Source organism: Arachis hypogaea, chromosome 10, assembly GCF_003086295.3.
Source record: "Arachis hypogaea cultivar Tifrunner chromosome 10, arahy.Tifrunner.gnm2.J5K5, whole genome shotgun sequence".
In the NCBI taxonomy this organism is placed as follows: Eukaryota; Viridiplantae; Streptophyta; class Magnoliopsida; order Fabales; family Fabaceae; genus Arachis; species Arachis hypogaea.
This window is the reverse complement of record NC_092045.1, coordinates 8300260-8372348: the sequence shown is the minus strand read 5'-3', so window position 1 is coordinate 8372348 and position 72089 is coordinate 8300260. Positions and strand designations below refer to the sequence as shown.

Here is a 72089-nt window from a genome sequence, read left to right as displayed (position 1 = left end):
ACCACTATCCAAAACCATTCACTAAAACCACTATCCAAAACCATTCACTAAAACCACTTGCTAAAACCGCTAACACTAAAATAAACCGCTATAAAAAACCATTAACATGGTCCACTAGCCTAAACCACCATCCTAAACCACTACCCTTAACCGCTAACCATCACTAAAACCACTATCCAAAACCATTCACAAAAACCGCTTACAAAAAACCATTTCAAAATCCCCTAACAAAAACCACTGGCCTAAACCACTTGCTTAAACCGCTAACACTAAAATAAACCGCTATAAAAAATCATTAACAAAAACCACTAGCCTACACCACTATCCTAAACCACTATCCTAAACCACTAACAGTAACATAAACCATTATCAAAAACCATTAACAAATACCATTATCATAAACCGCTTTCATCAACCACTAACAAAAAACACAATCAACAACGCAACATCATAAACCACTAACCTCGTCGTTGATCACACCGGTGATATGAGCAACTCCATCCAAACGATAAAGCCTCCCTGGATCGTCCCCCATCGACTAAAAATGCCGCTCTGGTCTTACTCGGCCCGAATGTTGGTCGTTTTTTCTGGGATTTGGTGGGGTTGGAGAATGACAAAGTGATTTGAATGAACTTGGTTCGAACTCCTTATATAGCCGAATCCCTTGTAATTCGAATCAACTTGATTCGAATTACTTTGCAAAACGAATTTCACCTAATTCGAATCAACTAGATTCGAACCTCTCTCTTGTGTTCTTCTCCATCTAATTCGAATTAACATCACTCGAATTACACTTTTATAATTCGAAATTATTTGTTTCGAATTACTAGGGTGGATTGCATGCTTAATTCGATTTGAATTGATTCGAATTACCTTATACTTGTTTCTGAGAGTAGTTCGAATTGATTCAATTTGAATTACATGTTATATTAATTCAAATCTTATTGATTCGAATTATATTAAAATTGGTCTGGTGGATTCAGGTATGGAAGTTTGATTTGGCTGATTTGGGTTATATTGAGCTGTGCTTGGCTCATTTGGGTTTTTTACCCTTAATTATGGGAAAAAAATTTATAATTATATATATAGATAAATTTTTGAAAAAAGTTAAGTCTAATAACTTTATATGAATTAGTTTGCGGAATGAAAAAAAATCTAAAATTTATCCCCTCTAATTTAAAATTTTTGGATCCATATCTGTATATAAAGAGAATTTTTTGGTAGTATTAATTTTTGTGAGTAAGGACATATAACTTTGATCCACAAATAAAATATTGGGACATAAATTTAAAATTAAGTGTGATTCGAAAATAATTCTCTGTCTCTTATAAATTTCAAGTGAATATTCTTATAAAAATTATTCGTCATGGTTATTGTAACAATGATACCAACGGGTATTTTGAATAACATTTGTAATTAATAATTTTCTTAATATGTTTATGCCCAAAAAATAATTCGTTATAATTGTTTTTAGGATTATTCAGGCACGTTTCAACCTTTTTATAGTTACCTTTCTTAGTTATTTATTTTTAATTAATATTTTTAAATAATTTGCAGAAATAACACCAAAAATATTTTATTTGGTTACTTTAATGGAAAAATTTAGGGGCCAGTAATTTTATTGCATTTTGACCAGCATGTAACCAGCAGAAAAATGTGAGCTATTGGATAAAATTTTACACCAATTTCATACCATCAAATCATCATTAATAGCTAGTTGATGGCTACCAATCACAAATATTGTTGGCCCCTTAACATTACTCTGCTTTAATCATTATTTCATCGGAAAGTTACCCTTTATTACCAGTAGCATGCATGGATCGGGTATGGTTCCACGTATCAACCCATGTAGTTAGGTTCCAGGATGAGAAAGAAAGGTACCCCACTCCAATCCAGTCACGACAAATGGGGATTGATACGAAGCCGGCTCAGTCGCCCATCCCATCAGCGCTCTCAATTTTTTCGGAGCCAACTATATCCTGCACATGGGAGCAACACGTGTCAAATCCTAAAATAATATTATTGTACATTTGTATATTTGTATAAAATAATATCTGTACACTAGTCGACTTTTTAAAAAATTGTCCTCCCATATTGTAGAAAATACCAAAAAAATCACTATTTTTAAAAATTGACACATAAACTCTCAATATTAAATTTTGTTTGCTGTCTTATTTGTCATTTAGTAATAATGTTTATTTGTTGTAATGCAATAACATTGATAGCTATGTCCAACCACATTTAGGTTTGGTTTTGTAAAATTTTTTAAAGAGATTTTTGTGCTTTTCAAAAGCACAAACACCTCATTTAAACTCATTATTTGTACTTATAACTTTTGAAAATTAAGAGTATTTTTAAAAACATCTAAAAAAAATTCTTTAAAGTTGACTTATATTTATTAAAATTAAAAAATTTAATAATAATCTTATATATTAATTAATATCTAAATTTAATTCTTACATTAATGTCTTTTATAATATTTTTAAATTTTAAAAGTTATTTTACCAAATATACTTGTTGTTGCTTGTGTTTATTAAAAGCTAATTTTAATTTAATTTACTAAACACAGATACTACAAACTTTTAAAAAATTAACTTTTAAAAATTAATTTTTATAAATTATTTTTAAAAAATAAAAATTTTACCAAATTAAACCTTAACTTCTACTTTCTATCATTTCTTTTTTTTATTATTTTAAAACACAAGTATATATGCTTATGATCTTGTAATCCCTTACCAATAAATTGTAGCTCCAGTGATATTTGTCATTCTCTCTCGTATAAAGATATTAAGATAAAGTCTCTTCTGTTGTATATATGATAAAGAAAATCTTGTATACCAATAAAATATAAAATAGTATATTAACTTTGTTTTTTTTTTTTTTGCTCATATTCATAATATTAGAACAACCAAATTTTGAAACATTTCCAACTTCACTATTGTAGTTATTTAGCAATGACCTACTTGTAATTGTAGATTAATTCTTTTCCACATTCCTTAGGCAAATAATCTCTAATAATTTCGGAGCACTACTAAGTGTATAAGTAATTTTTAACCAAATTTCAAAAAATTAGGAGTCATTCTTTTTCTTTTCTTATCATTTTTTCTTCTTCTTCTCTTCTTAACAATAAAAAAAAGAGATGCAAATTTCATACTTATAGTAAAATTATAAAAAATATGGTTCTGGATTCGATAGCCCTTTATTCTTTCTTACTCTCTCTAAGTAAGGACTACAAAGACTCTTGGTATTTTAATTATAAATTAGATTCATGTACAATTTACTTTAAATTTCTAAACTTTTGAGTTATTTTCTAATATTTGTACTTTTAAAAACTAGTTTATTTGGACCAATTTTGATGTACTAGATCCTCTTCGTCAATGTGCTTCTTAATTTGGGTTTCGCCTTCATTCTCTATTACCAAGAACGAATAGGTTGAAGAGAGATCAATTAAAAAATGAGAGCAAGAAAAGCTGACAAATTCGGGTGCGAAAGCAAAAAAGTGATGGATTTTGAGAAGGAGGTAATAGAACGAAAGAACAAAAAGAAGGAGGATTCGGTTTAAGATTTTTTTCTACTATAAAATAAAAAAAAAATTGATTTCCCAAAAAAAATTATCCCAACTTTAATTTTTGGGATACAATTTTTTTTTTTGCATTTCAAGACAGCGAACTCTAAGTTAACTATAGAGTTCGCCATACCCCCGGCAAACTTCACATAGAGTAGTTCATCTCTTCCTTCTCCTCACCCTCATAAGAAATTTTCGTTGGTTCAATCTCAACGTCTTCACCGTCATTGGGATTAACCTGATAGGGATCCATCATCGGGTCCCTAATCGCAGAATCCTCATGACTTCCGATATTAGATTGTATTATGCCATCATTAGAATGTTCAATGTTTGACCCCCTCTTGACTACCTTCAAGTGGCATATTTAGGTCAAGTATCGTGCTTCTAATATTTCTTTTGACCGCTCCACTTAAAGGGCTGCCATCAATAGTATCCGCAAATGATCCTCGTTCGCCTAACTCAACTAAGAAAACAAATAATTTCAACAGATAAACATTTGTCCACCGGTTGTGCCACACCCTTATTAGACGTATGTCCTCGTCATCACGTAACCGATACCTAAAGAAAACATAAAATATTCTCAAAAATTAAACTCTAAAAAAATAGCACAAAAAAATCACATCTATGATATACCTTTTGTAAAACAAAACATTATCTACTTCCGAAAGATATCTGTAGTAAATGTTCTTCACTCTTTTCGTGTGTTGTTGGCCAATAGAATACCATTTTAAATTCTTCAACACGGTCAAATTATTGACTTTGGGTGCCAACTATACAATCACTAGATAAGCATACCTAAATACGATAGAACCTTTTCCATCATACACTATTTCACTATTGTAATGAATAGATAACAACGAAATTTCTGACACTGTAAAGAGTAAATTTGAAAGGAGAGAAATATCAAAGAGAAGAATAAGCTACTAGGATTGAGTTTCATCTTCAACCAGCAGGGGTATTTATAGAGAAATTGGGTGCAACTCTATAATTAACTTAGAGTTCGTCGGAGGGTGCAGCGAACCTTACAAAAGTTATATGATTCGTCGGGGGTTCAACGAACTTGCTTGAAATGCCAAAAAAAAAAATTAAATCCCAAAAATTAAAGTTGGAATAATTTTGTTCGAATAAAAAAACTTTTTTATTTTATAGTAGAAAAAAAAGTCAGGAGGATTACCATGGTGACGAAGACAGAGATAGAACGATGCAAACCACCTTTGCCTTCGTTAGATCTGTCACATCCCTCTAAATCTCGATGTCTTTCTTATTTTATATACCTTTTTATTCTTTTTAAATTAAATGATGATGTTGTTGATGGTAATGTTGTTGGAAGATATGATGGTAAAAGTTGGGTTAAAATAAGGAAAAGGAAGATCACGTTTTTCCAAGTTCTTGTCTTATTGGATGAAGAAGCAGAGTAATTACAAAGGGGTTAGTAGTGAGGGTTGGGGTGGGTGGTGGTTGAAGGTGGTAGGAATGAGTTACAGGCGATAGGAAAAAGATTAGGTAAGAATTTGGGTGGTTTCATACAGTTTGGGAGTTAGAGATTTATCATTAGAATTAGGGTTGATATAAAAATAAAAAGAAAAGTCTAGGGGCCAGCAACTTTTGTGTTTTTTGGCCAGCATTTAACCATTAAAACAAAAGTGAGTGATCTCTCACCATTAGATGTAATCTCACACCATTAAAAATTCTATTGATGGCCAATTGATAGTTACAAAACACCAAAATTGGTGGCCCCTAGCATTCCTCAAAATAAAAATATATTGTTAAGGATATAATTGGAGAAAAAATAACTAACTGTTAATGGTAAAAAAAAATTAATAATAGGGATAGAATTAATTCTTTTTAAATATTGAGGATAAAATTAAATCAATTTAAATGCTAGAAGTCAATTTGAAGACTTTTGAGAAAGTTAGAGTTAAAAAACAAGCCTAAAGCTTTCATTCTCATCTAAAAAAAAAGTTGAAAATAACCTCTTGACTTCGTCACTCTATATAACATGGTAAATCTTGGCTCAAATTAGTTAATCATTTTGTGAAACCTAATCCATTCACCAATGTTAAAAAGGAATCCCGCTAGAGAGATAATAGACTATTTGTATAATGTGTACAATGGGCTATTGAGTTACAAAATGAATATTCCCCATACTATCTAGAATAACCATCCGAGTACTAGGTATAATAAACATCTTCCCAAAAATTTAAACTAATTTTGTCGTTCACCAAGAATCGAACTCTTGACCTTTTAGATCTAGAGATCTAATACCATGTCATGATACAACTCATCCCAAAAGTTTCAACTAATGGGAAAATGTAACACTAATGGTTATATCTTTAATACTCCCTAAACCTCCATTGTACACATTGTACAAATATTCCATTGGCTCCTCATACTTTCCCGTTAAAAAGCATTGCATTAATGATAATAAACCATTAATAATTTTATTCTACGCTTAAAGTCTCGAACGGTGAAGTTTTTGATAATATTTTGAAGAGAAAATCTTGCATTTTATCCAGGTTTAATGGCATTTTTGCTAACCTGTCTTTTGAATCGAATCCTTTCTTTGAGGAGCTTCAATCTCTGTTATGGAAGGAATTAGAAGCTCTTCTCATTCAAAAAGAAATTTACTGGAAACAACGATCTAGATGTAAATGATTGAATTATAGTGATAAAAACACCTCTTATTTTTATAGTGTAGCAATTGCTAGAAAAAAGAGAAATAGAGTATCTATACTTAAGAACCAGGAAGGAGTGTGGATTGACCAAGATCAGTAGTTGATAGATCATACACTACAAGAAATTACCGGAATAGCGACCGATTTAGCGACTGATTCTGGTGGTCGCTAAAACCTTGGTCGCTAATTAAAAAATAGCGACTGATTTTAGCGACCAATTTTTTAATAAGGCCACCAAACCCTCACTAAAGAGTATCAGTCGCTAAATGGTGACCAAATTTTTCGTCGCTAAATCAGTCGCTGAATAAATCGATCGCTAACATTTAACAACTAATTTAGTGACTAACTTCTTAGCGACTGATTTAGCAACCAACAATTATTAAGCTTGTTTTTTTATTTGTCACAAAATCGGTAGCTAAATTAAAAATAGCGACCGATTTAGTCACCAACGGACCCCAAAAGCCTTTCTTTTATTTTGGTTGCTAATTCGGTCGCTAAATTAAAAAATAGCGACCGATTTTAGCGACCAAGAGTGGATGGTCACTGAATCGGTCGCTAATTGAAATTTAGTGACCGGTTTAGCAACCAACTTTTTTTTCCTAAAAAATTTTGATTGGTTGCTAAAATTGGTCGCTATTTTAGAACTTTCTTGTAGTGATAGTACTAGTTTTTTTTTTCAATATCTGTATTCAGAGGACTCCGCGTATAAGAAATTAGAAGCTTTGGGCCTGTTTCCAATGCTATCTGAAGAAGATATAACAAGGTTGAATAGGGGAGTGATTGTGGAAGAAATTAAAGCTTCTTTATTTTCTATGGGAGCCTAGAAAATTCCAGGTCCAAATGTCTTGCCACCTATGTTTTACCAAAGTAACTGGGATGCTATTAAAGATGCTCTTGTTAGGTGGGTAGAGAAGGTGTTTCAAGATCACCACTAGATAAAAGTTATGAATAAGACCTTAGGGCAATTCAGGCCAATAGGATTGTGCAATGCCTCGTACAAACTTATTACCAAAATTGTGGCTCAACGTTTGAAGGATATTATGCCTAAACTCATCAACCCTTCTCAGTGTAGTTTCATTTCAGGTAGACAGAGTGCGAATAATATTTTGGTGGCACAAGAAGTTCTTCACACCATGGGAGTAAATAAGGGGATGGAGGCTTTATGGCTACAAAATAGACCTTGAAAAGGCTATGATCATTTGAATTAACAGTTTATTAAAGATACCCTGGCCAAGGCCTCCCTGAGAACTTAGCATATCTGATTTTATATTGTTACTCTTCGGCAAAGTTGCAAGTCCTATTGGAATAGGTCCCCTTCGGCCTCTTTCAACCTGTCAAGAAGGATTTGCCAGGGAGACTCAATCTCTCCTTACCTTTTCGTTATGTGTATAGAACGTCTTTCTCACCTTATCTCGGAAGCAATTAATAATGGTAGTTGGAAACCTGTTAAGCTTAATAGGGGAGGCCCAAGGCTTTCTCACCTCTATTTTGCTCATGACATTATTCTCTTTGAGAAGGCAACCATGGTTCAAGTGGAAGTGATGCGTGGCATTTTGGATCTTTTTTGTCACTGCTCAGGCCAGAAGTTAACTTTGCAAAATCCAGTGTCGTCTTCTCAAATAATATGAGCTTAGAGAGAAAACGTAGCTTGAGTAATGCTCTTGATATGAGGCTTACTAATGATTTGGGTAAATATATGGGAGTTCCCCTTCTTCATGGCAGAGTTCGTAAGGAAGATTTCCAATTCATTATTGATAGAACGTCAAATCGACTTTCTCCTTGGAAAACGAGGAATCTATCCTTGGCCGGTAGAGTTACTTTAGCGCTATCTACTTTGGCAACTATTCCTATTTATGTCATACAAACTATGAAGCTGCCTATGATTATTTGTAATAAGATTGATAGTATCTGTAGAAATTTTGTGTGGGTGGAGCTGATTTGGAGAGAAAGCCGCATTTACTCTGTTGGGATAAAGTTTGTTTACCAAAGAATCAAGGAGGTCTGGTTTTCGGCCAACAAAAGTCACAATTAATGCTAATTTGATGAAGTTGGCATGGAAGCTCATTCATAACAGGGATGATTTATGGGTGAAAGTTATCCATACTAAATATAGAAGCGACGAGGAGTTACTCCCTTTTTTTAAGCTGCACTGTTGCAGCGTTCTTCTTCTAACGTTTGGCAAGATATTCAAAGCGTTTAGAAGATTTTTCCTAATAACCTTATTTGGAAGGTTAGTGCGGGTATTAATGTAAATTTCTAGTCTGATCATTGATCTTCTTCACAAACTTTAGGCATATAGCTATGAAATAGTGTCCCCTTTTTTTATTGTAAATTTTCACTTATGATTAGTATTCAAATGTTTATTAAGAGATTTCATACGACATTTAATTGAGAGACACTTTACTCCAATAAATATATTTAGCCTTATACTCTTTCTTAGTCTCAGCCAACAGAAGCTATTTAAGAATTATTCCAAAAACGTATTGATATCAATTCTACTAATATATCAAAATCATTTTAAATCATAATACTTGATTTAAAATAAAAATAATTTTTTTAATAAAATAAAATTTTATTTTCACATTAAAAAACTTTCTAAACATATTATCAGTGAAATAGGACTCTTAAATAATGAACTAGAGATGATTGAAAAATTCTTCTCAGTCTTCTCCTCTCTCTTTGTAAAAAAAAAAAATCCTAATTTGTCTGGACGAAGATTGTCGCCGCTATTAGCCTTGCAGTGGTAAGGATGACCTTCCCTTTTCCCTCGGAACACTTTTCTTTCCTCTCCCTTTCTACTTTTTTCATTCTTTTTTTTCCTCCCTCCTCTCCTCTGTTCTCTCGTCATCACTTGTACCTTTACTTTGTGTGTTTTTAGTTTGTTTTTTATTTTTTAGTTTTTGATTGATAGTATAAGTGAAGAAGAGTAGTTAGTTATATATTGCATTCACTATAACTAACTTACTGATGCAATATATAACTAACTACTCTTCTTCACTTATACTATCATTGATTTTCAATAAACTTTTGTATTATAGTGTATTTTCTTTTTGTAATGTCTTATTTTTCACTTTTATAGGTGGTTCGAGTACAATGATATATATCTATCAAATTTAGAAGAAAGATATATTGATTAGAATTGTCTTTTGTTTATGTAAATATTTTCAATTAAGAAAAGAGTTTAGATTTATTTAGATAAAAAAATACAGAGGAGTGTTAGAGTCAGTAACTTTTGTGATTTGTAACTCTCAAGTAGTTATTAATGATGTTTTTAATAGTGTGAAATTTTATCTAATGGTGTGGAATTACTCACCTTTCTTTTGCTGGTTACATACTGGACCAGAATTTAATAAAGTTGTTGGCCTGGCCTCTAGACTTTTTTATATTATCTCACAATGTTATAGTAACTTGTTTATAAATCTAAAAATGACAAGGATTTAATTTAGAGAAAAGCTCTGCATACAAGTCATTAGGGCTTGTATGCTTTACAAGTTAATTAACGAATAAACCCCAAAAACGCGATGCAAGGTCTACGTTCTTCTTCTTCTTCCTCTTCCTCTTCTTCTTCTTCTTCTTTTCTTTCGTTTCTTGCCTTCTCTTTCTCCTTCTTCTTCTTCTTGCTGCACGTTCTTCTTCTTCTTCTTCTTCTTCTTCTTCTTCTTCTTCTTCTTCTTCTTCTTCTTCTTCTTCTTCTTCTTCTCTTTCATTTCTTGCTTTCTCTTTCTCGTTCTTCTTCTTCTTGCACGTTCTTCTTCCTCTTCCTACGTTCTTCTTCCTCTTCCTTTTATTCTTCTTTTCTTTTGTTTCTTGCCTTCTCTTTCTCCTTCTTCTTCTTCTTGCTGCACGTTCTTCTTCATCTTCATTTACGCGCTTTTCTCTCTGTTTTCTTTCTTCGTTATTCTCGATTTCTATTTTTTTTACATCAAACTCTGAAATCGTTTTTGAAGAAGAAGAAGCAGCAGAAGATAAGGAGGAGAAAGAGAAAGAGTTCTGAAATATGCATAAGGTGTACTTCAATGAATTTTTGGTGTATTTCTTAAATTCTTTGGGTGTATTTTTATAATCCTTTGGGTGTATTTCTGTAATCCTTTAGGTGTATTTCTATAATCGTTTGGATGAATTCCTGTAACCGTTTGGGTGTATTTCTGTAATCCTTTGGGTGTATTTCTGTAATCGTTAGGGTGTATTTCTGTAATCGTTTGAGTGTATTTCAAAAGTTCTATTATCTTTAAATTTGGCAAGAAAATTGTTTTCATGGAGGAAGAAGAAGAAGAGTCGTTCATAATGCATGGTGAATAACGCGCTTTGGAAACAGGAAGTTGTTGAATAATGTTCGTTTTATTTACTCTTGAATGTGGAAGTGTGTAATGCGTTAATTAAGTGTAATGCGTGTGTTTTATTGGACTTGTAAGACTTGTAAGCCAAAAAGACTTGTATGTGTAGCAGGTCTCTTTAATTTATCTTTATTTTTATTTGTTAAGATTTTTTGTAATTAAATATTAGATTCATTCTTAATTTTTAGTTCAATATAAAAAATGTCTATTTTTTTAGATTTAAATATAATTTTTCTTTTTATTTGTAAATGGCGTAAGGCTATTTTTAAGAATAAATTGATTTTTCCTGAAAAAAAAAATCAAGCTGAGTTGCTAAAGCAATGGGAGAAAAAATTAATTTCCAGTCTTTCGGGTTGACAAACAACTGTATTGGTGAAGTGGGCTCAAAATTATTGTTTAGCAGCTCATCCCATACTGCCAAATAACTCTATACTTGAATACCAAAAAAGAAAACAAAACTATATACTTTAAAAGATGAAATTACCACTTCTATCCTCGATTCAGTCAACTGGCGTTGCTCATACCCAACACATAGAGTAATTACACAGTCATTACAATTACAATTTCAAGCCTTCCAAGAGGCCCGAGAGACTCTTATCCTATCCGCTTTCTTTTTCTTCTTCATCTTCTACCTTCGTTTCACTCGTCACTCTTCACCCTCAATTTTCCAATTTCAGAAACCCTTCAATTTCAATAACACGATGGCAACTACAATTTCAACTCTCACCCTTCGTTTCCCTTCATCCTCTTCCCCCTCTTACCCTACACCTTCCTCTTATCCTGCGCTCACCAAACCCTCCGTCCACTTCCGTTTCCACAACAACCATCGCTCGCTCTCCCACCGCACCACTCACCTCCGCCCCCTAGCCGCCGTCGCCGTACCTGAGAACATCGAGGAGCTTGGCACCAAGATCTCCGGCCTCACCCTAGAAGAGGCCAAGGTCCTCGTCGACTACCTCCAGGACAAGCTCGGCGTCTCCGCCGCGTCCTTCGCCCCCGCTGCTGTCGTTGCCGCACCTGGAGCAGCCGGCGCCGCCGAGGCACCCGCAGCGGTGGAGGAGAAGACGGAGTTCGACGTTGTGATCGAAGAAGTTCCGAGCAACGCGAGAATCGCTGTGATTAAGGCTGTGAGAGGATTGACAAGCCTTGCGCTGAAGGAAGCGAAGGAATTGATCGAAGGTTTGCCGAAGAAGTTCAAGGAAGGGGTTTCGAAGGATGAAGCTGATGAAGCAAAGAAGCAGCTTGAAGAAGCTGGTGCCAAAGTTTCCATTGCTTAGGGTTTGTTGCTGTTATATTCTGATTTATTTTTGTGGAATTTTCAGAGAGAACTGTTAATTTTTGTGTAATAGATAATGTTTCTTAGTAAAAAAAATGTGTAATTTGATTTTATTGCTTGTCTCTATGGGTTTGGAATCGAATTGAAATTGTAATGAGTTTAAAATGAGGAGCTTTACTTAATCTACCTTTGTTTCCATTGCATTTGAGGTGTTTGTTGAAATGTCTACTTGGGTTTGCACTTGATAGCCGTTTATGGAGTTTGGATTACACTAATTTGAGTTGTGTATGAAACTATGAATTATTATGAAATGTACCACCTTAGGATGAGTTGAATATCCTGCATAGGCTTTCTCCAACAGTTTCATTTGATAGTGAGTGGAGTGATATGGTTTATCTTATCCTCTGCTATATGTGTATCCTATCGTTCAAAGTTGGTTTCTCTATTTAATAAAATGATGTTTTGAAACATCTTAACAGATCAAGTAATTGTTGTGTAATAGATATGCTTAGTAAATGTTATATTGATTTTTTCCGATAAATTTTGACAATCCAAATAATATTTTACTCCAAATGAGTCATGTTTAATATTTCAAACATCAATATGAGATGGCATTTTTATTTTTTATTATTAATAAATAAGAAAAATGTTTTAATTCCAAGCCATGCTCTTGCATAATGACAATTGTTGCATGAGTGATACGGTGCAAGAAGTCAAGAACATTCACTTGTTACAGTGCACAAAAAATATGTTTTTGCATGAGTTGGAATTAAAAGATTTATTTATTCATTAAAGAAACGAGATGTCATGCAGCAACCAAGGGTATCCAATATCCATGAGATTATAAAACTCTGCATATAATCAGTAAAAAAGAGAATTAATACTCAGATTAGTCCATAAAATTATGCTTGACTCTCAATTTGATTCCCAAAGTTTAATTTACTCAATTTGATTCTCAAATTTAACATTTGTGACTCACACTGATCCTTGATCTTGTTTTTGTCATAAAACTAACGACTAAAGACTTCTTAATGGTTATTTGATGTGTCGCTTGAAACTTTTTGAAACCTTTAAAGCTGTTAGTGATAAAGTGTGATTATCGTCATTCTATCTCAGCACGCCCTTAGTGGTTTTGTGACAAAAATAAAGTAAAGAATTAACGTGAGTCACGAATGCTAAATTGGGAATACCAATAAATTAAAGGTGAGTTCTAACCAACCCTCTCTATTTCAACATGTAAATTACCCTTCATGACGTGGCATGCTTTAATTGAATGCTTAATTTTAGTTTGAGTTAATTTAACTCAATAAGAGTTAATATATTAACTAAAGTAGGGTAATTTTATAATTAAATATTTTTATAAAAGGGATAAATATATAATTTCTATAAACATTAAAAAGTAAAATTGTGTAGAAATTCAATTCACTCCGATCCCATTTCTCTCTTAAATTGAAAGAAAAGATCAACTCAACTCTGTACAATGGAAAGCTGTTTCCATTTCCAATGAAGATAATTTTGCTGTCGAAATTTCAAGTTCAGTGTGACTAGGGATTACTTGTTGCTGTGTTGTAATGTTTGTTGAAATTTCAGGTTTAGTGTGAATGTGTGATTAGGGATTACTTGCTGCTGTTGAAATTTCAGGTTCAGTGTGATTAGGGATTACTTGTTGCTGTACTTGCTGCTGTTGAAATTTCAGGTTCAGTGTGACTAGGGATTAGTTGTTGCTGCTAGCAATGCATTTGTGAATAATAACTTGCTCCAGTCCTGCTAACAATGCATTTGTGAATAATTTGTGTGTTCTTTTCGGCGGAAGAAAAAAGAATAAAAGGGGGGGGGGGGTCGGGGTATCATTTGTTTTCCTTTAGTTTTGTGGTTTCTTTTCGGTAATCTTTTATCCTATGTTGTATTTTCCCCTTCCTATCAAATAATAGCTCATATAAAAGATTCACTAAATTAGAAAGATCTTTCCATGCATAAATTTCAACAATTGATTACGAAGTGTAATATTACAGTTGTTGGTTGTCTGTATAATCTTGCTTTTCGATGCTCAGTAGTTTTACATCTTTCTTTGCCAGCTATGAAATTTTGCTCACATTGGATAAGGAAAAGCACAAAGTGGAGGCTCGAAAATATTATTATGTGTTCAACAGTCTTCTATATTGCTTGCTTGTTCTGCATATATACTGGTGGGTGATGATATTTCGGATGCTTGTTAGACAACTTCAAGCAAGAAGAAAAATTAGTGATGATGTTCGATCTGGTAAGTTGAAAGATCCTGGCTTGCTAATGTAAACTCTTGATTCAAACAGCATTGTTCTCAATATGTTTTGCATGCTTAGTGTGTTCATGGAAGTAGACATGCTGTAGAAGTTCTGGCATAATGTGTCATCTGAATCTGGTATCTGTATTGATATGGTAGCTAGGTTTTGGTTGACTTCTTCCCCTTAAATTGCTTCCTTCAATGTAATTGTATATGATTGTAGGACATCTTTGTGCCTAAACACATTGCTGTCTGCAGTTTACTTTTATTCAATAAATCTTGATGGATTTACGTCAACTATATTGCTTTATCTTCAGTAGTAGCTTCAGCCTGTAAAAGTTTCAAAAGCTTAATATGAATTTCTTCCAACTGATTATTTGATTTCAAACTGCTTCATTTCCATTATGCAGATTCAGAAGATGAAGATAGCCATGAAGATTGAGATGGAAAGCAAGACCATAATGTAATCTTAAGGCAATGTTTAATTTTGAATGGTGGCAACTGACAAGTTGTTTCACACTTTGGAGTTCTACAAATATAGTCACATTTTTATGTGGAATCATGTTTAATATAGTAGTTAATTCTATAACACTTAAAAGCTTTAGAAGGGTATTCCACAAGTAAAATGGCTTGAGCCATTGACACTCATCAAGCCATTGCCTCTCTCGTGATGTATGTTTTGAACATTGTGTTTCTCTTTGAGGCAAGATGGAATTCAAAATGTCCATTGTGTTAGGTTTCAATATAAATAGATATAGAAATTATAGGCATCTGCATTAGTTTTATTTAATCTTGTGTGTGTTTTCCTTAAACTGAGGTAGATGTTGCCTGGTTTCTTTCTTGCAGATGAATTGTCTTAGCTTCGAAATTCTTCGGCACTCTTTGGCCAGGGATGCTAAACTTTTCCCAAATTCAACTTTTTGGAGTTTGTTGAGTTTGTTGTTTTGGGGGGGGGGGGGGGGGGAGTGTTATTCATACTGATTTCAATTCAGGCAACAGATGCTAATTTCAACAGGCAGAAAGTTGGAGAGAATTTTGAATGTTTTAAACTATTAGTCTACGCATTTCACCTCCTCGGATTGAGGTTTGGTGTCTGACATTTTGATGTGATGATAATGTCTTTTTTTTTTTCGTACTTTGGTATTTAATTTCCTCAATTTAATTAAGTGTAAAGCACTAGTAACAGGAATGTTTTCTATTTCTTTCTTGAAAAAAATTGATTCAAGACTTGGTTGTCATAGATATTAGTGGTGCTGAACTTGGCCAACATTATGTTGATTTGAATATTATAAATTCTAATTCTAATGAAAGAAAAATAAGTCAAAAATGTTTGGAGCAATGTTACAGGATCAACACGATTTATTGTTTTTATCCAACAATTAGTCGATAATAATATTTAAAAGTGTGCCTAAATTCTAAAGACTAAAGACTCCTATTCTACTTGACAAGTATACTGAGCCAGAGCCTCAATGATGCTACCAAAGAATTTGGAACCTTCATAACCATTTGTAAAAATACCAAGATAATTATGGATTCGATCACTTAAAATATCAAGCAACATTCTAATTGTTTTAATATGAAAGCCGAAAGAACTATATAATCCAAAATGAAATAAATATACTATTACCGGTCTGATGAGTATGAAGTAAACCCAACTACAATAGAATAGGGGAAAGGGCAAAATGATGTCATGCAATGGGAGTGTAAATTTGCAAAATTAAACAATCCTATAATCAACTCCTGCCTTGTGCATACAAGTCATTAGCCAAAAACAAACTCTTAAATGAAACCTTGATTTGTAACAGATTAGTTTTTGGCCTGTCAGATTGAGATAACAGGTTAAGATTAATTAAATCATTATTCAGCTAGGTGTTAACTTTGACGCATAATTCCTACGAACCGTATCAAATATTGACAAATGTGCTTTTCTTTCCTGTGCATTGGAGCTAGGGGGCAGACAAAACCCATCAGATAACTAGGTTATTGAAATACCTACGTAACATAATTCTTTTGTTCAAATTAGGGCAGTTAAAGAAGAAGTGCTTGGATCACTCAAGCAACATTATAGTACGAGAAAGCCCAAACTAAAGGAATACTTATGCTAATGACATTCTGAGGAATTAAAATCCAGAATGAAAATTTACAATTGAAACTCTACAATAAAGGTTTTGATTCCTACTCGATGCTGTGGTAGAGGCGGTCTCTTTTCCAACATTTCATAATGTATAACAAAGTTATCCTGCAAGGATTTTTTTTTTCATTAGAGGCCTAAAATAGGATCAGGGATAAAAGGAAAATAATAAACGTCGGACCACGAGATATCATTTTAAGAACACTACAAATACTATTATGTATAAAGCTAACCTTGCGAACAGTTTCAAATGTGTTTGGATCGAAACAGTGATAAGATCCTCTCTCGTATGTGTTCATTCTAACAAGCGTCTCCATGTTGGGAACTCTTATAAACCAGAAACGATTGTCTTTGTGATAATACCATCTTCTATTGTGCCTGAAAGCATCAATCACCTACCTTGTTAGAAATTATTAATCAGAGGAAAACAATTTAGATTTTAATTCAGGAGTTCCTGCCAATATAAGTTTTGCTGTAGGAATACTTAAAATCCGTGACTGATAAACAAAGAAAGGTTGCCAAGTATTGATTGATTTAACCATTAATTGCTCCCAAATTGTAACAATCCCAACATAATTTGGAAATAAGCCCTAACCACAGAAAAAAAAATATATAAATAACAAAAAAAAAGGATGAATTGTAGTTTGAAGTATTGTTTCTTTTACCTTTTAGCTTTCTCTTTTTAATGTAAATGATGTTAACTGCTGCAAGAACTACCAGTAGGAGCATCAAAAATGCAGAAACAGATGCTAGTATAAAAATAACTGGATTGCTTTCCTTGCTTTTATCTTTTGTCTGTTGGTCACAAGGACCAGATTCACATAGATTTGGATTTTGCGCCAACCTAGCATCATTCAGTAACAAGAATCAAGTTAAAGTGAAAAACTACATTTAGTTTGCAATCTCTATGGAGGTTCTTACTTTCAAGTTTCCATGTGTCATGATTTAAACTTGTATGAATGTGTATAAGATAAAAGAAAAATAATGAAATCAAGAAAATAATAGTTACATGGAAGGTATTAGTACATTCGCTACATGTAAAATATTTTATGTGAAAAGTATACCCGTGACGTTCTAGTATGCTGAAATTGATATGTGATACTACATAATTGTAGAAATTCATGTAACTATGTAAATAACAGGTAGTGCTGATTCAGGGTATCAAATTAAATAAGAGTAAGATACATACCTAAGTGATAGTACACCTCCACTTAACTTTTGGAGAAGTGCATTTGGAATTAGACCTGTGAGGTTGTTATTCGGCAAGTTTCTAAAATAGAAAATGCTTCTTTATTTTTTTGTAACAACAAAATCAATAATTTATATTAATGCAGAGAGTATGAAATAAACTTACAGGACTCTAAGCGATGGCAGGTTTTCTATCAGAAAAACAGGTATCTCCGCAATTAAGCTATTATTTGATAAATTCCTGACACAACAAACTCAAATCACTACAATCCAAGTGGAGGATAGGAAAAAACATACAAAAATTCAAGGAATTTCCATTCGAGTCACTCACAAGGACTCTAACTCAGTAAGCTTGGAGATATAAACTGCGATGTGTCCAGTGAGTCCTCTTGAAGATAAATTCCTGCATGAATTTCCAAATACATTATAAACGGTTCATTATACTTAACAAATTAAATCTATATATGCATATTTACAAGGATGTCATTCTTGGGGTGCCATTAAAATAAAAAAGGGAGTTTTAATCCCAACATAAGCCTAGTAACCCTAAAATCTGGAAAACAAAAAGCTGCATACATTACAACACTAGGCATCAATAACAAGAATGCAATACTGTATCAACTATTTCACAGAAAGCAACCCGACAAAAAGAGAAAGGATTTTTGACAAACATTGCTAAGTAAAACATGAAACTAAGGATTATGATAACAAAGCTAGTGAATTCTGAATTGGCATGCATGAAAAACCAGACATTGATCACACATAGTAAATTGCAAATTTGCAAACTTTGAAAGCTGCAGAACTGGGAATTCAAGTTTCATAGGCATACAGTGTATTAAGCTGCTCGGAGAAGTGCTGAACTGTCATCGAGACAGGAACGAGTCACCATTCTTAGAAAATCGTGGTTGCTTCTTCTTCTTGCTCTTTTTAGAGGTGTTGAGGAATGAAGAGGAAGCTTTGGTGAGAAGGATGAAGACGATGAACAAGTTAAGGAAGCCATTTAATTCATGTTCATCACACTTGGTGGTTACTGCAGAGTGGATAAGGGATTCTGCAACGCAATTTCATATGAGGGAAGGATACCGTGAGGAAGGCGGTGCTGCTTTTGACGACGGTGGCGGCGATGCTTTCGAGCACGGAGATGACACGATAGACGGAGAGAATGGGGCACCCAATGAGGCGGTTATGCTCGGGGGTGGCGGCGACGGTGCCGGAACGGGGGAGGAAATACAGAAGATTAGGATTCAATGGTTCATTGTGTGGGAGTATGATTTGGGGGAAGAATCAAAGACCGAATTTTTAATATTTTAGTAAATTACATAATCATCCACTTTGGGTTATAATTTAATTACTAATAGTTTAATCATAGTTAATATAACAACTAATTAAAAAATGACATGTCACAGAGATAAATTATATGTTATTATAAGAAGAGTAGGCTAGAATTTACCTAAATTAAAACTTAAAAAGTAAATTGAAACCCACTTCAAAAATCAATTAGAATAACTCATAAAATAGATTCACACCCCATTAAAGTTACATATTTAAAGTCTTTCAAATTACAAGTTTATTTTGTTTTTTGCCTCTCCTAAAATTTATAATTTTTTGGGTCTTGAGCTAGATCTAGAGTTAATTCACCTTCGTTTAGCCGTTAGAATTAACCCAATAAGTCATTCACCATCTAATTGAGTTTTTCTTTTTCTTGTCTTTTCTCATCCAACTTCTTGCAGTGTTTTGTTTTGCTTACTATTTATGAGTGCACTATTTCATAAAACTGCAATAATAATCAAACTACAAATTCTGAAATAAGTAATGCAAATTTGTCTACCCACTCCACTTTAGTGCCACACTGTGCCAGTTATTTCTGCTACAACATACAGAAGGGAGTTTTAATACAGAAGTGATTATGTTGACATCCACGTTAGTACCAGCATACATTACATCTAAACAATGTGAATAGAAAATTCACAACCACACAGAATCTGAGAAAAAAAAAGGAAAACAAGGCACAAAAAGGGGCTCTCTACTCATCCCATTCATCGTTCTTGTAAGATACAAGTGTATCAACCTTGTGAATCTGGATTAGACAAAAGCAACAAAGTTATCAATAGCCAATAAAGCAAGATCGGGTGGCATGTGTAAATGTAAAATCACCGAATTGCGAATGTCATATTCACCTTGGTGTCAAAGGAATGCAACTTCACCATTTGTGGATTCGCAATAAGTTTTGGATCACTCTCAATCCAAGTGAATGGGACTGCAAGATCCTTGTCAGTGTATGCTAACACATCAAAAACACCTGAAAGATCAAAAGATAGTGCAACCATATGGTCAGTAGAAGAGGAATGTAAAAACATTGGATATTCATAGAGAACTTTACAATTGCAGGTGATTCTTACAAGGTTCATCCAGGCAAGGCAAATAGGTGATGCTTGAAGCAATCTGCCTCATAATTGCTTGTATCTCTCTCATAATTTCTTTGTCACTCTTTTCCCTTGATACACTGAAGGATTAAAAATATAAATCAATTAGGAAGAAGTTTAAGTGCAGGAAAATAGAAAAGGAAATTGAAGGTAGAATACGATTTTGTTATGCCGGTATTACCCACCCCTTCTCGACAACCTCGCTATCGGTCTCAATGCTGAAGTTCCACCTTTCAAGGACTTCACCGGTGGCCTTGCTCATTATAACAAGGACAATCCTCTGCAACTTTCCAGCTTCAAGCCATTCTTTACAACATTCATAATTCAGACACAAGCTCAATCATCAGCAATGGGGCGACAATTATATCACAACAGAAACTACTTCACTCTAAAATTAAGTAGGCAACTACTTGTTTAAAGCATTTTACACGATGACCATCAACTTTAAGTCTGAATCAAGTTTAATCAAACCTCATTTCACTAAAACTTCAAAATCAAAATGAATATCGACCTTAAGATTGAATTAAGTTTTATCAAACCCCACTTCACTACATCAAATCAAAATGAGCATCGACCTTAAGATTGAATTAAGTTTAAGCAAACCCCATTTCTCATCATCATATGACATCTACCTCAAGATAATCAACCCCGATATCGGACGAAGCCAAACCAAAAACGAACATGTAGATCCCCATTCCTTTAAAATCTCACATAGCATGATTAATTCTTTTCCGAAATGACAAGCATAGTTGGCTTAAAAATGATTATAATGCTATATGTTTGAACATAAAACAAAAAAATTAATCCAACAACACACATAGTTCCAACCACACAACGATTCAATTACTTTTAGGTCACAAATTACCAGAGAGCTGAGCAGTTAAATTGGCTATAAAAGATTTGACACCCTCATCTTCAGTAAGCAACATTGGGAGACCGTATTTCTTCACCTTCACAAAGCTTTCTTCTGGATACACTCCTCGGTTGTAAAGGATGCTGAACAATATTCCCACTCATTAAGCTCAAATTATAAAATTCGAAATTTATTCATTTATTTCTAAAGAACACATCCCAAAAACTTGAAATAAAAATTAGTGCCGGCACAGAGGACCAAACCTGTTAGCAGCATATCCTGATGCAAAAAAAAAAAAGAACACAAAAGTTAAAAAAAAAATCAGAAATGGGAGAAAAAGGAACAAAAAGAGGGTGCTTATGAATACCGAAGAACTCGCTAACAATTGCTGCAGAACCACGTAGGGTGATTATGTCTTTCGTAACCGTTCTTGCGGCCATGGCGAATTCAGTCCAATTTGTTTTGAAATGAAGAGCGATAGTTCTGATCAACAATTTGTGTGGAATTGATTTTGGTGAGGAAGAGGAATGGGCGCTTGAAGAAACAGTGATGAGTGTGCAGTTTGAAGTGATTTTGAAAAGCGGAAGGGATAAAGGGGCCAATAAATTAGGGATTTGAAAGGATCAGAAACTTGTATGGGAAGCGCAGCGTAACGGCTAGTTTATCTTTTTTTTTTTGTTGGTTATCATCGTGGGCCTTTGGTGGGCCGTGATATTTTACAACAAAAGCGTTTTGCTTTTTTATGTTACTAACGGTCGATGGGAGAAGTTTGGGAAATATTTTTCTTTTGGCAAATTCTTTGGTCTTTCGTATCAAATTTGTCAAACTTATTTTTTAGAAAAAAATTTCTAAATATCCCTGACAATTATCTTAAAAAATAATGGGACTCTCAACATAAAAAATATTCTTTCAGTTTCTTATCTTTATTTTATGAGATTAATTAATTTTTTTGTCAAATTTTTTTCTTTGTATTAACGAAATAAATATATATTAAACTGTTGATCTATATATTAAAAATCAACTAGCATTAACAAATAAAAAATTTTGTTATCTTTTAAAGATAATTATCAATGTCGTTTAATTTTTATTTTTATTTTTTATTATATTTTTTAAATACATTAACTAAAATTTATTGTACAAAATTAAAAAATATTAGTAATTTTTAAATTATTTTTATTTATAAAAATTAAATAGAAGATATATTAGTGATTAATTGTCATATAAGTATATTTTAAAAAGAGATCATTAACAGAGAAACTAATCAATATCATGAAGTTAAATATCAATGGTTGAAAATGGTATTTTTTTTTTGTTCGGGAGCTTCGTAGTATTTCAAAAAAATTATCAGGGGCTCGGTTGGATATTTATTCTACTTTTTATGATAAATTTTTAATATTTAAAAATTATTTTTTTATATTTTTAAATTAAATATTAATTTTTATCTCTTTTTAATAAATTAGATAATTATATATAAGCACCATAGTAAATACCTTTTTTTTTTCCTCCTAAAATGGTTATTCCTTGGTAATAGGAATAGATCCTCTCAAATTTTTTTTCAATCAATGAGTATGATTTCTAATACTTCAATACTTTTTCTCTTATTTTTTTTTTATGTTTTCTCTTAATTCCACTTATAAAATTAATAGTGAGAGATTATATTTTATTTTTTTAAATAAAAATTTTTTTTAAAAATTCATTGCCGTCAGAAATAATTTCTCGATATATATACTCTTTAAGTTGGAATAAAAAAAATATATGAAAAATATATTATCTAATAAAATATTATATTTAAAAACATAAATTAAAAAAATTACAAAAAAATATAATCTCACAGTTTGTTCATAAATTAAAGCTACTAAATTCTCCACTTCCTTCTACCAATTTTTAAGTATTAAGTTTAAAAATTATATTTTTTATATAATATAACAATATACAATTAGATATTTATATAAAATTATTTTATACTAATAAAAAATTAAATTTGATTTAACTCGTGCATTTGATCTAATTTTGTGAAAATATTTTTTTAATTATTTAAAAAGTACATATAAAAAATTAGGAAGAAAAATTCAATCTTGACTCTTTTCTATTTATTCTTTTTAATTTATAGTCATTCGTGTATAAGTAAATTTTTAAAAAATAGAAAATTCATAATTGTAAAATCAAGAAATTTTAAGTTGGAAATATATCATGCTTAAAAAATTTGCATTGAAAATTAATTTTATGAATATCTTCTATTTTTTTATTTTTTTGTCAAACTCACACTATTTTTAATGAGACACTGGGAGTTAAGTTGTTTTTACTTTAAAAAATTTATTTTGTGACTGTTTGAATATTTTGAGTAAATTTTTAATAGTTTATTCTTGAAATAAATATGAATAAAAAATTAGGATACACAACTAAATTTGCTTCAAAGAAATAAGAGAGGAAATAGAAGAGAAAGAAAAATGGATGAAACCACCAATATTTTTTCTCTAATAATGAAAAAAAATGGAGAGAAAACTAATTCTCTCTTTTTACTTCCAATATTACTTTTTTACTTTTTTTAATATATTTTATAATATAAGAGTAAAATTGTCTTTTTATAAAATTTCTTTCCTTCTCATTTTCTTTTTATCCAAACACATTTAAGGAAAATAAAAATCCACTCAATTTCTTTCCTTTCTATTTTTTTTCTCTCTATTTCTTTCCTTCCAACCAAACATAGCCTTAAGTTATTCAACCTCTTCCTCTACTAAATTTAATGCACCATAGCTTTCCACCGCCCAATCTCTATATAATTGCCATATTGGTAGTGACCAAAGATTAGGGCTGCACACGGATCGGATCGGATCGAATACGATATCCGCAAATTTTCAGGCTGGATCCGATCCGATCCGCTGGATCAGATATCGGGTATATCCGCATAATTTAAAAATTTTTTTCAAATTCTATTTGGTTGTTTTTACAAAAAAAAATTCATTTTTCACCCGTTTAACCTTTTTAATTCTAAAATATTATCAATAAAAGTTCTCTTGAATAAATAAAAATAACAACACAAGATTTAAGTTTAATTATTCTAAGTCGAAGTACAACATAAAAAATAAAAAAAGATATCATAAAATTAAAAAAATAACATACTAAAATTCATATCATATTAGGATTTATTTTCTTAAACTATGCTATTTATATGTGATGTGCAGATATGCGGATTTGCGAATCGGATCCGCGGATATTACTGCCAAATCTACGATCCGATCCTACCATAGTGCGGATCGGATCCGATCTGATCTGATGACTCTGCGGATCAGATAATATCCGCAAAATTCGGATCGGATGCGGATAATTATCGCGGATATGTAGATATTATCCGATCAATGTGCAGCCTACCAAAGATAGGAAAATTATAGCGTACAGAGGTTAACATGTATAGAGATAAAGATATTTGCTTTAGTTAAAGGGTTTGTTGACAAGTGGCACCGAGCTTGTTGCAAGGGGGCAGCTTGATAGAGATATCTATTGCATTGTCGGAACTGAGCCTTCATGGAGCCGCGTTAAGTAGTGAGGAGCTATGAAGGCCGTAATAGCCTTGGTAGTGGGCTCCGTTATGCTGTATGAATAGAGCATAGAGATTGGACTGTGTACAAGTTTGTTAACGGGTTTAGAAAAGAAGTGTTTTAAAATGTTTTATTCCAAAAAGAAGAGTTTGAGCTTTGAGGCTTTTAACATTTGAAAGGATACAAGTTATAACAGACATGGTAGTTAAGTATGGAAAAACATGATCCTAATAAAATAGAAGCCATCAAAATGCTAAGCTTAATTTTGATTGTATTCTTCTCAGTGTAGGTAAGTTTGTTTAGCATTGATGCTTTAAATGACGAGAAATACTATTTATGAATAAGGATAAAGCGTTATAAAATATATATTAAAATTTAAGTTAACTTTTTTATTTTGTAATAAAAAATATTTTTTTTGTTTTAGTTTGTATAAATTAATTATTATTGATTATACCCTGACCTAAATGCTTAAAGTCACGCCCGCTAAAGAATAAAGGCCCGAACCTAAGAGAGAGTTGGTCTTCACGCTTACCCGACCCCTTTAAAGAGGTAGGACATCATCGTGGAAGTCCAGCCCTAGTTGGTATAATTTATACTTAATCTACTAAAAACCTACTTAATCCACCCCCACCTCCTCACGAGGAACTCGGACAGGCAGAACCTCAGCATCAACAACTCAAAGGCTGCCATGGAAAGGGATTTGCACCTTACGTTCAGACCCATATCATCGCTTTATGTAACCCTTGGAACATTGGCGCCGTTGCCGGGGATCTGGGATTCGATCCATAACAACGGCAGATGACTAGTATGAAGACGGCCGCACGACGTATGAATCTGAAGCCGAGACCCCAAGCAGAGGGTAACACCCTTATACTACCTTCATCATACCAAACCCATGTTCCTCACCGGTAGGCCCGACCAGGGAACACCCAACCTAGGCAGGTTCATTCGGAAATTCATCATTCCGAGGAGAAAGAACCCCCTCAGACAGCAGAGATAATGGGTCTTGTCCATGGCCAACGAGAACGGGTAGAACAGCTCGAGCATGAAGCCGAGCAACAATGAGAAGATGAACGAAAATTGTAGAGGGGTATTGAGGCAACAGAACGAGCTAGAAGAAAAAAGCTCCTGAAGTCAGAAGCTGACCTTCGCATTAGGAATAATCGGACCGATCGAAAAAAAAAGCCCCCTAGGTGGAGAAGATCCATTCGTAGAAGAGATGCTGCGGGCCAAAGTCCTTGGGTTGTTTCGTATATATAAATATGAAATAGTAATATTTAATTATGTATATATATATATATATTAATGATCTTAGTTGTTTAAAATTTTATATATATTTTTTATATTTAATTTTGATGTAGGACATAAATAAAAAATTTATGATTTATTGATAGATAAATAATATTTAAAATTGATCATTTTAAATATTTTTTAAAATATATAAGTTATAATCTATTGATATAGAATTATAGATTATGTTCTTATTATTTGAGCCAGTTCGTGAGCTCGACCCAGTTTGTGAGCTTTTGGTGAGTTGGGCTTGAGTTTAAGAAATAGGCTCGATTGTTAATGAGCCGACCCGTGAGCCAAGCTCAACTTAAGTGACCCGGGGTTGAGCCTGGTCCAACTCAGCGCAGCTCGGCTCACTTCTAGGCCTAGCCGGGACAAAATTTTTGTGAAGAAGAAAGGCTTAGGTTATTTATCAGGAAGTAGTTGTTTTGGTGCTGTACTCGTTATAGGTTAATTCTGTATAATTTAGAAAGTAATGATTAAAGATTTGATTGAACGAAAATTAAATACCTGAGTAGGCACTACTCGATTAACAATAAAAGTATAATTCATGCAGTATCGCCGGAACATTGACATGTAAAAATATGTTGAAGTGAATACAGTTTAGTTGCACTTCAGATGTGTTGATTCTATTTATCTATTAGAATGTTGACCAAATAAGATAATGCAAGATTCAGATATGTAAAATACACTGGTTGGCGATGTAATGATTGAATGCTGTATAAGACGGCTATTTTTTTTGTGGAAGTAAAAATAGTGATATACTGAAACAATGTAATTTTTGGTGTTTTACCAAAGTTGTGGAAGGTTCAGAAATCGGACGGTCTGGTTTCTAGATGTCATGTTCCTTGCCTTTTTTTAAACACAAATCGGACGTCCGATTCCTGATTGCACTCTACAAATCGTATGGTCCGATTTCTGTATCTACAACCAATTAGACGGTTAGATTTCTACTTGTCTAATTAAACGGTTTGAGCAACTGTGTTGATGGTGTAACGGTCCGATCGGAGACGAAATGCGTTAGATCGGCTTATTTAAATATACAATAACGTAACTTAAGGTTTAGTATATCAGGATAACGTAAACAGCCATCGGCGCAACACACACTATCACGCCTGTTCAACCGCTTTTCTATTATTATTAAGAGATTATTCTTTATAATTTTAGTTTTAAATTTATAAATCTGATAAATTAATGTAAAAATTAAAAGAAAATAATATGTAAACGAAGATATTGAAATTTATAAGTTGTTTAAATTTTAGAACATATAAAATTTATAAATTTAAATTGAATAAAATATTGAAAAAAATTATTATATCATGATAATGTGTAACAAAATGATTATATCAAAATCGTCTCTAAAGTTTAACGTAGTTTTAAAATTTTAAATTTTTCCAATATTTTAATTTTGATTACTAAATTACCCGTAACTAAAAAAGATATAAAACTGATAATACAGAAAAAAGAGAAACAGAACTGGTTAAATGGGGGAAGGGATCACGCAGGGGGAGGGAATAACAAAGGGGGAATGGAAGGTGGGGAAGGGAGGCCGCTGTCGTCGTCTGGGTTCGTAGCAGCCGTTGAGCTGCGTCATCGTATTGGGCTCATTGCTGCCATTGAGCCACCTTTGCTGATTGCGAAAAGAGAGAGAGAGAGGGGAAAATGTGAGCAGAAGGGATTCGCGTCCTCAACTGCTGCTGCTACTGCCCCTGCCTCCGGCGCTTGTAGTCCTCGTCGCTGCTTCGCGTACTCGCCCTGCTCCTCGATGATGGGCCTTTCTAGGTTCTATTTCTGGTTTTTCTATTTTCTTTTCCAAGTTCTTTTTCTAATTTCTTATTCAAATCAACATGTACCTAAAATATTACGTGAAAATAAGACTATATAAATGAAGACTATTTTTTCCTTGTCTTTATCCGTGGGCATATGTTTTTCCTTTAAAAGTCGCTTCAGTCTTAATTTTTTTTGTAAGCTATATGAATGAAAAAATATATATAGGGGTGTAATCGGCTCGGTTCAGTTCGGTTTTGACCGAAAACCAACCGAACCGACCTGATCGGTTCTTCAAAGAGACCAACCGTTCGGTTGGCTGCAGTTTGAGCAACCGAACCGAACCAACAGCGGTTTGGTTCGGTCGATTTTTTCGGTTTTTTTACACCTACTTATCTGAATTTAAAATGCCATAAAATAAAATTTAAAACCTTCAATAAACTAGAAAAACAAGAATTTATCACATCCAAATCCAATACAAATTCAACTTAATTAAACATAAAACAAAGACAATTAAAAATGTCTAGCAAAACAACAAGGTTAAAGGGTAAATGTGTAAAAACAAGGTTTCTTAACCAATATTTCGGTTCGGTTCGGTTCAGTTCGGTTTTTACTGAGCCAACCGAAAACCGAACCGAACCGATCGGTTTAATTCGAAAAAAACAAAAAAAAACCGATTTTTTCGGTTTTTCTTTCGGTTGTTGTAAATTTCGGTTCGGTTTTGCGGTAAAATTCGGTCCGGTTCGGTAACTTACACCCCTAAATATATACTCCATCTACTTTCAATTTGTCTTTGACTATGCCTTAATCTACTATAAATAAACATCTTTCGAACTGCCACAAATTGTTAAAAGGTTATAACTACTTTTCGTACAGTTATCATTAAAATGGAAGGATTTTTGGCATGATTAATTGTGCGTCATTTTTTTTTTGCAATTTTTTAGAGACAAAAGAAATAAAAATAATACATCATTAATTTAAAAAATTAGAGAAACTACAAAGAGATGGAAAAAATTATTAAAGTAGACAAAGACATGAAAAAAGAGAATGAAATAACAAATAATACGAAGTAGATGAAAAATATTCGTAGAATGAAAAAGTAACCACAATATAAATGAAAAAAAGTTAACTGATAATTTACGTTGTTGACCTTTTTCAAAATAAAAGTTATATCAGTTACTCTTTATTAATATGGTTAAGTTGGTAAAGTGAAAATTAGACACTGAAGTCCCTTATTCTTCATATAAACTGTTATAGATAACCTCTACAAATGACATCGAAATTATTTTTAACTTATTTTTTATTTTTGAAAACGATTTCCTATAATTATGTTTCATTGTTTTTTTTACCAGAATGTTATTGTTTTCTTATTTACAAGGTCAAAAACTTAATCCCAACACGAAATCCCGTCTCTTATAAATTCTTACGTTTCTTTCGTCAAAGTATATTTTTAAAATTGTTTCGATAAAATTATGTTCAAAATACTTACGCTGGTATTTTAACTCAAATAATAAGTTCCTAGTACGTGGTGTTGCATGAGGTCACTCCATGCTTGACCAGGTATTCTGGAAATTAGGATTCGATCCAGGTTGGCTCAGGGACGGGGGGGGGGGGGGAGCGCGGCAGGCGCGTGTCGTCTGAAGCCTGGAGGGTGGTCTGTGGCATAGGCTTCCGCTACGGTTGCACGTTTGTTGCATTGGGAAGCCATTCGGGAAGAGATGGAAACACAGTGTTTGCCTTCGCGGGGCATGTACAGGTCATGCATGCATGCACTAGAGAGCCATGAGGAGCTCACATTACCGGGTGACATTGGTTGTGTTCCACAACATCAAACCCCGCGGTTTCAGATCAAATTTATAATAATGGCATCGTTAGAGTTCTTAACACTCTCCTGCGCAACGTATGGTCTCTCCTCGTGAGAGTCAACGAATCGGGTTACCAACTCAGATGGGATTTGCAGTGCAACGGTGGCCTTTTCGGTGTTTACTGTTCATGGTTAGCCTTGTCATGATCTTGCCGTGTTATGGTGTGTAATACGTGTTTCTTCTAATGAGCGACATCATCAACGTAGTCATTACCTATTCTTAACGTATTAACCCTGTACGAGTCAACAAGATTGACCGGAGGATATCGAGCATAGGCAACACGGTCACAGTTCAGAAATGGGTTTGGCCATGACATAAAAACTGGCTGAGTTCAACCGAGACTATGATTTAAAGGGTCAGCGAATCACGGGACATGTACATATGAGAAGAAGTGTGAATTAATTTGTACATACACATGGCCACAGCGACGATTTAGCATATATGGAAACAAATTAAAAAAAATTCGTTGAACTAGGTTGCTCTACCGAGCTACAGCCAAATAGTGAAAATCATATATTAGTAATCACCTAATGTGGCAGAGAAAAGTACACGGTCTCAACTCGAGATACACCAAGAAATTAACATCAACATCAGTTGTTGTTCTCCAAGATCGCTCACGCAAGATGTCAACCCATAGTAGGGCGTCGCTAAACTTGCATTCACTGTCGCTAGACACATTGGTAGAGCGGCAGTCTTGCAAGTCACCCCGGCCTCCCTAAATGTAAAATTTGCCGAGACGCGCACCCAATAATGGATCCATTGTAACTAGAAAGCTGACTAAGTCATGCTTTTGTTCCCAATAACACCCAATCCCAAGAAAACATGGAAGGGGCTTATGTTGCTACCTAATAGGTTTTTGTAACGCGTGCGGTGTTTGTTTAGTGTGGTTAGGCTCTCCCCAGTATGGAGTGCCACGGTTTCGGGTTAAGGGTTCGATTTTTGTGAAGTCTAACCCTAAGTGGCTTTGTGTGCCGGTGTCTGATGTGGTAGCAGAACGGGGATATTTATACTGCCACTTTCTTTAGCATTATTGTGGATGGACGAATTTGCCCCCATCATGGCAATGAGTCCATGATTTGTGCATTTCGAATAAGGCAGAAGCCAAATGCATGTAGGGTTCGGTACAGTTAAGGGCCCCACGACGTCCGACACGACGTCGTCTTGTGCATTGTGATTTTTTCTAAAGCAAATATGACGCGATAGGTTGATTGACAACACAATGGGTATACGATAGCACTGATGGAGTTGTGATCTATGTAGAAAGACAATTTTGTCCCTCGCCATTGTGGTTTTCCGCCACGAATGTCAAAACCTCATGGTCATACTAATTCGACGCGCATGAATGTGTCGTATATGCAAAGGGTAGTTCCATCAAAGGGCAACTCATGTAAAGACCATGTAAGGCTGGTGTGACTTGGCAGGAGTGGTGCACGAGAATCATAACACTTCCACAAGGCTTAGCACAAATGAAAAAGAACTTTTGCCTGTTAACCTCCTCCACGAAAATGGCCTCTATCTTGGCAAATAGCACTGTGACGGGCTGATGATGTTATTCCTTCGAACTATTTCTTTGCACACAGGAATCTTTCCATGGAAGAGGACAAAATGGAGTAGTCTCGCTTCGTTGGAGGTCTGTGGGTGGGCTCCTGAGTGGCTGACACGTTCCTCATTCGTTTCTAGAAACCACAGCAAATCTTCGTTTGTAACTCGAACCCATGTGAGTTTATTCCTTCCATACTAAGCTATGTTGTCTTAATTCTGTACCATTCTGATTTCAATACTGGCAGGGCGCCAGGGTGCTATACCCACCTTCATAAGCTATCACTAGTAAGAATCGCGCCTGTGGCCTAAATTTTGATTTTTCAAAATATCTAACTGTCGTTGTTTTAGCATTAGGGTTCTGTGACCATGCATGACCGGGTTGGACGCATTTTGCGTTGTATCGTGCCCCACGTAGAGAGGAATGTATTAATGCGTGGACGTTGCTATCTGGAACAAGGTTGATAAATCCTCTATACTTGCACATTTATGGCCGTTAGGTGTAGTCTGGCATGATAGTCCTTACGTGACGTCGTTTTGCACTGTAAGGGTATCAGGTTATTGGGAATATTTGGGGGCTTGTGGGCTAACTAGTAAGCAGGATTGGTGTTGAAATTGTTTTACTGATTGAACCGTTAGACATAGGGGCCGCCCCCGTAAAAGATGGGCCTTCGTTGAATCAGGTTGGCCCTATGAAGGTTCTCCTTGCTATAGGCTCACGCATGTGTGGTCCAATGATTTTTGAATGTCTAGAAAGCCACCCATGTAGGCTGTGGTTGCGAGTGAAATTTTAGGCCGGCGTGTTCTAGTGGACACAATCATATTTCCCCTCATCGATTGGGCTTGGCCACGCGATCTTCGGTCCGAAAAGCCGAAAGGAGCTGGGGGTGCAAACCGGTTACCCTAAATGGTGGTTTTTATATGCCTTCACTGTATGACCCGTTGTGGTTGGCTAACTGGCCAAATTGCTGACTACTATAGGCACTCCCGTCGTTTGTCCTTCGGCGACAAGTTCTTGGGAAAAGTTTGCGACAGACCGCTGCCCGTACCGAAAACGGCAGTTGGACCGAGTTCCAAATGTTCCTCCTCCTATGCGAGGAAGAGGTTGTGTGTTAACACTAGTACGTAATTATAGAATTGTGCTTTTTTATTTAAGGCAAGACACGTGCAATGCGTGTGGAATATAGATGGGGTAGCATGCTAAAGTTTTGTTGTGACTTGACTTTTGCTGGGGCTTTGTAGGCGGGGATGACAATCAAGTCGCTCCATGTGGGAGATGCACATCCTCCCAAGCTCCAAAAAAACAGGTACGTCTTCATACGGTTATTTTCCATAGAAACGAAACTGTCACATATTTAGAAGTCCAACATTCTGTGATATGGTACGCATTACTACAGGACAGGGAAACCATTGCAATGAGTATGGTGACAAGTGTATCTGGGATGCAAACGGAGCTCAGAAAACTTTCGACCATGCTGTCCCGGCATGATGTCCTTGTACAAGAAGTGAGAGACGCCATCAAGCTACTGACAAAAAAAAACTCTGCTGCGTCACTGACCTCAGCAACACTTGGGCTTTGTGCCGCCTGCAAGTGCCACAATGGGGAGGCCATTGCGATGGTACGTTCACCCACTGCAACATCAAGGAAGAGGACCAACGACAACCAGCTACTGACTCCGGGACAAGGTAAGGGCCTGGCATCCTGTCCTACCATCGACACGACATTCACGATTGACCATATGCCGTTCAGCTCTTCGCGAAAGAAGAAACCCACAAGAAAGAATTTCCGGTCCCACACAAAGTCCCTCGCAAGCCCATCGCCGGAAGTGGTTCGATCTTCTCAGATAAGGGGGTTTATTCATAGCATGTATATGCGAATTCCATGAAACGTTCGTTGCATATAGCCTAACAAGTTTGTTGATTCTTGTAGGTCGATCTGACTTCTGAGCATGTGTGGCATAGCCCAAACTGCGGGAATCCCCCTGAAAAAGAAACTGGGGGGCATGCGTCGCCCCATAAGGGTCCACAGCAATTACTATGACGCTGAGGATGATGACTTGCTCGACGGTTGCCAGGGGGTGGGGATGACAGTCGAACGAATTCCCCTGGTGCGACAATGATTCTATTTTTAAACTACCAATTATGAATTCAACCCTACTCTGCTAATTCATACTTGCTAGTAGTTCCTCGTTACTGACAGTTTGTTTTGATTTCACAGACCATGAACCTGGCATTCCAGCCGCAGAACGACATGAATCTGTCTCCAGTTGAGATGGCTATGGCAGCTTACATCTTCTGTAGGGATCTTCCCCCCAGGTTAGTCTCCTGGCCTTTGCCGTTTCTGAGTCCTATTCCAAATTAACACTCGTGGATTCATAAGTATCCGTCACAGCTGCCAACACATGTTACTTTTACTAGCAGAAATGAAATTTTTAAGTTCCTTTGTCTTATTTTGTATCTATCTCAACTAGAATTGTCAGTCATTGGTTGCTAACATGCCGTGGTCTTACGATATGCCCTGTGTGATTGGAATGATTTACGATAATCGATTTAAGTGACATAACTGCATGGTTTCCTTATAGCGAACTACTTGTAGATGTCGGCAACTACATCGCCAGCAGTGCAGCCCTGATGACCCTTGTTCCGTGAGTGTGGACGATGTACGTTCCCGTACCAAACCGCATAGTATAACGCTGTTTTGTTTGAATGCATTTATACATGCATTTATTCCCGTACCTTGAAGGGTTGACGTTGGGACGGTCTTCGCTCACCGGCAATGGCTCCATTCGATCTAGGTTTTCTACGTTCGAGTTCGAAGAGCCTGAAGTGCCCCAGCAGGATCAAAAATCGTGAGCTGCCAATACACAATCCACATGCCGCTCACATGCATGACTCAACAAATACTTGTGCCGCAACTCAGAGTAAACGTGGCATCTCATTTGGAATACAAACTAACTTGTTTTTTTTTTGTGACGGTGCAACAGAATGGACTGTGGTGTGTGGGTGGCACAGTGGATGATTAGGGATCATCTGTGGTAGGATTATAATGTCAAGGTATTTTCCTCTGTAAGTAGACTATGTCATCATCGGTTTGGCTCTCATTCACCACTAACGTTTGTCGGATTCGGTTTTTCTGAGTTATAGAATGTCAGCAACGCAACACGTATGCGATTGGTGGTAGATATAGTGATGAAGTCGCACAACGACATGGCCAACGACATCGTTGCCAAAGCCGTTGCTCACTATCAGATAGAGGCCACATAGACATAGCCATCAGTTTTCAATAGGTCCCGGTCTTATACTCTGTGTGTACCCTTTTTTGGTGCAGCTGCAACAAGCGTGTGGCCACTTGGGAACAATGTCGATCCCAACGTCAGGTTCAGATTAGGGTTGCTGATGCGTGAGCATCTTTTCTATCTTTTCCTAGTGAATTTGCATCTAAATTGTTGATTTTAATAAAGAATTAATTATCGTTTAGCCAATATGGATGCTACTTTGAGTCTTTTTGCAATTTTGTTTATTTTAGGTAGCATTCGGCGGAATTTGATGGAGTTTCTGCAGCACAAGAATCAAAGGAGATGGCAGCGAAGAGCGACGCGTACGCGTGACTGACGCGTACTCGTGATTTGGAGCTTTCCATGGCGACGCGTGCGCATGACTGACGCGTACGCGTGATTTGAAGATTTGCTCATCGACGCGTTTGAGTGACCGACGCGTCCGCGTGACTTGCGAAAAAGACCATGGACGCATACGCGTGACATGCGCCACGTGCAGAAAATGCAGAAGCCACTGGGAGGTGATTTCGGGGCCCCATTTTAGCACCCAAGTTAGGCACGGATCCAGTGAAGCCAAGTGGTCCCCACGTTATAAGATGTGGAGTAGTTAATTAAGTCTGATTTAAATTCAAATTTGAATTTGAAAATAGGAAAAGATATTATCTTAATATTTAGATATTAGATTTTAAATTAATTAGGATTAGTTATAAAATGGAGAGACTTCTCTTCCATTAGGAGATTCCATAAGGGGGATTCAATTAGGAAATTCTATACAAATTTACATTCCGCATTCCATGAGCAACTAATCCTCCATTGTTAAGGTTAGGAGCTCTGTCTATTTGTATTTATTGATTTTATTGCTTTTTCTATTTTAAATTTATGCATGGATTTGTAATTTAAGAATTGTTTTCGCTCTTTATTTTATGAATTTGGGTGGAACGGAAGTATGACCCTCTTTCTATTTGAATTCTTGTAAAACTTGGAAAAGCTCTTTACTTGAACAACAGCTTGAAAACATATTCTCCTAAATTTTAATTATTTGGATTTAACGGGATACGTGACATATAATCCCCTTATTTTTGGATAATTAGAATTTTGTGGCATATAAACTGGAATTTGATCACGTAGCTTCTAATTGGAATTAATTGACCAAGGAATTGGCAATTAATAAATTTTAGAAGAGACTAGGAAGGTCTAAGGAATTAGGGTCTAGTCACATATAGTTTGCCATGAATTAAATCCTACATGATTAAAATAGTTAGTAAGAAAAGTTAATCCGAAAAAATAGATAACTCTGAAGCCTTAACAGTTTCTCTAATATTTTATTTTTAACTCAATTACTTTACTATTTTAATTTCTGCAAAATTATTTAATGCTCTTTGAATATCAAAACACTCTTTTCTGCTTGCCTAACTAAGCTTATCACTCAATAACTGTTGCTTAATCCATCAATCCTCGTGGGATCGACCTTTACTCACGTAAGGTATTACTTGGTACAACCCGGTGCACTTGCCAATTAGTTTGTGGGTTGTAAAACACCGCACCAGTTGCATACAACACTTTTGGAGGTTGAATGACCAATTTCTCTTTTGAAACTCTTGGCCTGGCACAGAAAATGTAGTTCCACTTCTGATTTCTATTACGTGTCTCGGCCAATAGATCAAGTGCCTTTAAAGCCGTGCAAGACTTATAACACCATTTTTTGTGAAGAGATTATGCAACTCTTGCCATGCTCTTTTGAACGGTTGGCAATTTGGAACACTTTCGGCTACGTGTAGCTAATGAAAAGGGACCTATAGTGTTAAGCTTACAACGAGATAATTTATTTAGTTTTTTATATCCATCATACTATTATAGTCTATAAGTGTTTACTGAGAAATAATATTAAGAGATTTTATATAATTAGGAAAAGAAAAAATAAGTAAATAACTTTTGCTCGCAAAAAACCATAATTACATTAACAATGAGTGAGTTTTTAACTAGAATTACCATAATTTAAATAAAAGTATATTATTTGCTGAAAGGTATGTATATATATTTTAATTTGCGCATATATTGGTAACAAACAAGTCAGACTCGTGGTTGTGACTGACATTCCTCTCGTTGAGGAAGGGGTTCGAACCCCCTCTTTTTCATTTTGGGAACCTGGTATAAAGGCCAAAAAAACGTTATTACTGGCTTACAATTGGCCTTAATGCTACAGGTCTCATTACATGGATTTGGCCCAATGTATGCATGGTCGAGAAAATAAATAAAGCCAAACTTATGTGCATGTTCTTGGCAACCCCCAACATTTCCATGAGGCTCTCTCTGGACAGAAAACAAAAAAGGCAAACTAAACCTCAACTAATGCTGCGTTTTAGCTACCAGCAATAAGAGAATCACCACCAACTCATGGTGTAATACTTCATTCTCCTAATTTACGTCAGCGTGAATTAGTTACAATAAATCAGACCAACTCATGGTGTAACACTTCATTTTCCTCATTAACGTCATCGTGAATAACTTACAACAAATCAGAATAACAGATCACGCACTCTATACAAATTTGCAAGGACAATCTAGCTACACAGGAAGTATTCAGTACGTGATCCCACCGCCTGAATTCATGTTCCATGTGTGGGAAATCCACCCTACCTCTTGCTCGAGGAGCAACGACCTATAACATTCTGTTCGACACCACAACGCATATGGTTTAGTTGACAGATCAGATATGCTCATAAATCGAAATAGAAAAAACTGGAGTAAATGTCAGTATAACCTGTGTACCTGGATTAGCCACCGTTCAAACAAGTCCTCATTTGTTGCCCTCAACGGAGTCGACATACTGGCGTGGCCTTCGTGGTCGGCGGTTTGCTTCGGTGCCCAGAGCAAGGTTGGGATGAATAGAATTGTTGGATGTGTTGGCCCCCAAGGAAGAAGTTTCTCCCACTTCCCCCGACACCGAACGGAGCATGACAACATGGACTACCTCTCCGATTCACCATGGAGGATGTACTCATAGTTGAGCTAGACACGTTATTGAGACCAGCTTCACCGTGAGGCGAGGTATGATCCTGCAAGCATAAAGGCAGTTGTAGAATTTGGTCAAAATATCATCCGCTAGGCAAAAAATTGATACCATTAGTTAACTTCAGCAAGTAGAAAACAGCACAGCCTCCCATGTACACTTAAAATGAGTTAATATTTCTACGTTTACTCCCTTACTTGCCCCAACATACTCCACCGTTCCAATCACGACACAGTTAAACAAATGTAAGTTCCCGGACTACAACTTACATGTTCATGTAACATTGCATCCACCAGACATGGACGTGCTTATACTGATGAAACAGGTATACCAATGCACGCCACAAACCCACCAACGACACATGTACATGCAAAATGGCATTCTAACCTACCGGAATGACGTTCAATGTCGAGAAGACTGATCCACATATCTAATTATTATTTGCTGCGGTAAATCCAAGGTTCAGAAAACTCCAACTCCTGATAAATAACATCTCAAACGGTCTTCTAACCCAGCAAATTACATGCAATATGCTCAAAACTAAGCCACCAACAAAATCATTGTCACACTAAAACAAGGCTAAGGTCTACGGCATGATATGATCCATGAAACTAATCTCACAATTGCACACAAACGTGCAACTCGAGAAGCAAACCATTTACGTAGGCAAGTTCCTGGATAAAATTACTTCGTACGCATCACCGAGCTCCGTTGGAAGCGATGTTGAAGCGGCTGCAGGACTGTGCTGCGAACCATCCCCAAAGGTCGGTGAGACCGGAGTACCGACGCCAGACACACCTGGTGCACACTTCTGGCTGCATGTCCTCTTCGTATGCCCTGGAATGCCACATTTGGTGCAGCAACGTCTCTTCCTTCGGACGTCAGGTTGATTGCTTGGCTCAAACTCCATCGTCCTCTTCGGGGCACCTTTTGTTCTTGCCACAACTGGGTCCTTCATCCTACACCATGCTGACATCCCTGGTTGATTGCCTGCCCTTTCATAAACTCTGTGACGTAGCTTTTCTATGAGACTCACGATGTTGACCCTAGTGAGTTCAAAGTCTTCAGCCTCCTCCGAACCAAGTTTTGTGACCAAGCTTGTGGCCGAACAAAGTGCACCATACCTAAGCATGCGACCCTCATGTCCGTGTTCCCTAGTAACCGGCATCCGTCTGGAATCCTTTGCATCCTTGCACCATTTTCTCATTATAAGACTGTCCGGTATTTGTTCCAAACCCTCGTATTTCATCACGCAGAATATGTACATAGAATACCCTCGCTATTCCACATCGAACAGTTGCACTCAACTTTCTTGTCATCCGGGTCAAACAAAACCTTGTGTATCCTACCGGGAGCGCCCATCCTTGAAAATTTGTAGACAACCGTTGTGCTGATGCTGTCTCTCCCACAAAACAGCAAGGTCGCAACACCCTTAATTTGTTTCTTGACTTCTCTAAAACTACCTACGTGTACAGCTTTGATGCAAAAAGCTCAATAGAGTCAAGTCCGGTATTTAACACTGGGCTATAGTACGTAGAATAGAACTGCGCCGTGACTTCTTTGTTTCGATAATCCTTTACAATGCGATCTAAGCTATGCACCAGCTCCAAAATGCTATCAGTGGATTTCAGGAACCCCTTTATGTATGCATTAATCCCCTCACATCTGGAGGTTGTCCTGTATCCTGCACAGAACGTGCCTCGGAGATATGCTGTTGCCCAACCTTCGTTGACCGCGTATGTGCTTTGGACCCAACTATTATTTTGTAGACCTAGTGACTCCACCGCCGTCTTCCAATATTACTCGAAGTCCTCTACCTCGAAGTTCGCATAGATAGCCTTCTTAAAGACCTTTCGGAATTTGGTATCCTTAACCCTCTGCACACAGTTTTTCTCCAGGTGCCACCCACACAGCCGGTGCATAGCTGCCGGGAACACCTCCACAATGGCTGCACAGTGCTTTGTCCTCATCCGTGATAATGACATACGACGTCTTCTCTCCCATTACGTCAACAAGATTTAACAGCAGCCACTGGTAACTACGAACTTCCTCATCTTCCAACAGCGCAAATCCAAAAATGGTTGTCTGTTTGTGGTGATTTCACCCGGAGAACACTACAAGCGGCACTACAACAAATATGGCCTTTAGCAACGCCAAATTTTGCAACGCCTTAAAACCGTTCTCTTAGATAGTTTTAGACAACGGTTTTTTGTAGTGTTACTGTTGAGTTCAATTTTTCATTATTTTATAGCAACAAATTAAAATCGTTCTCTTTGACTATTTTAAAGAACAGTTTTATAACCGTTACAATGATTTATTTTTAGCCAACGGTTTGTTTTTCATTGTTTAAAGCATTGTACAAAAGAAACGCATTAAAATCATTGCCGAAATGCTACACTTTAAAACCGTTCCATTAGATGGTCTCAGACAACGGTTTTTACAGTGTTGCTGTTGAAGTTTATTTTTTCATTACGCTATAGTAACAAAATAAAACCATTCTCTTTGACTATTTTAAAGAACGATTTTACAACCATTACAACAGTTGTTTATGAAACAACCATTATCTAATATTATTTAAATAATTATACAAATTAAATAATAGCAATAAAAATAATTTCAGATAATTATATAAATTTAAACTATTTTTTCTATAAATACTGAATTTATAAAATACTCAAAATCTATTGTTATAAACAAATAACAAATATTAATTTAAAAAAAATAAAATTAAAATAAATTTATAATAAATATTATATATTATTATTATTATTATTATAAATATATAAAAATATTATATTTTGAAAATATAAAGTTACAATAAATTTATAATAAATATTATTTACTTTTAATATATATATATATAACAAATATTAATATAAAAAAATAAAATTAAAACAATTTCAAAATAAATAAATAAATATATTAAAACAATTTGTCACTAGGAACTAAGAAGGGACTTCAGTAGAATCAGTAGAGACGCGCGCTTTCATTCTTTTCTTCTCGAAACCACAAAGAACATCACTCTTCCTCCCTCCACCTTACCATCAACCCTAACCCACGCCTTTAGATTCCGAGATCAAACACAGCTCACCAGGAAGCTCAAAATCGCAAGTCAGCAGGAGCAGGAAGCCCTAAATCACAACTCACCATCGTCGCACATCATCGTCGTTGCGTCTTCCCCAACTCATCGCGACCTCCTCCTTCCCGGCGTCGCTGAGTCTTTCCTCTCCGCGGCTTCAGTGCTTCTCCGTTCTCCGCGGCATCCTTGCGTCTTCTGCTTTGCTGCTTCTCCCCTGGTCTGCTTTGCTGCTTGTACTTCACCGGGTTGTGCTTCGTTGCTTCTGCTTTGCTGCTGCTGCTTCACTACATCGGTGGTTACGGGTTGTCATCTGTGGTAAGTATTTTTCTTATCTGATTTGCTGTAGCTTAGTTAGGGCTTGATTGGCTGTTGGGACTTGGGTATTTTTGTTGGATTTAAGAAGAAGAAAGGAAAGTGATAATATCTGTGAACTGTGAACTGCATAATTTAGACTGTATCATGTTCTGGTATATCCCATTTATTAAAGTTACAGCTATTCCTTGTGCATAGTTTGATTAAAACTCAACAAGCTAGCACTATGTAAGCACTTATTTTACATTAGCTTTTAAAAATTAATATGCAGGTGTGGGGATAACACTCATTTAAAAAAAGGTACCGAAATAGCAGACTTGTTTTTTTATCGCACTTGATGATTTTCATAATAATTCAAATAAGTTAATATGTTAATTCAACGAAACTAGCAATCTCCCATTCCCCTTGGAATATTCTAAATTTGTCTTATACACATGTATGATATGTTACTTAATTATAATGGTTGCTGATTAATTATTTAATAGAAAGTTAGAAGTAGTACTCCATTAGTACTCCCTTGCTTTAGTTAGGCAATTTGTTGAAGTCTGTTATCATTAGTTTTATTGAGCTGTACAAAATTAGTTAGAATAGTATAGCCACATATATAGTTGCTATTGTAGCTTAGTTAGGGCTTGATTGGCAGTTGGGACTTGGGTATTTTTGTTGGATTTAAGAAGAAGAAAGGAAAGTGGTCATGTTTGTGAACTGTGAACTGCATAATTGTGAACTGTGAACTGCATAATTTGGACTGTATAATGTTCTGGTATATCCTATTTATTAAAGTTGCAGCTATTCCTTGTGCATAGTTCAGTTAAAACTCAACAAGCTAGCACTCTGTAAGTCCTTATTTTACATTAGCTTTTAAAAATTCATATGCAGGTGTGGGGATAACACTCATTTAAAAAAGGTACCCAAATAGCAAACCTGTTTTTTTATATGATTTTCATAATAATTCAAATAAGTTAATAAGTTAATTCAACGAAACTAGCAATCTCCCATTCCCTTTGGAATATTCTAAATTTGTCTTATACACATGTATGATCTGTTACTTGATTATAATTGTTGCTGATTAATTATTTAATAGGAAGTTAGAATTTGTACCCCCTTTGTACTCCCTTGCTTTAGTTAGGTAATTTGTTGAAGTCTGTTATCATTAGTTTTGTTGAGCGGTACAAAGTTAGTTAGAATAGTATAGCCATATATATAGTTGCGATTAGTATTGTAATTAGTATGATTAAAAGTAAATTTTTTGTTAAAAAATCTGGTTATGAATTACTTATATTTTTATTCTTTGTTGCTGTTTTAGTTTGTCTCTTTAAAACTAGAAAAAGAAAATCAAATAGCGGGTCTCTCTGTAGCTGTGACTACCTTAGACATTGAGCTACACTATAGATAAATCATTTAATATATTATCTTTTTAAATTTATTTGAACATTTAATTGTTAAGAATATTTACTGATTAATTGATTGCTTAAGCTTCTTTGCATAGTTTGTTAGATACAAATTGTTAGTCTCATGATTGGTTGAGATGTTCTCTTTCGAACATGTGTGGTTGACTTCTAGAAATTTTTTAGAAGCAATAAGCTCTTGATTAGAAAAAATCACTTATAGTTAGTCTAAAACATATGTCCGTGTTCTTTTATTTTAGTTGACAAAGTAATGGACAAATGGTGGACTAGTTTACCAAGACATATTGAGGGTTACCAACATGGTGTTAATTCATTTGGATTTTGCCTTTCCTAAAGGTAGACCACAAGGATAAGAAATTCTTTGTCCTTGTTCTATATGTAATAACTTTAGTTTTAGGGGCGAAGGGATGAAGTTTATGATCATTTAATAAGTAAGGGATTTCAAAAAGGTTACACTGTGTGGGTTCATCACGGCGAAAGGATAAGTCACATAAATAGTGAATCCGATGAGAGTGAAGTCCATGAAGGATTTATCGACGACATTCATGGGCTGCTAAACGAGACGTTTCGGCATGTGCTTGAAGGAGATAAAGATAGTGATGGGCCAAACGAAGATGCAAAAAAGTTTTGTAACTTGCTTGAAGAAGGAAAACAAGAGTTATATCCTGGCTGTAAAAATTTTTTGACATTATCATTCGTTATCCGATTGTATTTGTTGAAGACTCTTAATGGTTAGAGCAACGCATCCTTTACTGCTCTACTTGAATTACTGAAAGAAGCGATTCCTCATTTGAATATTCCTGATTCTTTCAATAAAATCAAGGCCATGGTAAAAGATTTAGGACTTGGTTATAATAAAATTCATGCTTGTCCCAACGATTGTGTTCTGTTCCGGGATACATATGAAGATGATGAATTTTGTTCAATTTGTGGAGCTTCCAGGTACATAGAAAATGTTGAGGTAGATATAAAAGTTGATAAGTTGAAGAAAAAACCTGTGCCTGCGAAGGTTTTAAGGCATTTTCCCTTGATTCCAAGGCTTAAGAAGCTATTCCTGTGTTCCAAAACAGCTGAATCATTAAGGTGGCACAATGAATATCGTTCAAAGGATGGAAAGTTAAGACACCCAGCTGATGGCCAATCATGGAAAGACTTTGACAGGCTTCATCCCGATTTTGCTAAAGAATCTCGTAACATAAGATTAGGGTTAGCTAGCGATGGATTTAATCTATTTAGAACCATGAGCATCTCCCATAGTACATGGCCGGTAGTTTTGGTCGCATATAATCTTCCTCCATGGTGTTGCATGAAATCAGAGTATGTCATGATGTCCTTGCTCATCCCTGGATCATGTTCGCCTGGAAAAAGCATTGATGTGTATCTTCAGCCATTAATTGAAGAGTTGAAGGTTTTATCGGAAGTTGGAGTGGAAAAATATGATGCTTCAAAGAATCAAACTTTTCAACTACATGCAGCAGTTTTATGGAACATAAGTGACTTTCCAGCTTATGCTATGTTATCCGGTTGGAGCACAAAGGAAAAGTTAGCATGTCCTTGCTGTAATTATGACACCTCCTCTTGTTATTTAAAACATAGCCGGAAGATGTGCTACATGGATCACCATAAATTTTTGGCTATGGATCATCCATATAGGATGGACAAAAGATCTTTCAATGGCGATGTTGAATTGAGGTCTTCCCCAGCTTTATTAGATGGGGAACAAATTTTTGAAGATTTGAAAGATTTTGACAATGTATTTGGAAAGAAGCAAAAAAATAAAATTGATGGTCCATGGAAGAAAAGGTCCATTTTCTTTGAGTTGCCATATTGGAAGCAAAATACATTGCGCCATTGTCTTGATGTTATGCATATCGAGAAAAACATATGTGATAACATAATTGGAACTTTATTAGACGTTCCAGGAAAGTCCAAAGATCATGCAAATGCTCGTTACGATCTCAAAGATATGGGCATAAGAAAAAAACTTCAACCAAAGGAGATAGATGGTGGCAAGAAAGCAAAAACTACTAAGGCTTGTTTTAACCTTACTAATCAAGAAAAAACAATTTTTTGTGATATTTTGAAGTTAGTAAAATTGCCATCTGGTAGTGCCTCAAATATTTCTCGGTGTGTTCATGTTGTTGAGAAAAAGATATCAGGCTACAAAAGTCATGATGCTCATTTTATGTTGCATTATTTGTTGCAAGTAGCTAATAAAATACACAATACAGAATCAAGTAGCTGGCCCTTTAATTTATCTAGGTTCATTCTTTCGTTTCTTGTGCCAAAAAGTTGTTGAAAATGATACAATAGATCATTTGGAAGTATTTAGGTTGACCTTTTTGGTTGCTGCTGATGCCTGAAATGAACGGTTTCAAATTGTATAGTGCGTGCTGTTTTATCCTTGTTAATGGCTTATTATGCTAATTTTTATATTGCTGCTGATTGCCATTTTTGCTTGCTGCCATTTAATTCATATAAATTGAGCTTGATCAGTGCTGATTTGGTTTTAGTAAGTTCATATGGGTTGATTTTGCTGTTTGTACTGATTTGGTTTTAGTGAGTTCATATGGGTTAATTTGTTAAATTCAGAAATGTCATATTTAATGCCAGAATGCTGCCGAAATTTCTAATAATTTGTGTTAATTGAATTCCAATTTGTGAATTGAATTTGGTAATTTCTAGAAATGTCATATATAATTAGTATTTTTGTATAGAGACAACAGTGAAGAAAACACGAGGACTTACACAATGCTTGAAGATTCATGCAAGACAGCTGAAAGATAGAGAAGAAATTACTCTAGATAGTGAAGGAGAGGCAATTGGTCCAACTGATGAAGTTGTAAACAACTTGAGCAAATTTTTTGGCACAGTGGCAAGGAATTCATATTTTTGTCCATTAATTTACACAAATTGAAAGGGAATTAAAGATAAAGAAGCCATTTGGGAATATGTTCAAGTGAGAATTTTAGTCTTGTTTCTTTTAGAAAGTATCTGAAAATGTACACATGTATTTTATTCTTACTAGCAAATAATAATTGTGTTTTATAGGCTAAATTCATTATTCCAACTGAAGGAAAGGGGATGGTCCTTGCTCGTATCAATGACAACTGGAGAAGGTATAAGACTACAATAAAGCAAACTCATTTTCTGCCATACAAATGTGTTAATGAGATGCTGAAAAATCGTCCTAAAAGCATACTTGAGAGTCATTTTCGCAAGTTAATTGCTTATTGGAGAACTGAGAAAATTAAGGTAAGACATGTGAAACTTAGTGTAATTGTTTATGAAATTATATTATATACGCATATGAGTGAAGTATGATGATTTGTTGATAATACTTGTCTCTTGTTATGTAGAAAATGTCTGCGCATAATAAGAAAAATATGGCACAACAGAAATTTAGGCATCGAAAGGGACCAATAAATTTTGCAAGCATACGTGCAAGATTGGTACAATTTTTAATTTTTTTTGTGAATTTGTATGTGTATGTGTGGTGTGCCTTTTAACTCTATATATATGTTATTTGAATTGGACTTATAGGCTGCTTCTAAGGAAAATAATGAACCACCTACTCAAGCAGAAATGTTTGTTGAGACTCGCCAAAGCACAAAGGGAAAATCATTGGATGAAGACACTCTGGATGTTATCGTAAGTATTAATTAGGAGTTAATTTGGTTAAAATAGGTTATGGATTTCTTATGTCTTGGCAATTTGTCCATCACTTGTGGTTACTTTTATGCTTGCGTTGAGTTAAAGAATCTTGACATTATTTTTAATCTCTATTATTTATTTTGATGTTGTCAAATGATATATGCCTGTAGTCCAATTGTGTATTTACTCTTATTTTATTACTATTATTTTTCTTCACATTAATATAGGCACATTTGCAAGCTGAGAATAAAAAGTCTAAAGAATCAGTAATTAGAGCTTTCCAATCCATATTTGGGAAAGAGAAGGCAGGGAGAGTGCAATGTCACGGAAGAGTTACCACACCAACTTTGTTGAAGAAAAATGAGAAAATTGCCACCCTTAAGCAGCAACATGCAACTGAGAAAGCAACATTAGAGAATAAGGTTGATGTGATGCAAAAAGAAGTATATGAACTTAAATCGCTTGTTAAAATAATGCTGCAACAAAAAAGCTCAGGAGTGGACCTTGACATGTTAGCTGCTCAATTAGGAAGCACTTTAGGGAATCCGAACAATGATGCGCATGAAGAGAAAAACTATGTTGAAGGGGAAATCGAACTTGATTAAGGTCAACTTTTTAAAAGCAAATGTTACAGAGTAAAAGTCATGAACTTGTGGACATGATGACTATTTGCTACTTAACTATTTCAACTTTCTTTTATTATTATATTTTTTGCAAACTTAGATGATATTGTGGATCTTGCAACAATTTTTATAAGTTAAATTTGATGGGAAATGTTCAATTTTTTTTTTCTTTAGTGACTTAATTCAAATAGTTTAGATTATTTATTGGCATTAAATAATTTAAAAAAAACTAAAATTAATGTCATTCACGAGAAAACTAAATAAAAAATTATATATCACAAAAAAATCATTGTCAATAGTTACAAAAGACAATGGTGTTAAAACCGTTGCCAAAACACGACTCCAAAGGTAACACTTTAAAACCGTTGTTTTAGATGACTATAAAATGGCAATGGTGTTAAAACCGTTGCCAAAACACGACTCCAAATGTAACGCTTTAAAACTGTTGTTTTAGATGACTATAAAATGGCAATAGAATTAAAATAGTTGCCGAAAATGACATCAACAGTAACACTTTAAAACTGTTGTCCTAGATGGCTATAAACTGGCAACGGTTTTAAAACCGTTGCCGAAACCTGGAGCCAACGGTAACGGTTTAAAACCGTTGGCTATGTGAATAATAAAACCACAACAGTTTAAAACCGTTGCCTATCCAGTTACGGTTTTAAACCGTTGTCATGTTAATAGGAACAGTTCGAAACCGTTGCTTATTGAGTAACGGATCAAAACCGTTGTCTAAAACTTTCCGTCAAAACCGTTGTCTATGCCACTAACTGTGGCAACGGTTTTTCTGTTACCATTGCCTTAGGTAAAAAACCGTTGCCTTTGAGCATTGGTAACGGCCGCATATACCACAGGTCAAAAATCGTTGCCAAAGCGTTGCCTAAAGTTTTGGGAACGGTTTTTCAATCTACGGCAATGGTTTTTGACCGTTGCGAAAAGCCTTGTTTATTATAGTGCGGTTTCTTGTACTTATTAGACCGATACATCGAATCAAAAGTCAGAACGTCACCAAATATCTGATAGTCCGACATCATTTTACCATTGGCCCAGAAAAGGCTCCCCACTTGATTATCGGCAGTTCGGGTGTAACGTCGACCGTCATCATGTTGGCATTGGCCTTGCCCTCCAAGTAACTGATCATTGCAGTAGCATCGCCATTATTGATTCGGGCAAGCCTTTGTCCATGTACGTAATTATACAAATCACGCTTTGTAAATTGCAGCATTCCATACCCTCCAGATTGACCAGCCATGTAAGCCATTATCTTCGACATTGGTATCCAAACTGCTTCATGCTATCAACTTGCGCTTTGTCGCCACTACTCATCTTCTGATGGCTAGGCAGGAGGTGGTAAAACATGGCCGGAGCAAGCTCGTGGTTGTGCTCATCGAAGATGGTCCTGACCTTCCACACACTGCGTTGCACATCATAGTAAATCTTGAACTTCGCCTTGCAGTCGGTTCGACTCTCCAACCTCTCCTCCCTAACTCACTCAGGACGGTCATAGTGCTTAGGATGTCTTGTGCCTTGTTGGTGGCAAAATAAGTCTCTCCTGACCAAAACCCCATCAACACACACCACATCGCCCTTGCAGACCCCAAATCCCCTCATTCTAGCAAACATCTTGTATGCAACAAAGGCATCCTCCTCCCCCAGCAAACTCTATGCCCAGGAAATCCTCTGCGTCAACTGGACGACTGTCCCCATCATCCCCTGCATTACTGGCACCACCTGAGAAATTACCATTTTCATCATCTCTGCGACCTGTTGGGTCACCTTCCTGACCACCGCCGCCCTCACCACCCTTCATCCTCGTCACCTTCTTCATCACTGGCATAATAACGGCCACAATATCCATCAGAGTTATTCTCATCCGAGTCTTCCGCTTCGACTCCGAACATCCGATTGAAATCCATCGGAGTTATGGTTCACAGTTCTAACCTGAAAACCTGAAAGCGTGCAACAAATTACTGTCAATTACTCCGCCCATGAAAGTTCTAGTCAAATTATGGTCCAGATTTTAAAAAACCAACCAACCATGCACACACACCACTGCAATGGACAACACTTGAATGTCTCATGTACAATCAACTACATCATTTGACCGAGACATCTGTTTCCCTCAGGATGAGATCTTCCCTTCAAATTTCAACATCATGGAGGTTAACATGGCACTTACAAATTTAAATCCCACACTAAACCCCCCAACAACCACTCTAGACCACTATTTGCAAGCACGACTACAGAAATTGTTCTTCTAATAGCGATTGCCACCGGGAAAAGTTCACAAAACGTTTGCACACAATTTATTCACCTTACCATCTCAACTAACATCACAAGCTGACCTCAACGCAACAAATAGATACAACTTGCGTACGATCAAGAACTGCAACCGAGCTAGAGAACACAAACCTGAATAGTCGGGAGCACAATCGCCGGCCAGACCTCTAAATCAGAGGGCGCAAAATACCCTTTAGCCTGGGGACGTCGTGCAAGGAACCGAACCTACCATGGGCTTCAGATCACACGCACCCACGTTCAACATTGGACACAATGGCTGCAACACACCTTCACCGCGGGGATACTAGTACACCAATCTCCGCGGCGACTACGACACGGCGTCCAGACATGCGCATCCGCCGGCAGCCACGACCACTCTTCAAATCTGGGAAGCAGACGCGACAGCCGAGTTTGCTACGTACAAAGTGGGCGGCCACAACCTACCATTAGGGTTTGCTACGTACAAAGCAGACACGAAATTAGGGCTGCAGAGTGTTTCCCTGACCATCTTCGACAGGCTAAACAATTCATCGTTTATCCCACAATAACCCATCAATATTTTTTTGGAAATTGGCCCCAAAACCTTTTTCTTCCAAAGCCCACAGCCACAATAACCCACCCATCAATCCAACCCTCATTCCATATCTCTCGCTAATGAATAGTATCGGTTAGGCTCCCCCCTTCTAAGCCTACACCAAATCCCACACCCTGAAAGCCTGTTCTGTTATAAACCGAATGTCTCACGTGTCCTCCCTCCAGGCACAAAAAACAAAATCTCTATACACCTTCCCCAACTTTAATTTGTACACTAGAGCGTCCCCCAAAGATATCATCCATCATAGATCTGGTGTCTTCATCTCTTTTAGGCGTATTTGCAACTCGGGTGTAATTAGGTTTGACTTGATCTAGATCCAACAATAAATTATGACCGAATTTATATTTGAAATTTAAATTCAGTCTTAAATCTACAAAATTTTCATACTTTAGACCACTTTTTCATTGACTCTACACCGGATTTAAATCCGGGTCCAAACTAAAAAAAAGGTTACTTTTATTCATCAGAACTAAAATCAACATATTTACATACATATTTAAACATCATGTGCATTATATATTCAAACAATAAATCTAAATAATATCATTAGATAAAAAAAATATATCACCATAATAGATCTAGTAAAAAAAGGAGGAAAGTAATATCATGGAATAGATCTAGAATGATGTGGAACATTTTATTTCACCCTCTAATTTGGTCCAATGTCTTTGTTGTTACATCAATTTGTGTACTGACTCTAATATCATCTAAAACATCACAATCAATCTGCTTGTGGATATTGTCTGTTTTGGCACTTTGGCCCTCACAGTTTTGTTCTTAACGATATGGATGATGGAAAAATCACCACACTCACTAATCAAAATGCGTCTACAAGGAGGAGATATCCACACCCTTATAAAGTATGTTTTGTTCCTTCTTCAACCAACGTGAGACTTTATATTTCACCCTCTAATTAGCCCCAACGTCGTCATTTGACACATCGATTCGAACACTGACTCTCATATCATCTGTATCATCCCAGTCAACCCGCTTATAGATATTGTTTGTTTTTGCATTCTAGCCCTCACAATTTTGTTCTTATGGTAGGGATGATGGCAAGCCCCCTACCTAGCCATCAAAACGCATCCATAAGGGAGAGGTATCCAAACTCTTATAAGGCATATTTTGGTCCTCTCTCTAACTAATGTGAGACTTTACATTCTACCATTAATTGGGTCTATTGTCCTCATTGGCATATCGATTCGGGTACTAGCTTTAATATCATCTGTATCATCCGAATCAATCCGCTTGTTAATATTGTTTATTTTGACACTCTGATCTTCACATTTTTATTCTTGATGGTAGGGATGATGGCACAACCCCTCACACTCTCCTTTTAAAAAGGCATCCATAAAGGACTTTATAAAACTTAGTCAGTCGAACCGAATAAGCAACGAGCCAGTTTTTAAAACCCCTTGAAACTCCGTCGTTTTAATGTTAGGGAGAAAAAAATAGAAATAAAAAGAGAAAACATACCCTAAATTCCCTTCACTTCTTCATTCTCAACTCTTAGTCTTTTCAAATAAGATTGGACAAAAAAGCTAGAAGCTACACATCTAATAACCGTCTGTTCCAGCTACTAACAAACATTCAAGCCTAATCCGTACTCCACCAACCCATTTTCCTCTACATATCTCTTCCTTGTCCTTCAAGCGGCTCTATTGTGAGAATGGAAATGGCAGCCACTGCTACCTAGAAACGATTCGAACGACAAAGAAATAAGAACGAGGTGACTAATGATTTGCCTTTTGTAATCTTTCTTTCCTTCATGTCCTCAAAAAATGGAAAAAGATGAATGATGATATCATGTAAAGCAAGCATGACATATATAGGATTTTCACTTTTCATTGTTGCTACGTGCTCAACTACTCCTTGTGTGTGGTGTTATTGCCGTCATATTTGAGTATTTGTAGATGCACATGTGATGTTTGATATTTAGACTCAACTATCAATTTGATATCCAAAAAATTTAGACATTAACAAAAAGATTCTTAAAAGATGTTATCAATAAAACAGTCCTTGAATGATTTGAAAATGTGACAAAAATAACTAATAAATATTATATTTTTATAAGTGGCAAAAAAAATTTTGTATTTAGCAAATGACTTATGTATTTGATCCAAATTTTTATGACAATATTTGAACAAATATTTAAAAGGTGTACCAAAAAATTCGGAGAAAAATTTTATCTCTAGGTTTTTCTTTTAATTTTTCAAAAAAAATTTATCATTCACAATAATTTTTTTTAAATATTTTCTTGACATAAAATTGCCAAATTTTAAGGATGTATAGATCTTATTTTTCTAATAACACTTGAAAAAAATTGCATCAAAATCTGATTTCTAAATTCTTTTTTAAGAACATATATTTTATATCTAGTTGTTTTTGTTACGTTTTCTAATATTTCGAAAACTTATTTATCATTATCATCTTTTAGATTTATTTTTGTCAGCGATATAAACTTTTAGATACTATTTTAATAATTTACTCCTTATATTTAAGACTAAATATTTATTTTACGGGATATTTGTTTTTTTATTTAACTCTTATATTATATTTAGAGAAAAGGACAAATCGATCCTTGACTTTTTGGTCCGTGGACATTTAAGTTCCTGAGAATTTTAAAATATATTTAAGTCCATGACCTCTTCAAAATCTGGACATATCGATCCCTAAGTCTAATTTGTCTAATTTTAAAAACTCTCTTACGCATGCATCCGTATCAATCAAGTCAGTACAACAGGAGTCACGTTTGATTTTTCTATTGAGTCTAACAGACCCAAGTAAACATGAGGGATCGATATACCCAAGTTTTGAAAATGTTAGAGACTTAAATATATTTTCAAATTTTTGAAAACTTAAATGTCTGATGATCAAAAGGTCAAGTACCTATTTGTCCTTTTTTCTTATACTTATGTAACATTATAAACTTGGCCAATACAACGGTGATGAATACGTTTTTGTTTTACATGTGATGAAAAGCTGGTAACATTCATGTAGCTTGTATGTTGGGAGGAGTGGTGACAATTTCTGATTCGAAGGCAGAGGCGATAGTGAGCATGTCATTCCAATTATTGTAATTAGCGTAATTTAATTTAGAAAAAGTCTATGTAACCAATGCATTGTACAACGAACTCAGCCAACTTTTAAAATTATAAATTTAAAATTGAAAAAAAAGATTTGTGCAAAAAAACCAAGCCTTTTACTCCAATCCATAAGTTGCAATGCCGCAACCTCCCATTCTTTCCCTGCCGCACATTGTGTTCCCTTTCCCTGCTACGACCTCCCTTTTGCGCTAATGCTGCACATCACGTTCCACCCGAAAACCTACGCCTACCCCACCCCAGTTGCACCACCCGTCGTGTGCCGCCCCATAGAAGTGACACATCCGCTACAAAAAAACGCTTAGAGCGCTCCCCGCATGTACGACATAGATGAAGGTCGGGTTTGTACTACTGTGCTGTGCAACACACCAGTGACGGAGAATCGGTGATGTTTTGACACCAACCATAGTCTGCTCCCACCGTGAACGATGCAGAACACAATGACGCGGTCACTCCCTTCATCTCCTCGCGTAAGAACTTCCCCCTCTATCTCCTCACGCAAGATCTTTTTATTGATTTTCGATGATTCTTTTTACTAGTTTTGGATGTTTCTTTCTTCAAGGTTTTTGGACATTCTTTTTCTAATAATTTTGGATGTCTAGTTTTGTTATTTGGATTTTTTAAAATGATTTTTGATATCTCATTTTTGTTAGGTTTTGGATATTTCTTTTTATTACGTTTCAAATATTTGTTTTTATTAGGTTTTGCATATTCTTTTTACAATGATGTTCTTCTTCTTCTTCTTGTAGATTTTGACTAATTGTTTTTACTTATTTTGGATGTTTTTTTCTCCTAGGTTTCGGATGTGTTTTTTTTTATATGTTTTGGATATTTTTATATATGGCTTCTTTTTAGGTTTTGGATGATCTTTTAATAGATTTAGATATTTTTTTTCTTAGTTTTCAGATGTTCTTTTTTTAATATTTTTGGATGTCTCTTTTTTGTTAGGTTTGAATGTTTCTTTTTGTTACGTTTCACATGTTTTCTTTTATTAGATTTTGAATATTCTTTTTTACAATGATTTTGGATGTTTGTTTTCATTTGGTTATAGATATTTTTTAGATTTTAAATCTTTCTTTTCATTTGGTTTTGGATATTTTTCAGGATAATTTGAAGTCATGTTCCCTTCAAAGAGAAAATTTAAAAAATTGTTGCTAATTGGTTGTACCGCTCGTTAGTTACCTAGCAAAACCATTTAATTTAATGTAAATGATGGTGATTTGTTTGGTGGGCTGTTTTTAGTGGGCGTAATTTTTTTTGTTACAAGAGAAATCAATCTCACTCTCCATGTTGTGTGCAGTTGTCACCATTATAACATCAACTTTCATAACATAAAATCCTTGTAAAAGAAACTCTTTTTTTCTCTCCATTCAATATTACCGTTAGTTCTAATCAGCTAAATTTTAGCCTTATATCTGTTGGCATGACTGGCGTAAGGGCTTCTCATGAACGGTAACCTTTTCTAGTGGAACAGGATCAACTTTGGAGAAGTAAAAAGAAGGTGCGAAAAGGACACACAAGGATTTTCAAGAAAGCAAATTCTGGTTCCAAAAGAAGAGGATTGGATGACTGATCTGTTGAAGAAAACTAAAAATAGATAGAGCAAAACATTTGCTCAAATAATGAAAGAGAGGCTAAATGAAAACCATATGGAGGATAACAAGTTTAACAAGAAAAAGAGAACAAATAGAACCTAACAAGGAAAAAAAACCATGAGAACAAAAAAAGATGCTAGCGTGGACGCCCAAAGCTGCGAATAAGGAGGAATCAAAGTAGAAGTAAATAAGGGACTTTTTTAACATAGTGATTAGTGATTCTATTGAAAGAAAACTATGGAAACCTTGGTGTGATACTCTAATAGTTAAGCTATTAGGAAGAAGAATGGGTTTTGTAGCCATGAAAAGGAGGTCAAAAAGCATGTGGGGAAAAAAGAAGTAGAAATGTTATTGACTTGAGGAATGACTTCTATCTAGTGAAATTCTACTCAAATGAAAACTTTGATTTTGCTCTTCTAGGAGGGTCTTGGAAGATCTATGACCATTGTCTAACATTCAGAATGTGAGAGCCAAACTTTAACCCTTTGGAAGCCATTATTGATAAAGTGACAGTTTAGGTAAGGTTGCCTGGCTTGCCAATTGAGCTATGTGGTAGGCCTATTTTTCAGAGAAATTAGGAATCTAACACAGCCAAGGTAGACAATAACATAACAGAAATAAGAAGGGATAAAATTTGCAAAGTTATGCATAGAATTTGACCTCACTAAACTATTTTTTGGAAGGCATTTGATAAATAGAAGAGAGTACCACATTGAATATGAGGGAATCTACCATATTTACTTCACTTGTGGGAAAATAGATCACAATAAAAAACATTGTCCACAAAAAAAGGATAAAACAGAAACTACTGATAAGAGCTAAGAGAAACAATATGCTAACGTTAATGCAACTGAACAACATGACATCATAGAAGATAAACCACAAGAAAATACAAATAAAGGACCTAGCGATAGCAAGAACGATAAAGGAAAGCAAGTGTCAGTAGAGAACAACAACATATTTGGAGAATGAATAGTTGTTCAGAGGCCGAAAAGAGGAAAGAAAGGCCAGAAAGAAGAAGTTAACAAATATGGAGAAGAAACAAGCAAGCAGAAAGACAATCCACAAACAAAAAGAAAACAAAGTAGATTCAATGTTCAACATATAGAAGAAAGTACAACAGAATAAGGACATGCTACTGAGAAAACAAGTGAAGGAAACACAAAAAAAAGTATAAATTGGACAGCAAAAATAAAGAAGGAGCAACCATCCAAATCTAAAACAAAAGACAATAGAGGAGAATAACAAGAGAACATGAAAGAACACATAAAAAAAATCAAGAAGTACGATAACAAAAAAATAAACAAAGGAAATCAAATAGAGAAGGTCATGGCACATGTGGCTAAAGCAAAGTAACCATAAGGAGAATTGGGTTAAAGTAAAATCCTCAACACCATCCATGATGAAAAAAGGGATTGAACTATTTAACCAATTATCTCAAGTGGAAGGCAGACTGCCAAACCCAATGGATTCAAAAGAAACAAAGAAAGAAGATGTGGTTATGGTAGCTATGGAAAAAGACCCAAACCTGAGTTTATTGGAAGGGGTAGATTTTGCCATGCATACGTATGTCAAAGTGGAGATCACAGCGGCGATAAGCAGATCTTCTTTCTGTGCAGAAACGTGAATGAGAACAAGAGAAATGTGATGTTTTCTCCTCATGAGTTGGGCCTCTATTATGTATGCCCAACCGAACTTCAATCTCAACATTGTAGGTTAATTCTTAAAAAAAATTTTAAAGAAAATTTTTTTGAACATCTAAAGAACCTAATTTTTCTTAAATAATAAGATTTTTGTGGTATTTTTTTCTTACCAGTAGAATAGAAATAAGATATAAAATATAATTTTTAGGATTAAGTATTCCTTTTATTAAATTTTTTCACAACTTTATGCTAAGAAAAAGGTAATGCAATGGGTAAAGTAGACCTAATAGTTCAATGCGAATAATTTTGTTAGATAAAAAAATTCTATAAATAAATAAAATAAAAATGTAATTGGCAAAAAATTAGTAATTATACATTTTCTTCTTAAATTTTTTTTAATAAAATTATCTCTATTCTTTCATTTTTTTCAAAATTTCTCTTATTCTTTCCTATTCTAAAACATTTTTTTTACATTATTACATTTTGCTAGAATACATATATTGGCTCAAAATTAAAATGTATGTGTTTGTTAACCTAAATAAAGTTATATGCTCAAAATCAAAATTTATGTACGCTAACTTAAACAAAGTTATACTACTATTTTTTTTAGGGTTAAGTATAATTTTGGTCCTCAACGTAGGGGCTGAAAATTTATTTCGTTCCTCACCTTTTTTCGCTCCAAAATAGTCCTCAATGTTTCAGTTTGTTTTAAAACCGTCCTTCGAACCAAAATGCCCCTATCCCTTCTTCCCCAAAATCATGCAAACCACCAGCACCACTATCATCATGCAAAGAACCCAAAATTTCACAAATTTCAACAAAGAACCCAAAATTTCACAAATTTCACCAGAATTTCAACGGCACCTAGCACCTAGCACCATCATCACCATCATCATCATCATCATCATCATCATCATCATGCAAAGAACCCAGAATTTCATAAATTTCAGCAACAACAATATTCCAAGAACCCATAATTTCACAAATTTCAGCATCAACAACAATAATACTCAAACTCAACTCAGCAACAACAATACTCCAAAATCAAATTTCAGCAACAATAATATTCCACAACAAATTTTATAAAAAATTCAAAATTTTCACAAAAAAATTCAATTCACAGAATTCACAGAAGAAGAAGAAGAAGCGGCGGACGGCGGTGCGGCGGTTGGGTCGGCGGGAAGAAGAAGAAGAAGAAGAAACAGGCGGCGGTGAGAAGAAGCGGCGGGCGGCGGTAAGAAGAAGAAGAAAAAGTGGCGGACAACGGTGCGACGGCATGGCGTCCCTCTTCTCTCCCCCTCCACCCTCCCCCCCTTTCTTTCTTTCTCGACACCCCCCTCCCACCCCGCTTCTGTATCCCCCTTTCTTTCTTTTTTTTCTTTTTTTTAATTTATTTTATATTTATTTTATTTTATAATTTTTTTAATAAAGGATAATTTGGTAATAAAAGAATATAATTGATAAAAAAGATGATTTTAAAGCAAACTGAAACTTTGGGGACCATTTTGGAGCGACAAAAAGGCGAGGGACGAAATAAATTTTCAACCCCTACGTTGGGGACCAAAATCATACTTAACCCTTTTTTTTACTATATCTTTTTTTTTCATTACGGTATTACTTACATGTAGAATTTAATGGTAGTGATATTTAGAGTCAAAATTCAAAAAGATTCACGGATTTTACTCTAATTCCAAACTTTACAAAATATTGAAAATTTGTTGCTTTATTATTATTATTATTATTATTATTATTATTATTATTATTATTATTATTATTATTATTATATATGTTAAACGAATTACTTCTTAAGCATAATACGTGCAAAGATCATAATAACTATGTGCATTTTATATGTTTGAGATAGATTATATAATTTTTTTTATTTCACAAATTAATAAGATAAAATGAAACAGGAAACATTATACCTATGCATAACACAGGCTGCCCCGCACTAGTACATTATATAAATAGATATGCTTCGTATTAAAATAAAATTCCTTGTGTCCTACTTCTCAATAATCCACAGCACTGGAAATTAAAAGCCAAAAATGAAAAAAAAAAATTGTTAAGAATCTTTTCTTTTGTTCTTCTTTGTTGAAAAACTAGAGCCAATTATTTTAGTTTGGATCGGAGAAGAATTTGTTAATAGATGGCATGATCTGGGGCGTCTTGTTGCGGACGAACTTCCTAACGGTGTGCTGTGAATACTTCTCACCCTCTTCAAAATTCTCAAGAATTCCTGCACTTCTTTTTTCTTTTAGTACCCTGAATTTACAATCAAAATTTTCAATATTATACATAGATTCTTTCATCACGTCTAATAATAACATTTGATGAGCCATCTAGCATTGTTGTAATAATAATCCATGAAAGGCAATACCTGACTTCAGGGTTGGTTGTTATGTTCCTAACAAGTTGCATAGCGCAAATTCCAACGGCCACACCAACTGAGGCAAAGAGAGGGTATACCTATACACATAAATCTCAAAATTATGCACTAATAATGTTATATATATGTAATCATTATTGGATCTGGAAATCATTAAAAGTTCAAAATCACTTGTTAATAATACCTAACACAAATCAAAAATCAATTAAAGAAATATGAAGTATTATATCATTTACACCAGCAAACATGACATGTGTGTTATGAATACCAAATAAATCATAAGAAATTAGAAAATATGGGATGTTAAGAACTTAGGTCCGTGACCAACAAATTAAAATAATAACTTGTTAAAAGAAAACATAATGTTTTAATAACGGATCTGTATACCTATATATGAACAAAAGGACATGTACGAATAAAAAGACTACTAAGATCGATCACAAAAAAAAAAAAAAAAAACACGGGGTGTTAATATGTTAAAACATAATGCATGAATAAATGAATAATTATAATACCTCAGGCTTCAACCATCTGTTGGCGGCCATTGGAGATCAAAAAGAGAAGAGAGTAAGAATTGAGAAAACAGAGGGAGACTTTTAAAGCTTGCGAAGCAAGAATGGAAGCGGAGCTAAAAGCAACAAGTCACAAATTAAATGTTGAATGTGGCAACGTTTTTAAATGTGAATATGGTACCGGAAATCGTGCTAGTTAAAAATAAGTAATAACCGAAAATAATAATGTTCGCCAAGCATGTGATTAGGTTGCAATTTGAAAAGTAGAACACGTCAACAATGTGCCACCGCCTTCCATTCTAATTTCTAACCACTAGTTTGCTTTCTTTGAATTCTCAATTCTCAAATTCATTGTTTTCCCATTTTCTTGGCCTTCAACTTGTGCCTTTCCTTCTTTGGAATATTCTCTTTTTCTCTGCTTGTTCGTTTTTGATTGACCAAATATCTGATTTGACTCATTAATTTAGGTTAGTTGAATAGTCTCTTTTATTTAATAAGTGTCCGAAATTTAAATATTATTTTATGTATGCAATAATTTATTCACAAGTAACATACTTTTAAATAGAAGTTAAATCCGCGACGAATTAATCTTAAATCTGTCGAATATGAGATACCATAAAAAAAGCCCTAATTTGACTTCTATTATGTCAAAGTATAATATAAAATTATACTTAAAAAGAAAAACAAACTTTAATTTTTCACAATGAAAGATAAAAAGCTAATTTATAGTTAGATTTGATTTTTATTTAAAAATTTATTATTAGTTAAAAAATTACTATGTATGTGAAATGAAATAAAATAGTGATTAATCGTTCATATTTTGAGACATTAATTTTGAATAGGAAAGAGCTGATGTATTTTAAAGTGTGCATGGTTAGGTTTTTTATATAGATAAAAATTTGTGTAATTCTAATATTAATTAGTTGTTATTTTTATATTTATTTTTTCTAGTTTAGACTTTAGGGTTTATTATTCTGTTGTGTCTAACTTTTTTTGGAAGGGCCAGGTAGTGAAAATGATTGGTCTGCGGTGTGCCTAATTTAATTAATACTCTTCTTTTAGGGTAAAGTGACATACACCTTTGAAGAACCTTCAAATCAAAATAAAAATGACACTTTTTCTAAGATTAAAAAGAAAACAAAAATTGCTGGCTTAACTTTTAACAGTTAACACAGCATATATATTAACTTTCAAATAGATACATATTTAACGTATATTTTATTCATGTGATTAAATATTGAATATATGAAGATACACTTTGACAAAAGTGAATAAATCGTCTATTTTAATATATATTTACATAAATAACTCAAGTTCATATTAATCAAACAACGATTACCAACCAACTTTCACATACTTATTATCATTAAAATATATAATTTCTAGTTGTTTATATTGTGATATTCACGTAAGAATTAGTGTGTCTAAAATCATTGTATCCATCCAAGTACCACATATACATCAATACATGCAACTAACTCTTTGAAGAATATTTTTAAATGTGTGAAAGAGCTAAATAAATAATGCTTTTCAAGATTTGCGTGGAGACCAAGGCAGAAGAAGAATCCAATTTGAACAGCCTGTTTCCACTTACAACCGTGAATTAAAATGCCACTTATATTCCTTAATTAAAATTAAAATATTTCTGGATGGAAAAGTAAACACTAAACACATGCCTGGCATAATTGCACCTTAATGCATGATTTGCACATTTATTAGATTTTATGGTGATAGATTTTCACTAATATGGGATATTTTGTTAAAAACAAATTCGTAAGAGCACTTTTTTCCAAAGTGGAGACTAAATTTTTTTATACAGATACAATACAATTAATAAAATATATAAATAATTTATTCAAATTATGAATTCGTCTCCTGAATATTATAATTAAAAAGGAAAAAACATAGAATTCGACAAGAAAAATTCAATTTATGAAAATAAAAGTAAAATAAAGTGTAATTCAACCCCAACAAATTTACTCTCTCAAAATAAAAAAACATCAAATTTGCATTGCCTCTATTTCTACAAATCAGTTATACTGTCCAATTCCTGGGTACTAATTACTAATAAAACCAAAATTCGCTTGGATTTTGTCTGGTGTCGTGGCGTAGTTGGTTATCACGTCAGTCTAACACACTGAAGGTCTCCGGTTCGAGTCCGGGCGACGCCAATAAGTCTTTTTTTTATCCATTTAAGTCGTTTATTTCATTTTTGGTCAGCCATCATTTTGGGTTGAGTTCCTCAAAGACGCTTTTTGTTACCCATTGCTGCAATGCAACACTGATCCATGTTACCATTTTTGTCTTGGTTGCTTTTCATTTCGTATTTGTACTACCCAATGATTAATTTTTTTAATTTTTTGTTAGTCTTTCCAAAATTAATCTGATCCTTATACGTAGGACTGATTTAGTTAATTAAAAAATTAAATATATTTTTTGATTAACTAAAAATTTAATTTTAATTAATTAACTAAATTAATTTTATCATATAAAATTAATTATTAGGCGATTATAAAATTTAAAAATCGATTTTTAATCGGTTGTAAAAATAAAAACTGTTCTTGAAAAACAAAACTGGTTTTTAAATAGAAAAACTGGTTTTTAGAAAAATAAAATCGGTTTCTGGACAAAAATACTGTTTTTGGATCAAAAAACTGGTTTTTGACCAAAAAATCGGTTTTCTAAAAAAATTATTTTTTAAAATGAAATTTTAATCTAAAAAAGTTAAAATTTAATTTTGGTTTTGGTTTTGTTTATCCGGTTAAAAATTGATTTTTTTTAATTTGGTTTTGGTTAACTAATTTTAAAAAATATGAATATAGTTTTAAAATTATTTTGTTAAATTGATTAACCAAAATATGGTTATAATTTTTTAACCGGTTAACCATATTTTAGTTTTTAATGTACACCCATACTTATACAGTTATATTATCCTTGAAAAAACTAAATTAGATTGGTCTAATAATTAATTTATTGGTTTGTTTCAATAAGTGTCGGAGATTCGAATCCAATCTTAAATAAAACTCAAATTTATGACATATTAGTCTTTGATTTATCAAGTTAAAAGCTACTGTAAAAAAAATTATCCTCCAAAAAGAACTTCAAAGAAAAAAGATCCGATCCATATATATTGACCTAAAAAAAATGCCCCACTTATGATTCCAACAAACAATAAATTTTTAAAAGGAAATTGTGCCTTTTATTTTGTTGTGGAAATTGTCTATTTTTTTTTATTTTAAGATTTTGAAAATACTGTCAATGTCGCTGGACTCACTATTTTGTATTTAAAAATAATGTTTTGTTTCTTTTTAATAAGTTCGGCAGCGCATTTTGACATCGTAGAGCGTTTTAAAAGTTGCCTTAATACCTTTCTAAAACTAAAATGTGAATTATTTTTTCTCATGTAATATTATATGTTTGCTTTGTATATTTTTTATGCAATATATAATCAAATATTTAACCACTCCAACACATAATTAAAGTTTGAACAAAAAATAAGTATTTAGAACACGCATAAAATAAAAATACGCAAGTATTACTCAAGTTTTATAGTCCCATAAAAATAAATATGACTCGGTAAATTAATTATCTAGAATTTTATTCAGACATGATATTATATATTCAAATAAAATTAGTCTAGATACTCATGCTATGCACATGAAATAATTTATATTTTTATTAGAATTTTAAATTTTATTCCTTATTAAATTTAATTCATATATATTTTATTATATAAATATTTTTGAACAATTATTTGATATATATATATATATATATATATTATGATTTTTGTATAGATATTCTTAAATAATTATTTATATATTTATTGAGTAGTTACTACAAAGATATAAATCTATATTATGACTTCGTATATGTTTAATAAAAATTCTGAAGTTACAATACGATAGCATAATTATAAAAAGAAATACTAAAATAAAGATATCGTAAAATGAATAAGACAAACACCCATATTATAAGCACCCAGGCAGGTCGAACGAATTATATTGCTACGATTGTAGAATATGATAAGAAAATTTACCAGGGTTTGATATGAGGAAGTCCCACATAACAATCCGACAAGGAAGTTCATCCTCACGCTGTTCGACGGAGTCAAAATAAGAATAAAATTTTAAATAGGATTCGAGCTAATCATGTTAGGAAATTATTTAATTTCCTAATTTATTTGTGGACAATACATATATCAATTATAATCACAAATGATGCTATTTTAAATTAAATGATTTATATAATGATGATCTCATTTATTGTTATAAATGCTAATTGAATAAGTCATTATTACTTTTGATTTGGAATTAAATGAGAATAAAACCGGATATTATCTTTTGTTCCTTAGATAATTATCTTTTTGGATTTTAGATATATTATCTTTTGGGCTTTAGATACTATTTTATTTGGGCTTAAGGGTTTAATGAGTGTCATGCTCAAATATAAATAGACCTTCAGGGTTTCGGTCCCCGATATACCAAAGCCGCCTTTGTTGCTCTTTCCCCATCAAAAGAGTTACCGCCTAGGAATACAGAAGGCTTTGGTTGAGGAAGATCGAAAGAACTACAAGATCCAAACTCTTCCAATCGTATGATTCATATTTGTGAATTAAGGTACGCTTCCGCATTATGTTATTTTTGGTGATTCAATATGGATGATCTGGGTTATTGAAAATTAATTATTCCAACAAGTAATATCAGAGCCATCCTTATTTGAATCATTGAGAATATTTATTTTTGTGTTTATTTTACTGGTTCGATATACGTATATACATTGATTATATGTATTTGGTTGCAAATCTCGAATTGCATAAAGCTTGTTTGAATTATATTATTATTACCCACTATTTTTGTATACATATATATGAACCTGCAAAAGTTTTTTTTGTGATAAAATAAGGATTATCATTATCACGTGATGAAATTGGAAATTGTTCAAAATCCTTTTGACTATGTAAATGTGCATACTGTATTTTGACGGTATTTTTTTTGTATGCGTAGCCCTTTTAATTCATTGCAAAAAAAATTAGTAATTCTTTCATGTAGTATTATTATTATTTTTGTTAAAATCACTGATGCGCGGTTGTAATTTTGAAATAAATAATAATAATACCGGTATTCAAATTTAATTTTGTTGCGTGGAGAATCATGATTAATATATTAAATATATAAATTTTTGGATTGTCTAAGGATTTAAATTTTATGTGCCATTAATTTGGTATAAAGTTAATTGATTAATTTCTTTTGAAATTTAAGTATTTTTAGTTGTTACACGAGGAAACTAGTAATAATTTGAATTATTATACCCATTTTTTATAAAGATTTGGTTTTAGAATAAATTGATTGAACATTATGCTGTGAAAGTAGCCTCTTTTGTGAAAATTGATTTATTCAAAACATAAGGAATATGATGTTATGTAATTCATGCAAATATTGGTCGGCCCAAAGGAAGGTCTATATTTGGCCGAATTACATACACATATTGATAGTAAATACATGTTTGGGTAACTAATTAAGAATAAAGTAATGTTTATTATTTATGCAAACAATAATCGGCCCAAAGGAAGTTTATTGTTTGGCCAAATAATAAGCATTGCATACTTCTGTTTATTTTCTATTAATTATGCGGTCAATAATCGGCCCAAAGGAAGGTTATTGTTTGGCCAATTAATAGAAAATATATGCGGTAATAAATAGGTTGCGAAGTTTAAGTTTCCATGTGCGCATTAAGTCGGTCCAAAGAAAGGCTTAATGTGTGACAGGAATTTTGACAATATTTGATTACTGCAATGAGAGTATCACTTACAGTTAATTTTTCTATCCAAAGATTGAAAATTAATGTTGTGCTAGATATCTCAATATGGATTTTTTACCCATTAATATCTAATATTTACTGCATGTTCTTTTTGTTCTAATCCAGAAACTATGGCTTTAGCTACCAATGTTTCTGCGCAAATTAGCAGTATTCCTATGCTGAATGGTTCAAACTTTAAAGTTTGGAAGGATACCGTGGAGATTGTCCTCGGTTGTATGGATCTAGACACAGTTCTTCGAGAGGAGAAACCCACTTCCACTCCGGAAAATCTCAATGAGGTTAAAATAGAGAAGTGGGAGAGATCCAATCGAATGAGCATTATGATCATGAAACGGTCAATTCCTGAGGCGTTTCGGGGCTCAATTATTGAGGATAAAGATGCCAAAAAGTTCTTAAAGGATGTTGAAAAATTCTTTACTAAGAATGAAAAAGCGGAGGCAAGTAGTCTTTTGAGCAAACTTGTCTCCATGAGGTATAAAGGTACAGGGAACATAAGGGAGTACATTATGGAAATGTCTCATCTTGCTTCAAAGTTGAAAGCACTAAAGTTAGAGTTGTCTGAAGACTTACTCGTGCATTTCATTTTGATTTCCCTTCCTACACACTTTGGGCAATTCAAAGTGAGTTATAACACTCTGAAGGACACTTGGTCCTTAAATGAGCTTATATCTCACTGTGTGCAAGAAGAAGAGAGGCTACAGCAAGATAAGACTGAAAGTGCTCACATGGCTTCATCTTCTCAATATAAAAGAAAGCGTGATACTACTGCGGATATACCTTCTCAGCAGAAAAAGGCTAAGAAACAGGATCAAGTTTCAACCTGTTTCTTCTGTAAGAAGGCGGGACACATGAAGAAGGATTGTACTAAATATGCCACTTGGCGTGTAAGAAGGGGTTGCCTGTGGAGCCGACTGCCAAGTGATGCTGAAAGATACATCTGTGTGGCAGACGGCAATATATTTGCAGTCGAAGCTATAGGAACCTTTAGATTATGTTCCACGAGTGGATTTTACTTGGATTTATTAGAGACATTTTATGTACCGTCATTTAAGACGAAATTTGGTTTCTGTTTCTCGTTTGGACAAATCAGGTTATTTTTGTTCGTTCGGAGACAATAAAGTTAGTCTCTTTTATAATTCGAATAATATTTATTCTGGTCATTTGGTGGATAATCTATATAGGCTTGACTTAAAATAATAATGAAATACTGCAAATGGGTACAAAACATAAACTAAATGAGAATTCGGCATCATTATGGCACAAACGCCTAGGTCACATCTCTAAATAGAGAATTCAGAGGTTTGTGTCGGATGGAATTCTTGGACCCCTAAAATTGGCGGACTTTGAAGTCTGCATTGAGTGCATAAAGGGAGAAAAGGACAAACGAAAGGAAATTAGGTGCCGAGAGAGCTAAAAATGTCTTAGAACTAATACATACCGATATATGTGGCCCATTCTCTACTGTCTCTTGGAATGGACAACGGTACTTTATTACGTTCATAGATGATTACTCTCGTTATGGGTATCAATATTTAATTCATGAAAAGTCCCAAGTCTTGGATGTTTTCAAGTCTTTCAAAGCTGAAGTTGAACTTCAACTTGGAAAGAAAATTAAAGCTGTCAAATCTAATCGTGGTGGTGAATACTACGGAAGATATGACGGTTCAGGTGAGCAACGTCTCGGGCCTTTTGCTCTTTTCCTAGAGGAGTGTGGTATTGTTCCGCAATACACCATGCCAGACAAACCTAGCATGAATGGTGTTGCAGAGCGAAGGAACCGAACTCTTAAGGACATGGTGAGAAGTATGATTAGTCATTCTTCCTTACCTGAATCACTCTGGAGAGAAGCATTAAAGACCGCAGTCTACATCCTTAATAGGGTGCCAAGCAAAGCAATTAACAAAAACCCATATGAAATTTGGACTGGAAAAAGGCCCAGCATAAATCATCTGCATATTTGGGGATGTCTAGCTGAGGCGCGACCTTATAGGCCGCATGAAAAGAAATTGGACTCAAGAACAATTAGTTGCTACTTTGTTGGTTACGCTGAGCGCTCACGGGGGTACAAGTTTTACAATCCTGCATTAAGGTCTATTTTTGAAACGAGAAATGCGAGATTTCTTGAGGATGTTGAGTTTGGGGGGAAGGAAATTTTAGGAATGTTGCTTTTGATGAAGATTCTGTAACTGACAATGATCAGGTCTTTGTACCTATTATTGTTCAAGACACAGTTATAGTACAAGAGCACAATGAGAATCCTACTGTAGATCCAGTTATAGTACAAGAGAACAATGAGAATATCGTTGTTGCTCAAGATACTGCTACAGCACAGTAAAATAATGAGAATCCTCCTCAATCCCAATCCATACAGCAAGCTCAACAACCTCAAGAAGTGTCAGTAAGGAGATCCAATAGAGAAAGGAGAAAATCCATCTATGGTCTCAAACAAGCTTCCCGTTAATGGTATCACAAGTTTAATTAAAGTCATTACCTCATGGTTTTGAGGTAAATATTATAGATGAATGTGTATACCGCAAGTTCAGTGGGAGTAAATATATCCTTTTGGTCTTAGATGTTGATGACATTCTACTTACTAGTAACGATATAGGCTTGTTGCATGAAACTAAGAAATTTCTATCGGACAAATTCGAAATGAAAGATTTTGGTAATGCCTCTTTTGTATTAAGAATCGAGATACTAAGAGATTTCTCTCAAGGTATTCTTGGATTATCACAAAAGAACTATATCGAAAAGATTTTAAGTAGATATGGCATGGAAAGTTGTAGACCAATGGACACACCCGTAACTAAAGGAGAAAAGTTCAGTCTCAAACAATGCCCTGAAAATGATCTTGAGAGGACAGCAATGCATGATAAACCTTATGCATTAGCACTAGGGAATTTAATGTATGCTCAGGTCTACATACATCCTGATATATCATTTATAGTGGGAGTGTTAGGTAGATACTTGAGCAATCCGGATATGGATCATTGGAAGCAGTTAAACGCATAATGCGTTATCTAAAGAGAACAAAGGATTACATGCTTATTTATCGGAGATCAGAAAATTTGGAGATCATTAGGTACTCTGATTCCGATTTCATGGCATATGGTTGCGAAACTTTGTCACTAAGCTTCATATAGTAGATGACATTGAAAGGGCCATTAAAGATATTTTGTGACAATGAGTCAGTAAGTACTATACTCTAATAACAATAAGAGCTTGACAAAATCGAAGCATATAGACATCAAGTTTCTTAGTTGTCAAGGAGAAAGTTTAAGAAAAACAGATTTTCATAGGACATATGGAAACAGAGTATATGCTAGCAGACCCATTACCAAGGGATTGAACCCTAAAGTTTTTCATGAGCACACTGCTCGTATGGGTGTCAATATTTATGATGCCTTGGTTTAGTGGGAGTTTATTTCATGGTATATGTCCTATGACAGATATTGAGTTATTTTTCTGCAGAATTAAGTTGATGGTTTATTTCATGTTATATGAAATGTTCATTTTACAATATTTGTATTGTGTTTGATCTCAATAAAGTTGGACCAGCTGGAAATAGACATACATGAGATCACTTGGCATGTAATTTCCATATTACTCATCCAAATTTGATCTATGTCGTTAAGTATATTAGGATGGTGATTGGCGTGGTTTAGTCACGGCATTTAATGTGATAAAAGCTGCGGTAGTTCCATATCTAATGTATGAGACGGACCAGATTGTTAAAGTAATGAAAGAAATAGCATTCAGATGCGCGCATAAAGTTTATAAAATGTGATTATGTCAAGAAAGAATATATGTATAGCCCAAGTGGGAGATTGTTAGGAAATTATTTAATTTCCTAACTTATTTGTGGGCAATACATATATCAATTATAATCACAAATGATGCTATTTCAAATTAAATGACTTATATAATGATGATCTCATTTATTGTTATAAATGCTAATTGAATAAGTCATTATTACTTTTGATTTGGAATTAAATGAGAATAAAACTGGATATTATCTTTTGTTCCTTAGATAATTATCTTTTTGGATTTTAGATATATTATCTTTTGGGCTTTAGATACTATTTTATTTGGGCTTAAGGGTTTAATGGGTGCCATGCTCAAATATAAATAGACCTTCAGGGTTTCGGTCTCCGATATACCAAAGCCGCCTTTGTTGCTCTTTCCCCATCAAAAGAGTTACCGCCTAGGAATACAGAAGGTTTTGGTTGAGGAAGATCGAAAGAACTACAAGATCCAAACTCTTCCGATCGTATGATTCATATTTGTGAATTAAGGTACGCTTCCGCATTATATTATTTTTGGTGATTCAATATGGATGATCTGGGTTATTGAAAATTAATTATTCCAACAAATCAGTGTGATGATCAATATCAAAGGACAAGGATAGTTAAAAATATTTTTAATTGAGTATAAATAAATATAAATTTTATAAGTCGAACTTATTTTAGTTCGACTTTTTCTAAAATTTTAGATCAAATGATTGAAGTGCAAAAAATATAAAAATATCCTAAAATTGTCACAAAATTTACTAAAAAATGTGAGTCTAAGTACGTTGTTCGATATTTAGTCAAATTAAAAAATTTAGTAAATAATAAAAATTTAAAAATAAAATATTTTTTTTATCAAAAATACTTTTATCTGATTTCGAATTTAAGGCCAAATATAAGTTTAATATGGACACAATTGAAAAATGTCTTTCATAGTTAGTTTTATAGAGGAGAGTTAAAAGTAACTTTAACTAACTTGTTTGTATTGAAGTAAAATAATGATAAATCGAGCGATTATTATATGATTCGATTCAAAATTACTCGTAATTGATGTTATGTGTCAATTTCTAAAAGTGAGATGGTCAAAATAATAACTGAGTCTGAGATTTAATATATGCCAAAAATTAGTTAATATGCATATTTATGACTTGGATCATTTAGTTGAAAGAGCTAAACAAGTTGAGTTGCTTAAGAATAAAAAGAGGCATTTAAAAAGGAAAGCAAATACAAAAATTATAAGTCTTTTCTTCAAAAGGAAAAACTTTCATACATTAAAATGGAGTTTTGAAGGGAAGACTCAGAGCATGAAAGTGTTGAAGTCAATTTGGGTGAATTAGAAAAAAAGTTCTCTATATGTTCGCCCTTCACAAAAGAAAATTGTTAATTTTGATCAATTTAGCGAATCAAAATATAAGAGTGGAAAGAAATATAGTTTTGCTATTAAAAAATCGTAATAAATTTTTGATGTATTGTTTAGAGATAAGCAATTAGTTTTACCTGAAGGAAAAACCACCTTATACTAAAGAACTTAAAGAAAACTTTTATTGTAAATTTCATCAACCAACTAGGTATTTAACTAACAATTGTGTTCATTTTAGGGAACTTGTTCAAGAAGCCATTATGGAAGGCAGACTGAAGTTTGACAAAGAGAAAAAAGAGATGAAAATCGGCACAGATCGCTTCGATATCAGTGCTAGTTTTGTTGAACCGAAAATTTTGGGGGTTAATATGGCTTCACTTCTCAGGAGTTTGACTCTTTCTCAGGAGATTTTTAAGCCAATATAAAGTGAGGGAAGAGTTGTTGAATTTTCTAATGCATATAAAGCTGAAAGATATGAATGTTTCATCATGCCCAAGGTGCAAAGTTATTTGACGCTGAAGAAACTACTATCTTTTAAAAAAAAGAATGAAGAAAAAATTAGCTCATAAAAAAAAGCAAGCTCGACAGCGACATTCGACAAGGCATTCAGGTCAATCTTCTCAAAACCCTTAGGATAACTATTTGCCTTCATTCTATTAATACCAAGCTATCAGGGTTAAATGGATAAAAAAGAGTTTAGAGATCAAAAAGTGCGATAGCATGAACAACAACAGGTTCAATGTGGCTATCATGAAGAAGTTGAGGTCGAGGTCATAACCTAAACACTCGTGAAAAAACTAGGGGAATCGAGGTGGTAGACAATTCCATCAAGTGTATACTAGTGCCCCTTCTACTTCAACAGATCAGGGGACAAAACCATCTACATTGGATTGTATAGTTTTTTCAACAAATGATGAGATGTTTGCCAAAGAAAAAAAAAACTGTGGTCATCGAAGGAAAAGGTAAAGCTATTAAAGCTTCATTGCCCAAAACAAATGCATCTAATACTCTAATCTTGATCTTGATAAAGATTTTTTTGAGGAAGAAAGGAGATGGCTAGTATTATTTCTATTATACCTTCTGAATTCGTTGGTCAATATGAAGGTAGTCTTAGTAGAGAGTACAATGCTGACTCCATTGACAAGAACGCTTTTGCCTTCATTTGTGAAAATGAGGAAGTAGGATGTTTTAACAAACCTATTGAAAAACAAAAGGCACATCTTTGACCGTTGCATATTAAAGCAACTTTGAGTGGCATTCTAGTTAACAAGGTCCTCATTGATGGTGGTGTTGCTATCAGCCTTTTGCCAAAGAGAATGCTACTTAAAATCGAAAAATATATTGATAACTATAGTGAGATTTAACTCGGGCAAAAGGTCTAGCTACTCTCATGGTTAAAGTGGGGTCATGGACTAGAAGGACTGTGTTAGTGGTAGTTACCTCCAAACTCCAAAGCCAATTATAATGCCTTACTTGAGCGTGACTAGGTTCATGGTGTGGGAGTCGTGCCTTTGTCTGTGCATCAAAATCTTCTTCTTTGTACTGATGAAAGAAAGACTGAAGTAATTAGGGTTGATGATAGGAACCTTAGCCTCTATAATTGTGAAGGTTATTTTCTAACTACTGAGGGGTTCAGCGTAAAGCTCAGGCACCCAAAGGTCGACTATACTCTAATTGGTTAGGAATACTTAAAAAAAAGAGGGGTTTCGATCAACAAAATCTACCAAATGTCTGATGAAGAAGAAGTTGTGTCGATATGTTTATTTTCTTTTAAGTAATTATGTAGTTAGTTTTAATTCTGCAACATGTACTTTTCTTTCTCGTAGTGGTTCTTTTGATGAAATTGAACCTGTTAGGAGTTTAAATTATGCAACATGAATTTTACCCTCTAGTTCAGATTTGGCTGATGAAGCCAATATAGTAGAGATTTATTTTTCGCAACATGTATCTCAAGTTCGAATTTGATAGGACCTATATTGTCAGTCAACCCCTTGTCGATGTATCTCAAGCATTTTGTACTCAAAAGGATTCAACAACTATTTTGGCTAATGATATCAATAAATGCAGTTTTTTCTCTCATAATTCTAATAAATTTTATTTGAATGGGATATATGATCTTGAACCTTTGGGTTTTGAAAAAACTTCTATTCATGATGATCATATCAAAAAAAGGTTTTTGAATCACAAGATCCACTTGAAAAAATTAACTTGGGAACAAATGAAGTTAACAAGTCAACTTACATTACTAAAAATATTAATTCCCATTTTTTAGAAAGACCGATTAAGCTGTTGGATGAATACAAAGATTGTTTTGCTTGAGATTATGACGAAATGTCTAGTCTTGATCATTCTTTAGTTGAATATCGCTTACCATTGAAGCCAAACTTTTGACCTATTAAACATGCTCCTCGACACTTTGCACCTAAAATTAACCTTAAAATTAAGGAAGATATTGAACGATTTATTAATGTCAAATTCATTCTCATTGCTCGATATGTTAATTGGGTGTCGAACATAGTTTCAGTGATCAAGAAAAATGGACCCGTTTGTATCAACTTTCACGATTTAAATGCTACTCCCAAAAATGAGTACCATATGCCAATAGGAGACATGTTAATTGATTTTGCTGTGAGGAATGAAGTTTTAAGCTTCATGGATAGGTATTCTAGATATATTCAAATTTTTATTGCTGAAGAAGATGTGTCAAAAATAAAGTTTCGATATCTTGGTGCTTTAGGAACTTATGAATGGGTGATGATGACTTTTGGATTAAAAAATACAAAGGATCATATCAAAGAGCCATTAATGTTATTTTTCATGAATATCTTGGTAAGTTTATAGAGATTTATACTGACGACGTCATGGTCAAATCAATTTTAACGGATTAATATTTTGAGCATTTATGTAAAGCATTTGAAACCATGCGTCGAAAGGAT

General features: G+C 34.3%; 5 protein-coding genes, 1 long non-coding RNA gene and 1 other non-coding gene across 10 annotated transcripts; 4 read left to right on the top strand and 3 right to left on the bottom strand.

Moving 5' to 3' along the window:
• The first annotated feature begins 10964 nt into the window (after window positions 1–10964).
• Window positions 10965–12053, top strand: LOC112715068 (large ribosomal subunit protein bL12c). Its single transcript, XM_025766813.3, has one exon. The coding sequence runs from the start codon at window positions 11276–11278 to the stop codon at window positions 11849–11851; it is 576 nt and encodes a 191-aa protein (XP_025622598.1). The 5' UTR covers window positions 10965–11275; the 3' UTR covers window positions 11852–12053.
• Window positions 12054–13722: 1669 nt separating this feature from the next.
• Window positions 13723–14851, top strand: LOC140175807 (uncharacterized). The gene is made up of 2 exons (XR_011866425.1): window positions 13723–14110; window positions 14521–14851. It is a non-coding gene; the product is annotated as an uncharacterized lncRNA (long non-coding RNA).
• Window positions 14852–15999: 1148 nt separating this feature from the next.
• LOC112715066 (uncharacterized) lies at window positions 16000–18650 on the bottom strand. Its single transcript, XM_025766811.3, has 8 exons — window positions 18513–18650; window positions 18259–18384; window positions 17761–17832; window positions 17596–17670; window positions 17431–17511; window positions 16907–17085; window positions 16475–16619; window positions 16000–16349 (listed from the first exon to the last, which is right to left on the bottom strand). Exons 2-7 carry the CDS (start codon window positions 18294–18296, stop codon window positions 16570–16572), a joined length of 495 nt encoding a protein of 164 aa, XP_025622596.1. The 5' UTR covers window positions 18297–18384; window positions 18513–18650; the 3' UTR covers window positions 16000–16349; window positions 16475–16569.
• Window positions 18651–19212: 562 nt separating this feature from the next.
• LOC112715065 (mitotic spindle checkpoint protein MAD2) lies at window positions 19213–21314 on the bottom strand. Its single transcript, XM_025766810.3, has 7 exons — window positions 21073–21314; window positions 20969–20984; window positions 20718–20848; window positions 20038–20158; window positions 19829–19932; window positions 19607–19728; window positions 19213–19506 (listed from the first exon to the last, which is right to left on the bottom strand). The coding sequence occupies exons 1-7, from the start codon at window positions 21143–21145 to the stop codon at window positions 19453–19455; spliced, it is 621 nt and encodes a 206-aa protein (XP_025622595.1). The 5' UTR covers window positions 21146–21314; the 3' UTR covers window positions 19213–19452.
• An 18613-nt stretch (window positions 21315–39927) lies between these two features.
• LOC112715064 (uncharacterized) lies at window positions 39928–46215 on the top strand. 4 transcript variants are annotated; one of them, XM_025766807.3, is made up of 7 exons: window positions 39938–40381; window positions 40650–40678; window positions 44505–44746; window positions 44839–45042; window positions 45147–45239; window positions 45331–45438; window positions 45669–46215. In XM_025766807.3, the coding sequence occupies exons 4-7, from the start codon at window positions 44872–44874 to the stop codon at window positions 46044–46046; spliced, it is 750 nt and encodes a 249-aa protein (XP_025622592.1). In that variant the 5' UTR covers window positions 39938–40381; window positions 40650–40678; window positions 44505–44746; window positions 44839–44871; the 3' UTR covers window positions 46047–46215. The 4 variants fall into 4 exon arrangements, with proteins under 4 accessions (XP_025622591.1, XP_072060676.1, XP_072060675.1 ...); XM_025766806.3 differs by lacking the exon at window positions 40650–40678 and having other exon boundaries at window positions 39928–40381; XM_072204575.1 differs by lacking the exon at window positions 40650–40678 and having other exon boundaries at window positions 39928–40381; window positions 42027–44746.
• Window positions 46216–57138: 10923 nt separating this feature from the next.
• Window positions 57139–58643, bottom strand: LOC112715063 (uncharacterized). Its single transcript, XM_025766805.3, has 3 exons — window positions 58189–58643; window positions 57665–57753; window positions 57139–57549 (listed from the first exon to the last, which is right to left on the bottom strand). Exons 1-3 carry the CDS (start codon window positions 58216–58218, stop codon window positions 57402–57404), a joined length of 267 nt encoding a protein of 88 aa, XP_025622590.1. The 5' UTR covers window positions 58219–58643; the 3' UTR covers window positions 57139–57401.
• A 1639-nt stretch (window positions 58644–60282) lies between these two features.
• Window positions 60283–60356, top strand: TRNAV-AAC (transfer RNA valine (anticodon AAC)). The gene has a single exon. It is a non-coding gene; the product is annotated as a tRNA-Val (tRNA).
• Window positions 60357–72089: the final 11733 nt, after the last annotated feature.

Excerpts from the sequence above, each read along its gene's own strand:
- LOC112715064 (XM_072204574.1), top strand. The coding sequence starts at position 42,614 with ATGGTAAAAGATTTAGGACTTGGTTATAATAAAATTCATGCTTGTCCC.
- LOC112715066 (XM_025766811.3), bottom strand. The coding sequence starts at position 18,296 with ATGACAGTTCAGCACTTCTCCGAGCAGCTTAATACACT. Across the intron at positions 17,671-17,760 it reads CTTACTGAGTTAGAGTCCTT|GAATTTATCAAATAATAGCT; the intron begins GTGAGTGACTCG and ends TTGTTGTGTCAG. Across the intron at positions 16,620-16,906 it reads TAAAAAGAGAAAGCTAAAAG|GCACAATAGAAGATGGTATT; the intron begins GTAAAAGAAACA and ends TGATGCTTTCAG.
- LOC112715068 (XM_025766813.3), top strand. The coding sequence starts at position 11,276 with ATGGCAACTACAATTTCAACTCTCACCCTTCGTTTCCCTTCATCCTCT.
- LOC112715063 (XM_025766805.3), bottom strand. The coding sequence starts at position 58,218 with ATGGCCGCCAACAGATGGTTGAAGCCTGAG. Across the intron at positions 57,754-58,188 it reads ACAGATGGTTGAAGCCTGAG|GTATACCCTCTCTTTGCCTC; the intron begins GTATTATAATTA and ends TTATGTGTATAG. Across the intron at positions 57,550-57,664 it reads ACAACCAACCCTGAAGTCAG|GGTACTAAAAGAAAAAAGAA; the intron begins GTATTGCCTTTC and ends TTGTAAATTCAG.
- LOC112715065 (XM_025766810.3), bottom strand. The coding sequence starts at position 21,145 with ATGGCCGCAAGAACGGTTACGAAAGACATAATCACCCTACGTGGTTCT. Across the intron at positions 20,159-20,717 it reads TTTAACTGCTCAGCTCTCTG|AATGGCTTGAAGCTGGAAAG; the intron begins GTAATTTGTGAC and ends AATGTTGTAAAG. Across the intron at positions 19,507-19,606 it reads TGCATTCCTTTGACACCAAG|ATTCACAAGGTTGATACACT; the intron begins GTGAATATGACA and ends TGTCTAATCCAG.